Genomic DNA, 72,089 nt, shown 5'->3' on the forward strand with positions numbered 1-72,089 from the left:
CTTGCTATCCCTCTATAATAGCTTGTGTGATGTTTAGTTAAATAACTCTAGGCGCCTATGCCTTGCATGATCTTAGGTTGCCTTGAATGCCATTATGTGATGCATCTCATATTACCATTATTTATATTCATGCACTTGTATCTCATCTAGATACACTAGATGAACCACGTGAAGGTCGGGATGTTGGAGCTGAACCTGAAGATGGTGTATGGTGGACCTATCTTAAAGATGGAAGGACCCTTGGAGTACATACCTGAACAGAAGATGCTCACCAAGCAAGTGTCGTCTAACAAGCACTAACCTAGTGTTGGATCCCAAGCAAGCTCCAAAGTATTCTGAGCCTCCTATGTTTTTACAAATATCACTTGAGTCCTTTATGTTTGATGCATTAGGTTATATGAGTTGATTGGAACCACTTGATGCATATAATTTTCTTGTCCAGAAATATACCTTTAACCCTGTGTAGGTCCAGGATCGAATATATGCTTAGTCATGCTTAGACCGGTAGAAGTCAAGTGATTTCCTGTCACCTGCGAGATATAGGTGGATATCGAAGCACGGTTGGTTATATTTGCTATCGTGGAAATAATCATGTGTTAATAATGAATAGAGACTGGGCGGGATATCGATAGAGAAGCAACAAGACATGGAGGTCTTGGGTGTAGATCTATCCCTGTCTATGTCGATTAAGGACCATACCGTTGTTGATACTTCTGACAAGATTGAACGCATACCTATCACTTAGCTGGCTGGATAACTCATTCCAACCGTGAAGCCGAGTAGCTCAACTTAGGGCGGGCCCCACTCTATCAAAGTGTGCACTCTAAATGGTAGTAAGGATGTGCGGGGAGCGGATCAATAGACCGTGGGCAAGCATGACCTGAACGACCTAGTCCGGGATTGTGGGCTGGCATGGCTTGAGCGACCTAGCTATCGTTAGTCCTTGATTGTGCGGCGCTGGGTGAACCCACAAAATGTGGACCTGAGTTGTACCAAAGGTGACCTAAGACTACCTTGGCGCAGGTATATCTAGGTTTGTATTAGGAATAAATTCCCAACTAGATGAAATCGATTCGAATAGTCATCTCTTTCGGACAGTGAGAAACTTAGCTAGCCCCAACATCGTAGTAATTGTATTATGGAATGTGATGGTTCAGATAAACACGGAGTTACTACACCGGCTATGGTTACTATTGTATGCTATCAAATGGTATACCATATATTTGGCACAGGTTAGTTGCTAATCTAGAGATGAATAGTTATAAGTAACTTGATGACCAAAGTATAATTGTACAACTGAATTAGTCACTTTTTTATGCAAAATGTGGTCAAGCTACCTCCACTTATAAAGCCTTGCATAATCCTTGGTGTCACTTTATTTTTGGTTTATGATGGGTAAGTCTAGCTAAGTACATTCGAGTACTCAGGGTTTATCCCACCATGTTGCAGGTGAAGTTCTCGGCCTACTAAAGATGGTGGCTAACCACTGGTGGGCTCGGTGACTCTATATTTATTTCTCATCTATATGCTTTTATCAGAGGATGTCACTTATGCTAGCAATGTATTTGGAACTTATATTAATGTAATCATTTGAAAGCTATGTTGTTTTCACTAATCAGTTTTGAAACCCAAACTTGTACTATTAATTATGAACCCATTTGTAATATTATTTTCGCTGTAACTCTGTGTATGTGATGTGTATTTGCTTAATCATACGATCTTGGTTGTGATGTTGATTTACCGAGGTCCTTCGTGACACTCGGTGGACTACCGGGTTTATATAAGTGAAAGTATGCATGTGTCAACGTGTTAGCAGGAACAACTGTACTTGATCTTCTATAAATTGGGTGGTTCCGTCACACTAGAAATGCCTTATTCACTTCCTTTTCAAGCACCTTTGCGAATGAGGCTACTTCCAATTGATATTTGGGCCTTCTCCATGCCACCTAGTGCTAAGTTTGACAAGTGTGCACCCTACCTAAATCATTAGACTCACCTAGGCTAAGCTACTAGTTTATACCCCCATTTATAGTACTATCAAAGGAAAAACAAAGTCTTAAACCAATCTAAGAGTGCGTTTGATAGGGATCCAGATTCTTGTAGAAACGTTTTGGATCCAGAGTCTCAAGAAATGTTTTACATGACAAATCAGAATCACTTTATGAAACTGTTTGGCTAGTAGATCGAATTCTGATTCATACGAATATATTTTTTCAAAAAAAATTGTAGGAATAAAAATATGCTTCAAAAAATTCTACTTTTTTGTGCACAAAGAACAACTTAAATACATCCCATTTTAATTTATTGCATTAGAAAAGAATTAACTAAAAATATCAAATAGAAGTAGGAAGCATCGAGAGGGGAATCTATGCGAAACCAACCTCTTGCCGTTTTGCGTATACGTGTAAAAGTGTTGGAATGTTTCTATTTCAAATCACCAGCTGGAAGTATCGTTTGGTGCCGATCTTGTGATTCGCATTAGAAACATAAATGTTTCTCCTATCCAAAGGGGGCCTAAGAGGCCGTTTGGTTGGCAGCCACCATTCGCCATGCCTAAAGTGAGGCTCGCCATGGTTGCTTAGGCGCCTGTTTGGCTAACGATCGAAGCAAGGCTCGCTACACTCTAGAGAAGTTCTCGCCACAGTTTTCTACATCAAATATGTGGTGTGTTTTCCTCTACCTCCGCCATAACTCTGCTGCCATGGTGCCACCCCTCCTGCTGCTATGCGGTCACCCTGCCATCCCCGCCTACCCCTTCAGGCCTTCACCATGAGCTCGCCCTCGGTGGCCATTGGCTGCACGGGTCCTAGCACACCACAACAGCACCGCACTCAATGGATCAGAGTCGAGGACGATGGCAGGGCAAGGGTGCACGACTGTTGCCTTGTCCTAGTGCGGCCGCTGTGCGTTCGTGTCCCCTTCAGCACTCGCCACATCACGAGTTGTGGGTTTTAACTGGACTCCTATCTAAGCTTTGAGCTCTACTAGTGGCCGACCATGGCGGATGGAAGGCTATGGCTCAAAGCCGCATCGACTACCTAATATAATGGGGAGGGTAATGGATAAGATCGTCTAACAATGGGCTGCTGGCCCACATGTAAGTGGCTTCCTTCGTGAAGAATCCAATAGCTTCTAGTACTGATCTATCTGTTTATTCTATGGACTATATGATTTTGTTGATGATTATTTACCACGTTTACTGATGATAAAAATATACACTACCTAATCGAAGAGAACACCAAAAATTTATTGATGATTATTTACCCTATTTACTGATGATAAAAATCTATTTTTGTTTATTTTATGGGATGATTTGTTTTCTATAATTTCTTGAGAGCTAAGCACATGCTTAATGCTATGATTAATTACCTACATCGTTGTTTGCTATACTTAACAAAATCATATAGTTTTTTTGGACAAAGGTGCACATATGAAGTTTGATTTATCACATGTCAAATATTTGTGGCAATCTCCTAATGAATAGAATTGTGGCATTTTAACCAACATGTGGCCACAATCCAAACGACTACCATAACTTTTTGCTTAAAATTTGTAGTAATAAACCAAACAATAGCCACATTATTTTTGCCACATCTTAGTTGTCACCCAAGTAGTCTTAATTTATCATATAATGTGGCTAGCCACAAGTGTGGCCTGTACCTAACCTTAGGTGTGGCAAACTGTGGCTGGCAACCAATCGGGCCATAAGTGTCTCCTAACTCCAAATGATATTTAGAACTAGTCCATCCTTAATCTTGTGGGCCATCCTTTAAAAACTGAAATAAATTCCATCAATAGGGTATGAAAATCATTGATTTCCGAAACAATCATTATAGTGACCTAACTCATAATGCCTCTCCAAAACATACGTTAGTCATAATAATTTATGTAATCATTAATCACTGAAACCAAAGTATGGGCCTAGATGTTTTCACATGTTTCAGCATGGATTCTATCCAACATGGGGTTAAAAATTGAAGATTATGTCCATGACTACTACTTAGTGGATAGGTTCAAGGCAACCTATGAAGATAGAATTGAACCTATCCATGGGGGTGTTTGGCTGCATGCAGCTAAATTTTAGCTGCTATCACATCAGATGCTTGATACCAATTAGGAGGATTAAACACAAGTTAATTATAAAAACTAATTACATAAGCCCAAACTAATTCGCAAGATGAATTTTTAAGCCTAATTAATCCATGATTAGCCCATGTGATGCTGCAGTAACATGTGATAATCATATATTGATTAGTCTCAAAAAATTCGTCTCATGAATTAGTCCGGGCTTATGCAATTAGTTTTATAATTAGCTTATGTTTAGTCCTCCTAATTGGTATCAAACATCCGATGTGACGGCAGCTAAAATTTAGTTGAGGCATCCAAACAATAGTCTAGATAGGAAATGATAGCCTGCTGTGGACTTCAAAGTCTACCAACCTTTGCTAGGCAGAGGAGCTAGAAAGTCCAAAGGTTCAAAGGACAAGAGGGTGCATGGAGAAAAGGGCCACAAAAAAGAAGGTCAAATGTAAGAGATGTGGAGATTTTGGCCACTTTGCAAAAACTTGCAAACCGGCAAAGATTGGAGAAGATGGTGAGAGAGCTCCACCTAGGAACAAGGCTAACAAAAGGTATACTTCATGTACAACAATTACTGAACAATACCCTAAACTAATGTGGCCTTGACAATGTAGGAAAGAAGCTCCAACAGAAGAAGCTAGTCCTTCGCAAGCGAAGAAAAATAAAGTGTAGAAGAAAAAGGAAGACACCCAAAGAAGAAGAAGGCACCCATCAAGAAGAAGCAAAAGAAGGCTACAACCAACCCACCAGCTGCTATTGTTAGTAGCACAAGAAAGCTAGTGTTTGAAGACTTGAGCTCGTGAGATGGTTATCTGATTGGCACTATGATATGCTTTTGTAATAATTTAAGAACTTGTACCATATGCTAGATTCATTTGGAACTTTGTAGTTTGTATGCTAGAGTGTCATGGTTGAACCAGTGAAGTATGGCAACCTTATTGTCGTTTTATTTTTAACCTATGTGAACATAGAAACTTCATTGCACTATCATGTTCAGTGAAGTGTGGCAACCTGAGAACTCCTTTCTTAGTGCAAAATATGTGTACCTTATGTAATGTTGATGCTATAGCCATGGATCATTTTGTGTTGAACCAGTGAAATATGTGCAAAATTTATGTTCCTTTTATACCTCGGAATTTATAGTTGCCATCAATATGCGCCTGTGATACTATCATGTTCAATGAAGTGTGGCAACTTGAGAACTCCTTTCTTAGTGCAAAATATGTGTAACTTGTGTAATGTTGATGCTGGCCATGGATCATTTTGTGTTGAACTAATGAAATATGTGCAAATTTTATGTTCCTTGTGTACCTCCGAATTTATAGTTGCCATCAATATGCACCTATGATTGAAATGGACATGTACATAAGGTTCTCTTTGGTTCTATTTCATTGCTCTATGCACAAATCATTAAGAACTCATGTTATGTTTAGTATGGCAACCTAAGAGCTCATGTATGTGAATGTTTCCTATGATTTACATGACAAATCATGATAAATATGCTTATAAAAAGGGACAATTAGATTTCACATTGACTTCAAATAACATTACATCGTAGCATCAAGGGCAAAAGGTGATATGATTCCAACATTACATGACAACATCACTTCCACATTTTGCATAGAACCACACCCATGACTACGCCTACACAACTGCTAATACAACATACTCCATCTTCTTCTACACTTGCACATGCAAGTTTCAAAGATTGTCCACAACACTGTCTGGCTTTTCCTTCACTTCATCCAGTTCTTCCTTCAGGTCATGATCCACGACCAACATCAACTTTAGTCAAATGGCTACTCTTCATTACACGTAGTTGGCGATCCTCTAATCCTTGTGCCAATTTATGATACTATTTCTCATACACTATGAAGCCACAAGTTGTTGAACCGTCCTGTAAGGAATGAAACCATAGCCGCGTCAGTGCCATCACAAATCAAAATTTAATTTGAAGAAAAAAGTACACACCTTGATGTTCTCCGAGCACTTGATGAAGAAGTTGCGATAACTGTCCAATTGCTTGTTCCGAATCCTTATGAAAGGAGCACCGCATCTGGGGCACTCTACGAGGTCTGGCTAGACCAATTCATGGAGGTCGACCCCGTCATCACTGCTCCCCTCAATGGGCTGCCCCTCATCATCCGAAATCTGGCAAGCGGCGACGACAATGGCTTTACGGCTCTGGTGCCTAGGGTTTGGGTTCCACCGCCGTTCGGGAGGAAGAGGGATAGAGCGAGCGAGAGGATGAAGAAAGTGTGAGCGGGTCCACATTGGTCTAGGGCCATATGCTCCTGACAATGGGATGGGGGGCAACAACATCCAAAATATGTATGGCCTGCATACACGTGTAGGTGGGCCTAGGTACCAGAGAAACGTAAAACATGACATTAATAAAGAGAATTATAATGATAACTTTTAAAATAGGTGAGATATCGAAACTTTGAAAATTGTAATAGGTACGGATCCGAATAACCGGCGATTCTCGATATTAAATATCCAAATTTCTGTGAATATAGTCCCTCCGAAGTCCGAACCCCCAAAATCGAAAGAAAAACCTCCTCGGCCGGGTGGACCTTAACCATCTCAGGCGAAATGGCGGCCTCCGGTGAGGTCGCGTCGCTGCCGTCTCCGGCGGGCGGGGAGGATGCGCACCGCCGCCGCGTGAGCTATTTCTACGAGCCGTCGATCGGCGACTACTACTACGGGCAAGGTCACCCGATGAAGCCCCACCGCATCCGCATGGCGCACTCGCTGGTGGTCCACTACGGCCTCCACCGCCTCCTCGAGCTCTCTCGCCCCTACCCGGCCTCTGAGGCCGACATCCGTCGCTTCCACTCCGACGACTACATCGCCTTCCTCGCGTCCGCCACCGGAAACCCGGGTGTCCTCGACCCGCGCGCCGTTAAGCGCTTCAACGTCGGTGAGGACTGCCCCGTTTTCGACGGTCTCTTCCCCTTCTGCCAGGCCTCCGCGGGGGGAAGCATCGGCGCCGCCGTCAAGCTCAACCGCGGGGATGCCGACATCACCGTCAACTGGGCTGGCGGCCTCCACCACGCCAAGAAGAGCGAGGCCTCCGGTTTCTGCTACGTCAACGACATCGTCCTTGCCATCCTCGAGCTCCTCAAGTTCCACAGGGTTCGTGTGCTGATTTAACTTTTACTACTTTATTACATTTATTTAAATGTTTGGATACTTGGCTTTGTTTTCGGAGGGGAGAGTTCATTAGATTGATTGCTGGACTTAGATGTGAATTTTTAGTGATTTTTTGATCGGTTCATGTGATTGTTGGGCATTTGTGATTCTTGTGAGTGCATGAGTAGGGCACTGATCTGGAGATTGCTTTGAGTTTCACAGGGGTAACAGATTTTGCATTCCCAATTCAGTAACCACTTAGGTTATAGGGGTGCTAATCTAAACTCTTGGCTCTGGTTGTTCAACTTCCATCATTGGAGGGGAGGGCTTATTAGGTTCATTACTAGATTTGGATATTGAATTTAATGGTTTCTAATGGCGTTGTTGTTAGGGTTTGGCGATTTGTGGGTAGTAGGGCGCCTTCGAGTTTTGCAGGGGCAAAATTTTGTTTGTCATGATGCCCAATTCAGAGACCCATGTGATTAATTTGTATACTATTTGTTTGCTGCCAGTGAAGCTAGGAATTTTAAGGAACTGTTGTAATGCATTTCAGGAAGTTTGGTTGTCCTATGTGTAGATGTTTATTGCTTTATGCTATTGGAGCCTGGTATGTTTATGAAACTGCACATATTTAACTTTGACTGCCTTCTTTTTGTAATTTTAGATTGTCTGTGAGAATATACTGGTGATAATCATCATTTTTTTTATTTATAAACATCTTAAAAGGGAAATGACAAGTGGAAGTTGCTGTCATTACTCTATTCTAAACAGCACTGCCTTGTTGCTAGTACAAACGCTTTCTTGCAGCTTTTGCTGCTGCCTCCTAAAGGTTGTTTTAGTTTTTTTTCCACCATGGACCAACCGGCACCTGAAAACATATTTAACTACTACCAACACTGCTACGCTTATTACACCAGAGTTGTTTTAGTTGTTCTGGTTGGTGTTTTTTTGAGTTTCAGTCGCGTGTGTTCCTTGAACAAGTAAGGGTGTGGTATGAATTTGTCTCTTGTAAATATTTTCTCTACTTCTTCAAGCAATGATACGAAGTACTCCTGCGTATTCGAGAAAAAAACACTGCCCTGTTGCCAAAGAAAGTCTTTTCTACTTCTTTTGTTGAAACCATGTCTACTTTCACATGCATAGTTATTCTGTACCTAATGTGAACTAATGTCAGGTCTTATAGTTACTCAGTGCATGCTTACTTGTGTTTTGCCGATGGCTTCTCCTTGAGATGGCAATTTTTTTTATCGGATTTGATGCTTTGGAACTTGGAAACACCATTTTTGGTAAAGGGATGTGTATTTCAGATGCAATGTTTTTTTAGGCGCTAGGCGGTTTCTAGGCGGTGACCCATCGCCTAGCACCTAGGCGCACCTAGGCAGGCCTAGGCGTTTTCTAGGCGTTTTGACATTTTTTGTATCTCAGCATATATAGCTAAATAAATTATATAAATATAGTAGCCGAGTGAATTTTATAAAAAGAGAGAAGGTCCAATAGACATACCTTAGTTGATAGAAAAGCGATGTTCATGCTTAGTTCATAGTTGATACTGAGAAATGGTATATCATGCTGCATTGAAATTGCTTGAATGGTCAGCACGGGAGAATATACTTATATACATAGACTAAAAATGGGGAAAAGATAAATACAGATAATTTTTATGTGAAACAATTCAGTTAGATTTCAGACTTCGAAGTGCTTACTGTTATTTCACCACGCGCCCAGTAGTAAGAAGCAACTGATCCCGCAACCACAGTTGAAGAGCATGCGAGAATGAATTGAGTCGCCCAGTAGCAGCCAAATAAGTGGAATAGAATGGCAATGCTGATATGAGGGGTGTAATGGATGTTGTACCCACAACAGTTGTCACAATTTACTTTGCCCAGCTTCAGATCATACGAACAACAATCAGTATTGCAATCGTTTCGGACAACTTGATCAGAGCTGAAGAGATGGAGTGTAGCAGAAAACCAGAACATATAAAAGTTGAAGCAATAGCTCAGCTCAGTTGGTAGAGCCTTGAGCGGACGCCCAACAGGGCTGCAACCCTAGTTAACTAACTACGAGCACAGCACAGCCGAGCAGAGGAGAGAGGAGCAGGGGGCGGGCGGACCTCACGTCCTCACCTTACCTTGGGGTTCCCGAGCGGCGGGACCAGGGGTAGCGAGAAGGTCACCACCGGTGGCGGCCCGGCGAGGAGGGGTCGCACGGGAGCTCCAGGGGCGGCGGCGGGCCTGCGGACGGGGCGCACGGGTCGGATCCGGCGGACGGGGCGGACGGGGCGGATCCGGCGGACGGCGAGGAGGGGCCGCACGGGAGCTCCAGGGGCGGCGGCGAGCTCGGGTCTTTGACTCTCTCACTCTGTGTCTCTCTCTCTCTAATCCTCTCTACCACCCGCGCTCTTTTCTTCCCGCGCGGGCGCTTCCTTTCCCGCGCACCCGGCTTCTCGCACGCGCGCTCCCGCCTGCTCCTGCCCGCCAAAACGCGCTCGCGCTCCCGCCGCCTAGGCGCCGCCTCCTCCTGCCTACTCGCCGCCGAGGCGCCGCGGAGGCGCCGCGGAACTCCAGCGGAGGCGCGCCTAGCGCCTAGAGGTGCACCTCACCCCCTAGGCCCCGCGGGAAGGCTCCGCCTTGCGCCTGGGCGCGCCTAGGCGAGCGCGGAACCTCGCCTTGTTTTTCATTGTTCAGATGAGTACATGGTGAATGTGGTCCCCCCAGGATCTAATTCTAACAATAGAAAGATGTGTTTGGTGATATTTAACAACATGGATATCATTACTGTTTCTTGGATTAATGGAGTTGATTTTTGTCAGTGGATATGCATGGAATGTTTTTTTTTTCAAAACATGCTATTGCTCGTGAGATGGACGTCAATTCATGTTATTGTTTCAAGCATTGATGTTTTTTTGTCAGTGGAGTAGGGTGTTGATCTGGAGATTACTTTGTAGTTCACAGGGTTAACAGAATTTTGCTTGTCTTCATGCCCAATCCAGCGAATGTTTCCACTATTGGGGCTAATCTGGACTCTTTGCTTGGGTTGTTGTAGTGTTATATCACTTGAGGAAAGAGTTTATTTTGTTGCTTGCTAGTTTTAGATGCAAATGTTCAATTGTTTTTGATAGATGGATGTAACTGTTTGTAGCATCGATGTTGGGGTTTGTTTTTTGATGAGTGATCCCCAAGAATTGGAATTGGCTTTGATTTTCACAGGGGCAATAGAATGTTGTTTGTCGTGATGCCCAATTTGGTGACCACTGCCATTATAGGCGCTGTTGTGTGCATGGGATAATTTTTGTTTGAGTTGTTTGTTTCCACTGAAGCTAGGAGTTCCAAGGAACTGTGCAATGGTATGTTTCTGCCATTTTGAATTGTCATATGTGGATATGTTTATTTTATGCTATTAGTGAGGGCCTGGCCCAGTATGTGTGTAAAACCTTGCGTGTTTAACTTGACCACATTCTGTGTGGTCTTAGACTGCCTCTGGTCATCACAACTTTATTTGGATTTGTTGCCATCTTAAAAGGTAAACGACAAGTTGAAGTTTCTTTGGTTACTCTGCTATTGTATTCAAAACTGTCCTTTGGCCAGAGCGCCAAAGAGAGCAGTTTGTACTTCTTTTTTTGAAAGTTGAAACTATTATTTTGTGCCTAATTTGAACAAACTCAGGTCTTATATTTACTCATTGCATGCTCTGTTCTGTCTGCTGATGGCTTATCCTTGAGATGGCAGAAGATATATTCAAATTTTATGCTTTGTAACTTGGAAGCGCCAATTTTGGTATGGGGGTGTATATTACAGATTTAATAAACGGTGAATGTGGTCCCCCAGGGAATCTAATTCTAATAATAGAAATATATGTTTGCTGATACTAAATGACTTGGATATCATTCACATTTCTTGGATGTAGTTTTACTTTTACCAGTCTATATGCATGAAATGTTTTTTGGGACATGCTTATTGCTGGTCAGGGTGGATATTTTGACCATTTTAAGTGTGAGATAGATGCCTCTCATATTGTGGTTTTTGCTTTTAAACTGCAAACACTATGCTGGTGACTGGTTTATGATTCTAATCCATCATTTCAGTCTGTTTCTTGTAAATACATATTTCATCCAGTTTTCTGCCACTTGAGTGCTGTAAGACGATTCTGTTCTGTTTAGGTATATGTTTCCTGATGAAATATCCTCACTCATTTATGCATAATCTGTAAGCATTTTTAGATAAATACTACTAATATAATTGAAGGGATTGTCGACAAATATGATAGTTAAGAAACAATCAGGTTTCCTTCGTATATGCTTCTTGTCAACCTTTTCTTCAGTCTATAAAATATTTTAGCATTCATACACACTATACCACATATGTACTTTGATTATATAATTCTGATAGCTATGATGTTTCTTTGTTCCAGCGTGTGCTATATGTAGACATTGATGTCCACCATGGAGATGGCGTGGAGGAGGCCTTCTTCACTACAAACCGAGTCATGACGGTTTCCTTTCACAAGTATGGGGATTTTTTCCCTGGTACTGGACATATAACTGATGTTGGGGCGGCCGAAGGGAAGCATTATGCGCTGAATGTTCCCCTGAGTGATGGTATCAATGATGCCACCTTTCGTGATCTGTTCCAATGCATCATTAAGAAAGTTATGGAGGTTTATCAGCCAGACGTGGTTGTCCTCCAATGCGGAGCTGACTCTTTGGCTGGAGACAGGTTAGGTTGCTTCAACCTGTCTGTGAAGGGTCATGCTGACTGCCTCCGTTTTCTTAGGTCGTACAATGTTCCTATGATGGTTTTAGGTGGTGGAGGTTACACCATCAGAAACGTTGCACGCTGCTGGTGCTACGAGGTATTGTTTTTCTCTCTAATTCCAAATTCAGCTGAATGTGGTTGGTGTGTTCGAATTTATCATTTGCCAGTGCTGATAGAATTGGGTTGTAACACAGACCGCAGTTGCTGTTGGAGTTGAACCTGATAACAAGCTGCCTTACAATGATTACTATGAATACTTCGGCCCTGATTATACTCTTCATATCCAACCAAAAAGTGTTGAAAACCATAATACTACAAAGGACTTGGAGAACATAAAGTAAGTGTACTGTTTGCTGTCAGTATGACATTCATTTGTTGTAACTTGTTCGAGATACTTCGTTGTTGAGCACTTGGAATGTAATGTTTTGTCATGTGGGGCAAGACATTCACCCACCGAGCAAAGATGGCAAGCGCAGCGAATCAGGAAAGTGGCTAGATTGGCGCCAAATTGAGGGCAATCCTGGGCGGCATCATTAGCTGGTGTTAATTTAGAAGCTTAGCAAGAGTGATTGGGACATAATTAAGGGGTGATTGGGCTGCCTAATGGCTATGTATTCCGTGAGCTACCCTGAGAATAATCAAGCAAAGCAACTGAATTGTTGCTGGGCTTCTCCCTGCGTCTGTCTCACTCACGCTTCCTTACGCATGCCCTCACGGCGCCCACTCGCCGCCAGGGGTTCAAGCCCCGGCCACCGGTCTCATACCCCTATGCCCTCCGTAGTCGCCGTAGGATCTTCGATCCAATAAATCTGTTATTGCCATGCTCCGATGGTGGACACAAGCAGCCGAAGGGCCTTCCTGTGCCGCTGCCCGACGCCACGGCGAAGGCCCTGGCGGACCTAGCGAAGCAGATGGTCGCCAGTGGCTATGGGACGACGGTCTTCTTCGTCCCACATCTACCTTCACCACCCCAGGTGCCTCTGCTTTTGGGCAGGGTGCGATGTTTCCATCCGAGGCGGGCGCGATGTTTCTGTCTGGGGGGCTGTCCGCATCGGCTGGCTGAACTGGCTCGGTTACCGTTCCTCTCGACGGCCCAGGAGTATACCGAGCAGTTCAATGCACTGCTCTACTATACTTCGAACTTGGCGCCTGCCCAGAAGGCCGAGTTATTCATGTTGGCCCACGATCTCCCTGCACAGGTGAGCAGCAAGCTCACCTACACTCACACAAACTCACACAGCTGTAGGATGAAGAAAGGGTGAGCACAGAACACACACACAAGGAAAGTGCTGCTGCACTTTCCTGAATGCTGCTGCAGCTGCACACTGGTGCTGCTGCTGTGTTCTTGAGAACAGAATACTCACTCACAGGATACTCTGCAGGTGTAGCAAACTGAACTGAATATTACATTACCATGGCTGCAATTATATACACAGAGGTAGCTAGTGGAGGTTGACTGCCGTAGCAGTCAAGTCTAGTCTACAGTCCTACCTGGCTGCTAGGAACTTGCTAGGAAGTTGCTCTGCAGTTGCAAGGAAGTTGCACTGCAGTAGCAAGGAAATTACGCTGCCTGTGCTTGCAGCCAGCAGTGGACAGCAAGATATTGACCTATTGTCAACCTTCTGTCCAGCAAAATAATCAAGGGCAGCAGCAGACTATCTTAACAATCTTCCCCTAATCCGGCTGCTAACCCAAAGCCTTGATCTCACCCATGCCAATCTTCTTCTTCAGCTTCGAGTGCCGAAGTCGCCCGAGTGACTTGGTGAGGATGTCAGCAAGCTGTCAGGCCGGTCTCGACGAACTTGATGACAATCTGTCCTCCATCGACGCAATCCCGAAGGAAATGATACTTCACGTCGATGTGCTTGCTCCTGTCGTGGAGGACAGGGTTCTTGGCGAGGGTGATGGCGGGCTGATTGTCGACCATCAGGGCTGGCGGATGAGCTTCCGCGCCAATCAGCTCGCCCAGCAGCCGGCGCAGCCAGACCGCCTGGCACGCAGCTGTGTCCGCTGCCACGTACTCTGCCTCGCACGTAGACAGCGCCACCAACTTCTGCTTCAATGATTGCCATGAAATCGGGGCTGATCCAAGGAAGACGAGCACGCCGGAGGTGCTCGGTCGCCCATCAATGTCGCCCGCCATGTCTGCATCGCTGAAAACTGTGAGCTGCGGCCCACCTTCGTCGTCGGTCCTGGGGAGTGCTTCGCTGAAGACTGAGAGCAGCAGCCCACCTCCACTGCCGGTCTCGGGGAAGACGATCCCCTGTGCTGCTGCAGCTGCACGCTGGTGCTGCTGCTGTGCTCTTGAGAACAGAATACTCACTAACAGGACACTTTGCAGGTGTAGCAAACTGAACTGAATGTTACATTACCATGGCTGCAATTATATACACAGAGGTAGCTAGTGGAGGTTGACTGCTGTAGCAGTCAAGTCTAGTCTAGTCTACAGTCCTACCTGGCTGCTAGGAACTTTCTAGGAAGTTGCTCTGCAGTTGCAAGGAAGTTGCACTGCAGTAGCAAGGAAATTACGCTGCCTGTGCTTGCAGCAAGCAGTGGACAGCAAGATATTGACCTATTGTCAACCTTCTGTCCAGCAAAACAATCAAGGGCAGCAGCAGATTATCTTAACAGTTCATGGGCGGTCATGCGGAGCACATCCGGATCAATGTTGAACTCTGGGAGCCAAGGGACCTTTAATCGGCAATGCACCTCGCCCGAGCGTATGAGTGCCGAGCCGAGGCCATGACACCGGCGCCAGCCCAGCGCGCCATGCACCTTCCGCAGCGCCTGTTTCCAGCCCTCCCCGCCCTGCCGTGCCCCGCTGCAGGTGCCTCGGCTGCCCCAGCCGCAGGCGCCTCGGCTGCCCCAGCCGCAGGCGCCCAGGCAACACCAACCACCGTGCCGGCGCGCCTAGGCCTTCCGCCGCCTCTCCCTGGCTGAGATGGCCAAGCGTCACCGCCAAGGGCTTTGTTACAACTGTGATGAGCCGTATGTGCGTGGCCACAGGTGCTAGCGCCTGTTCTTCCTGGAGGCCTTAGCCTACATCGACGACGACGCTGTTGAGAATGTGGCTGCTGTGCTGGCAGCCGAGGACGTCGCCAACCAGCCCGTAATGTCCCTCCCTCCACGCGATCGCCGGCATCTGCACGGAGGACACCATGCATCTCTATGTCCATGTCCATAGTCACCACCTCCTTGCTCCGCTTGACTCCGACTCCACGCACAACTTCATCAACGCCAGGGTCATGCGCCGCCTCCAACTTCGTCGACCCCCAACATGGGGGCAACCGTGGCCAACAGTGACCGCGTCGCTCACAACGTCGCCATGAGCATCGACCACGAGGACTTCTCCTTCAGCTGCTACATCATCGATTTGGGTGGCTTCGACTTCGACCATGTCCTCGGCGTCGACTTCCTGCGGACTCTGGGCCCCATTCTGTGGGACTGAGGACCAAGGCTGGGCATTCTGGTGAAACAACCGCCGCATCTTCTGGAAGGGGGTGGGCTCCCACATGAGGACGTCCAGCAGCTGGCTGTCCGCACCATCGTCCGGGCACCACAACCACCACTACTGGACCGCCTCCTACAACAGTACAGTGCAGTCTTCGCGGAGCCCCGCGGCCTTCCACCGGCGCGCCCCTACGACCGCCGCCGCATCCACAGTGCTGGTGGCCGTTCACCCCTACTGCTACCCCCAGCCGCAGAAGGACGAGCTGGAGCGCTAGTGCGCCACAATGCTGGAGCGCATCGGGCAGGTGGCCTATCGTCTTCAACTGCTGGAGGGTGCCAAGCTCCACGACGTCTTCCACGTCGTGCCTCTCAAGCCTTACCGTGGCAACCCTCTGTCCACACCACAGCCGGTGCTGCCCACTCACGACGGCCGTCTGCAACCCGCCTCGGAGTGCGTCCTGAGTGCCAACTTCGCCTGGGTGTCTGTCATGTTTTGGTGCAGTGGCGTGGCATGGCCCTCGACGACGCTACTTGGGAACAGCTGCCGAACTTCAAGGAGGTCTACCCCGACGTCCAGCTCGAGGATGAGCTGTTTGCAGAGGTGGGGAGAGAGGTCATGTGGGGCAAGACATTCAGCCGCAGAGCAAAGATGGCAAGCACAGCAAATGAGGAAAGTGGCTAGATTGGCGCCAAATTGAGGGCAATCCTGGGCGCATCATTAGCTGGTGCTAATTTAGAAGCTTAGCAAGAGCGATTGGGAGATAATTAAGGGGTGATTGGGCTGCCTAATGGCTATGTATTCCGTGAGCTACCCTGAGAATAATCAAGAAAAGCAACAGAATTGTTGCTGGGCTTCTCCCTGCATCTCTCTCTTGCTCTCGCTCCCTCACAGCGCCCACCCCCTGTTGGGGGTTCAAGCCCCGGCCACCGGTCTCATACCCTACGCCGTCCACAGTCGCCGTAGGATCCTCGATCCTATCATGTTTATATATGTTTTTTTTTCTTATATGCATTTCATTGAGAATTCAGAGTTTCTATATTCTGCATGTAATTGCTTCATCATTACCATGAATGGTAGAATTTCCCTGTGATCTACACCTCCTGAGAAATTCTCTCTTCTGTTGTATGGATTGATATTACTTCAGTTCATTTACATGTTCTTACAATTCCATTTCTCAATGGTGCATCATCTGGACACCTATATTTGACACTGCATGTTTTCCTGCCTGTGTACATTCCCTAACTGCAGGTTAACCTTTCTATTCAAATCTGCAGGAACATGATATTGGAGAACCTGTCAAAGATAGAACATGTTCCCAGCACTCAATTCCATGACAGGCCGTCAGACCCTGAAGCTCCAGAGGAGGTTTCTCTCGTGCCATTGTCAATTCCTTGTTTATGCTCCCTTTGCATTTTTCTTGTTTGCCCATTTGAGTATTTTGCATTGTAGAAAGAGGAGGACATGGACAAGAGGCCACCTCAGCGCAGCAGATTATGGAGCGGAGGAGCTTATGACTCTGATACAGAGGATCCTGACAACCTGAAAAGTGAGAGTAAAGACGTAACTGCCAACTTGCAGATGAAGGTTGGCCCTTCTACCACTGCACAACATATATTTCTTGGCTCATAAAATTGTTACTGTTAGTGGATACTGTCACTAGCCATGCCCATTCCTTGTTGATGCTGTGGAAGTCTCAGTTTGTTTGTAAACAGTAATTTTAGGGTTTTCTTGAAACAGTATTAGCTAATGTCAAGAACATAGAATGAACCAAAGACGAGTGTTTCTGAGCATGTTATGGCCAAATCTTATTTGTAATCAACACTTTGTCCAGAAAATACTGTCGTCTAAACCCAAAAGCTCAATTTTGTTGCAGGATGAACCAAAAAATGATCTGTAGAAGTTTCGGAAGTGCCCATGTTACTGAGTTGGCAATGGGATCGTCAACATGCATGCTGAAGAGCGGGGACGCATCTGAACCTTTCTGTGCTGATATCGGCCCCTGTGCAAATGTAACACACTGAATGTTTTCCCTGCGTGTTGGTAACTAGACTAGATCTGGCCATCTGGAGTGTCCCAAACTATTGAGCTGGAGAAGCGAACTGACTATCCCCGCATGAGTTACTGTAGCATGCCTGTAATCATTAGTCCATTAAACTCTTAAAGTTTTGTTGTCTGTGATGGTTCAGAGCTGTATTGCTCTTTCTTTGATGGATTGATACATGCCGTATTTGGTCATGTAATTGACCTGCAGCTGCAGGAATGGTTACTGTTGGAGAGGATTGGGATTGGGGCGTGCCTGCAGGACGTTGATCCAACTTCTGCCCGAACAAAGAGAGGCCCATAACTTCTGCCCGAACAAAGGGAGGCCCTCATCTTTTAATTTGGCCATCCTCGCCGTCAGTCTCCCGGCCGTGGAGATGTACATGGACAGTGACACTGGCATACTGAATTACAGTACGTCGAGCCCGGCCTGATTTTTTCTATATTTTCAAATCTATTTTTTTGGTAAAAGTGTGTCGAAATCTAATATTGCAAAACAATACTATTGTTGTCGATTGAAGCGACGGGAACTATATACGGCTGGTTGAACTGGTGGAATATTAGTTACCGCCATTTCAATTGACAAAATTTATTTTAATTTTTTTTTTTGTAAAAATATTTGTCTAAATCTAAAGATTGCAAAACTATACTACTGTTGTCGATCGAAGCGACTGAAAGTAATCGGTGGAATACTAGTTACTGCCGTTTCAATTTTTTTCTATCAGCTCATCTTAAGAAAAAATCATAATTTTTATATATGAATTCGGAAGACGATAAAGTTTATATGAGAGTTATTATAGAAAAAAAAGATCTACAACTTTTTATAGATCTGAACATTGGATCAGTTATTTATGTATCAAGGTAGTTTTATACGAAAATATCGTAAACTACAAAATTATAGATCTCTTAGGTATCTATGATATATGAATAAATGTTGTGTCATATGAAGAAGTTCTGAGTTTTCTAAAATATGTTGCACTAGCTAGTGGATAAATCGAGGCAATTGTTCACACCCTTACATAGAACATCTTCAAAGTTTTATAATTTTTTTAACAGTCATATATGAAGATAAAATATATATATATAAGAATTGTATTTAATGGGATTCCAAAAAAAAGAATTGTATTTAATGGTGAAATATGTAACCTTTTATCCACAACATTTTCTTTTGAAGCCATCTTAGTACCAAAATAATCAATATAACGTTTAAATCTATAAGAGTTAAATGTCCACGAACTTTGAAAGTGGAGCTCGAGTCCTATTCCTAGAAAATTTTAAGTGGTTCACTGTAGATCCATATCCCTTTATTTGGCATTTAGATCTGACGTGACGTGTACACTCAGTAGCCAACGCTGCGTGTAAATTGTAATTAGCCCGTCTCTGTCTTTCTTCTCTCCTGTTCAGCCCACCGCATGGCACACACGAAAAAGTTATAATTGGCTGCTGAGTGTACTTGCCAAACGAAGGGTTATGGACCTCCAATGAATCACTTAAAAAGTTTATGGACTCGAGACTCCACTTTCAAAGTTTATGGACCTAGTTGATACACATGCAATAGTTGATGGACATATGGTGCATTTAACTCAATCTACAAATACAGATATGGACATTATATCAATTATTTGGTATCATAAAGATCTCAAATAAAAAAGTCATAAACTATAAAATTTTAGATTCTTTTTCCTACTAATTTGATATAAAAATTTTGAACAACCGACTTCACATATAAAGTTATGATTTTTTAAGACTAGCTGGCATGAAAAAAATCCGCCAAATGATATATGGCGGTAACAATATACTGCTTCAGTTGGCAACAGTAGCATAGTTTTTGCAATTTTTATTTAGATTTTTCTTTTTGCAAAACACAAATTTTAAAATATAAGAATAAAAAGCTCCCCCACGTGCTACGGCTGTACTTCATGTCGGGGTCGGGGCCCAAAGGCCCGAAGCTCACCTGCGAGTAGGGAATGTGCCCAGCTGGGGCGGTGGTCTGATGCTGGTCAAGGAGGCAGGACGACGGTGACGGATAGTGCAGGCCCGTGTGCAAGAATAAACAAGGAGATGGCCCATCCACCAATACTTTGCCAAGTGTGTCTGGGCTCTCGAGAATGAGAGCATTCTTGAGTAACTGAGCCAGCATCAGTATACGGACGCCTGTGCTTGGTTAGCAGACATCAGCTCACTTAGGCTCCGTTTGGCAGGGCTTCTCCACCGGCTTCAGGAGCCGTTTTCTACCAAATGGGTAAAGTAAAATAGCTTCACTTGTGAAGCCCCTAAAAATATGCTCTCACAGTGATTTGGGGTGGGATGAAGCAAAAAAAAAGTGGCTTCTCCCGGCTCCTCCTCCAGGCCCCTAAAAACATGCTCTCACAGGGAAGCCATTTTGTCAAACGGTTTACCAAAACTGCTTCAGCTCCACCGGTGGAACTGTTCGTGGAGTTGAAGCCAAAAAAAAATGGCTTCGCTAGTGAAGTGAAGCTCTACCAAACGGGGCCTTAAACATATAGAGATATACACGGGTGGTTGTTCGCCTATGGGCGATAGGGTATGCGCGACGTCTGGCGATCCATGAGAACCAGTTCCAGAGCCCGTTCTGGAGGCATGACTAGCGGCGGTACAGGTTCCGCGCTGGGTCAGACCTATAAGAGGTTTGGCAAAAATCAATGTTGATGCGGCGTTGTCCAAAAATTCAGGCCAGGCGGTGGCGGTAGTAGTGGCCCGTGATGAAGACGACAATTACTTGGGGGTGTATGTCCTGATGAAGGAAGGCCAATCGGGCACGGAGGCGATGGAGGTAGTTGCTTGCCGCGAAGGTCTTGCGCTAGCCAGTGATCTTGGCTTGCACTCATTCAGGGTAGCGAGCGACTGTGCCAATGCGGTGAGGAGTTTACTGAGCGAGGGGTTCAGCAGGTATAGACCCCTTGTCCGAGAGATTAATGCTAGGAGTTTCAGTAGAGCGGATTTCATCTTCGAAGGACGGAAGTCAAATGTTGATGCTTGCTTTTTAGGTAGAAGCTCTGTAAATTTATCGATAGGTAGACATGTTTAGTTTTTGGAGCCTCCGGACAGAGTTTGTAACTCTTATCCAACTGAATAAATAAAGTCAGAGCCCCTTAAAAACCAATACTACAGTAACATCAAGAGCCAGCTCTTGGATGACCGCTATTAATGATCACCAATGATCACTTAGGGCTGAGGGCACTCCTAATGCAGAAACCATCAGTAGTTTCTATATTCTTGGACATCATACCCAGAAAACTATCCTTTAGATTGCAATGTTTCATTGTGGGTTTGAACTAATTATTCATCTTATGCTTCTTTGGATCCTCCGTGTTGATGTTTGCTGTCACAGAACCGACCAATTTATAAGAGCACAAGTACAAAAACAATCGCCGAAACGATCAAATTCTCGCACTTGAGCCCATATAAACCCGGTAGTCAACTGAAACCACGAAGGATTTCAAACCAACTTGCATACAACCAAGATCACAGTAATTCAACATAACATATCATACGTTACAACATTTCACAGACGGTTTGCAATTAGATTACAACACCTCAGAGTCATCGTTATTACAAAACAAGTCTTGTAAAGTATGCGGAAGCAAATAGTTTAACTTACACACCCGTGTTCAAATACAAATACCGGTTTGCTGATCACAACCCGCAAAAGCATTCGGATAAGTGAAACAGAGATCATGCCCGTGATCTAATATTCATCACCCACCGGGTGGAGACAATACTTACAGAAGCCCTGATATAGAAGGTCATCTGCAACAAGATGGAATAAACCCTGAGTACGAGAATGTACTTAGCTAGACTTTACCCGTCGGAAACCAAAACAAAAGACACCAAGGATCATGCATAGCTTAATTTTGTGGATCTGGCTGACACTTTCTTTTTGCGGAAAAGCATAAGTAATAATGAGCAACTCTTAACCTGAGCTAGCAGTGACTTTTAGCCATTAACCTGTCATCTATATTAGCACCTGTACTAAGCAATCATTTGATTAAGATGCAAACATTAATAACCATAGCAGGTATAAATCGTGGCAGCCTTATCATCATCATCGATTTAACCATATTGTTAAATTAAATGAATCTACGTTGCCGCTGCTCAGTCAAGTTCTCACTATCCGGGAGAGACAGTGATTCAAATTGATTCCTATCCAGCTGGAGGGGTATTCCTAAACACAAACCTTGCTTCCCCCGTCAGGGTCGCAATTAAGTCACCTTTGGCACAATTTAGGAGTCGTGAGTCTGAATAGATCGGCATTCTCAGAGAACCACTCTGTCAAGGTTGCTCGGGACTCTAACCCGCCTTGTACTTATGCCAATGGCTCTCTACACATCCTTACTACCTCCAGAATGCACGCCACTGCTCGCGTTCCCAGCCTGAGTGGAGCTACTAGGCTTCGCGGTCGGAACAAGTTATCCGGGCAGCTAAGTGTTAGGCTACGTTCAACAAGACATGAGGACGTACAACGTATCGGTCCTTAAACGACACAGACAGAGTCACTATGTCCAAACCTACACAAGACTCCGCCCGGTCTTAATTCATTATTAACATGGTTCTTTTCCACGATAGCAAATATAGCCAACCGTGATCCACCTCATCCTAAAGCTTGCAGGTGATAGGAAATCACCTGACTTCTACCGCACTAAGCATGGCTAACCATTTAACCCGTTCCTGAACTTAAATAGGATTCAAGTGCGATACCTAGACAAGGATAGATATATAATGCAACAATTGGTTCCAACCAATTCCTATACTTAATGCATCATCAACAATAAGAGATACTCAAGATATTTGTAAAAACATGGGAGACTTAGAATGCTCCGGGGCTTGCCTTTCAGGAAAGAGGAAGGACGGTGATCAGGGCACTTGGGCAATTCCTCCTCGGCGGCTGCTTCGTCGATTGCCTGCACCTTGGGCTCCTCCTCCTGGCTCGCTCCCTCAAACTCTAGAAGCGTCACTCCCTCCGGCACACCTATTGCATGTATGTGCAAGATAAATATCATGGATGCACATGAACGAAGTTAGAAATGCTCGGGGAATGCACATGCTTACTACAGTTCACATTTTTGGACTTAAGCTCTATTCAAATCACTTTAACTTACCAAGTTTATACAACCTAATGTACAATTGCTCATCTTCAGTTAAGGACCTAGCACATGCACCTAAGCATGTTCTCAAGTTAGGCTAGCACCTAAATAATCAACAAGAACATCACGACTGAGCACACACACAATCATTCGAAATTCAGCAAAACAAGAACTTATATAGCGGTATAGTAAACTGATCATAACCAGAGATCTACAAATTGAAATGATAGGAAACAAGACAATTTAGAAAGCTTATGAAATTTCCTACAATTCATTTTCAAACCTCAAGGCATGATTCCAACCTTTATTGGGTCGAATTTATAGAACTACATAATCAGGTCCAAACAAGACAGAGAGCAAGCAAAACTGTGATCTAACTTTGAATGACTGTAGCTCCTAAACTACTAGGCCAAATGCCACCAAATTTTGACAGGAGCTTTATACATAATGTATCTACAACTTTTGTATTCACCACTTTCCCAGCAAACCAAAATATCATGGGGAACTTTGTAAAGTCCCGAGAACTGTCCAGAAAGACATAATGCAAGGAAATATTTATTAACTTATGTGGCAAACAAATAATTGGACAAAACCAACTTTACTCACTTATCACACATATCACAAGAACACCAGAAAGTAAAGTGTTCGCCACCAATTCATTTCTTTTAATGCCTTTCTTAATTTATTTAATTAATTAAGAGAAATGATAAACATATATGAAAACTACACCATTTAATCTACAAAAATTATAGTAGGTACTACATGATCCAAGTAGACTACTATAAAAATTTCACATCATTTGAGCAAGTATAACATCCTACACAAAAATGACAAGACATAAAGGCTTAAAATGACATAATTAGGAAACCCTAGTGAAAAGTGTCAAGCAACAGATTTTATATTTTTCCTAACATCCTCAAGGTACTAGGACATCCCCCACAAAATTTCATGGTCATTGGATTCATAGATAAATTACACAAATTCACACAAGGATCATTCAATGATAAAAGGAAAATCTATAACTCAAAAAACATACAAGCAATGACTCTCAAATTTTTACCAGAGCTTCTACTAAGCAAGAAGAGCTCACCAACAAAATTTCATAATTTTTGGAGCACAGGAACTCAAGATATAATTTAAACAAGTTTACATGTATTTAAAAACATATTTCAAGTTTCTATTTAATTCATCCAAAAATTCCACTAGAAGTGTTCATGTTATATTTTTCCTAAATACTACACTTCACTATGATCCTAACAAAATTGGAACCATCCAATTTGGATTTATAAAACAGGAGCTACAATTTTTACAAAACAGCATCAAAACTAGAAATAATTGAACTGGCTTTCTATTCATAGTGACTGACAGGCGGGACCCAATGGTCAGCTGGGCCCGCATGACAGTGAGACGAAAGTAGAGGAGGCGGCTTAGGACGGCGCGGAACTGGCGGAGCTCGCCGACAGCGATGTCTTCGGCGACGAGGATGGCATCAGCGTGACCACCTTGACCTCCCGCGTCGATTGACCTACACAACCTAAGCCCTATCGGCCTCTAGGTACGTCGGCCACGGCGCACGGCGGCTCGGCCATGGCGCACGGCAGCACTCGGCCGTGTCTCGGCGTGGCTGGACCAGCATTAGCGGTAGCACCATCACCTGAGCATCTACGTGTGATGTAGAAGACTAGGCGAGGCCTAGGGAAGGAGGAGAAAGGCAGTGCTGTGCTGGCCACGGTGAGCTCCAACTCCGGTGAGGTAACGGTCATGGTGACGGCGTCGGAAATGGCCAAAGGCCCTCACCTATGGCTTGTTGGGCTCAACGAGAAGGTCGACGAGGTTCGTGGGGGTGCTAGTAGAGCTTTGGGGGGAATCTTGCTGGCTGTGGTGCCACGGCGAGCCTACGCAAGCTCGGTGGAGCAAGGGCGACGGCGGTGGTCCGCTGCAGCTGCGGCGGGAGAGCGAAGGAGAACGGGAAAATGAAATGTGAGCGCAGTAGAGTCACAGGCGCATGCTAGGGCTTTGTTTGGTGTGTAGCATCCCGACGTGGCCTGCGCGGTTAGGGCACCAGCGACGCGCGCGCGGGTGAAGCTCTACTATCGGTCGGACCACTGTAGCATCCATTCAGTTAAGCCATCGACGCCTGACAACGATACTTGATGACCTTCAAACTCCTAATCGGTGGCGAGTTAGCAAAATCTCCTTGAAGCAAAAATGTAGAGCTATGATAGGGCTACAACATTGCTTTAGAAAGTATCAGATAATTCTCAAAGAATCATGAGTTACATCAAGCCAAAGTCAGCCACAACAAACGGTGAATGCAGTTAATACTTAGAAATTTTTTAGAGTCTCCAAATAAACCTCAAAACTGACTTGTGGGCCTTATTTGAGCATGTTCTGCACATTTTCATGACTTGGCTCCTAAACAAAGTTTGTTCCTTATAAAATTTTCTATAACTTTGCTTTAGGTTGCTCAGACATGCAAATAGTCTAAGCTATACTTTTTAAACAGTCAAACCAAGGAGCTCTAGGGGTCCACAATAGTCAAACCATGACTTGGAAACTTAATTAGGCAAATTGATCAACATGAACATTGTTCCTAATGACATTCTAAGTATAACTATGTTGCTTAAGAGGATAATTAGCCACACCACACATTGGTCACACCAAAATCAAGCATCACATGTATTGAAATAAGGAAAAACAAGTGACTTTGTTACTTCTATTTCAAAACCATGTTTCATGTGTTTCATGAGTTTGTGGCATTGTACTAGCTAACCATGTTTCACTAGAGTGTGTTGCACATGTTGCACTTGAGTGTTACACACTATGCATTTCCTAAAACAATCACACATAGACTATAACAATATGTTGCAATGTTTCAAAAGCAAGTTTCATACAATTCTAACTCATGAATGGATGAATGATGCTCATGTTTATGAAATGCAAGTACAAATGTGGAAGCCAAACACCTGACGTATTACAGCCTTCCCCCCTCATAAAAATCTCGTCCCGAGATTTGACAAGCGTACCATTGTTGATAGAATTCCTTATAACTGTCCCTCAAATAATCTTCTCTTTCCCACGTTGCATCGCGTTCACTACCCTGATTACTCCACATGACCTTGTAAAACCTAACCACCCGACTCCGAGTCACTCGCTCCTAAGTGTCAATTACTCGGACCGGCTTTTCTTCAAAGGTCAAATCAGATTTTAACTCGATATCCCCTAGTGGAACTCTCTCTTTAGGGACGCAAAGACATTTCTTCAACTGGGATACATGAAAGACGTTGAAGATGACACTCATCTCAGGAGGTAATTGGATCTTCTATGCTACCTTACCACTTTGTCTAATAATTTGAAACGGACCAACATATCTCGGCGCAAGCTTTCGCTTCACACCAAAGCGTTGGACACTCTTCATGGGTGAGACTTTCAGATAAACGAAGTCTCCAACTCCAAACTCGATAGGTTTCCTATGGTGATCAGCATAACTTTTCTACCTAGCTTGAGCTACGGCCATATGGGTTTGGATAGTACAGACTTGTTCTTCAGCTTCTTGAACAAAATCAACTCCATAATATCTCCTTTCACCGGCTTCAACCCAATTCATCGGGATTTTACACTTCTAGCCGTACAAAGCTTCAAACGGTGCCATCTTGATACTCTCTTGATAACTATTATTATAAGAGAATTCAGCTAGGGGCAACCACTTTTCCCATGAACCCTTAGCCAAGATGACACACGCTCTCAACATATCTTCTAAGATTTGATTCACTCGCTTAGTTTGCCCATTGGTTTGCGGATGATAGGCAGAGCTTCTTACTAACTTAGTTCCCAATAATCCATATAAGTGCTCCCAAAAGCGAGCAGTGAACTATGGTCCTCTATCAGAGACAATAGTGCGAGGTATCCCATGAAGTCGGACTATCTGATTGAAGTACAACTCCGCATAGTCAGTTGGATGGAAATCTATGTAGACAGGAATAAAGTGTGCAGAATTGGTCAGACGGTCTACAATCACCCAAATGGAGTTAAAATTCCTCTGAGTAGTAGGGAGTCCAATAATAAAATCTATACTTATCTCCTCCCATTTTCAACCTAGAACAGAGAGTGGCTGAAGCAATCCAACTTTCATGTGCACCGCTTTGACTCGACAACAAGTGTCACACCTAGCCACATAAGCGGCTATCTCTTTCTTCATTTTGGTCCTCCAAAAGCGAGGCTTCAAATCATGATACATTTTGCTACTACTAGGATGAATAGACAATTTTGAGGAATGTGCTTCAGATAGGATTTGATTTCTAAGCTCTCTATCTTTCAGAACCACTAACCTATCCTTATACCATAACACGTCATTCTCATCTACCTAAAAATGCTTGGTTTCTTACTCTTTCATCTTGCGCTTGATGTGGAACACACCTAAATCTATCTTCTTTAGCTCGATAATTCGACTTTGTAGAGTACAACTGACAGTGATGTTGTGAAGGACTGTATGATGTAGGAGTTTTGACAAATGGAAGTCACTTTCAATCAAAGAGTGGCAATGAGATTTCCTGCTTAAGGCATCTGCAACGACGTTTGCCTTGCCATGGTGATAGTGCACTTGGAGGTTATAATCCTTGATCAACTCGAGCCATCTTCTCTAATGCATATTCAACTCAGGTTGAGTGAAGATGTACTTAAGACTTTTATGATCAGTGTAGATATTGCACACATTGCCGAGCAAATAATGTCTCTAGGCCTTCAAAGCATGAACAACTGCAGCGAGTTCTAAGTCATGCGTCGGATAGTTCACCTCGTGCTTCCGAAGTTGATGAGAGGTATAAGCAATGACTCTACCCTCCTGCATAAGAACACCTGCTAAACCTGTACCTAATGCATCGCAAAACATATAAAAATGTTTCTCGATATCCGGTTGTGCCAAAACCGGAGCCGAAGTTAGAAGGGTTCGTAGGGTGTGAAAAGCCGCATCACACTCAAAAGTCCAGACAAACCTCATGTCTTTTTGTAGCAACCAAGTCATAGGCTTGGCTATTTTAGAGAAATCAGGGATGAAGCGACGATAATAGCCAGCCAACCCCAGAAAACTCCAAACCTCATGCACCGAGATTGGAGCCTTCCAGTCCAACACTTCTTGCACCTTGGTGGGATCCACCATAATTCCACCATCAGACAACATGTGTCCGAGAAAAGGCACCTCACGAAGCCAGAATTCACACTTGCTAAACTTTGCATAAACCTTGTGTTCACGCAATCTAGTGAGAACCACTCGTAAATGTTCAACATGCTCTTCTTCATTCTCAGAATAGACCAAGATATCATCTATAAATACCACCACAAATTTGTCCAACTCGGACATAACCACTGAATTCATCAAATACATGAAGTGTGCGGGGGCATTGGTCAATCCAAAAGACATAACAAGATACTCATACAGACCGTATCTTGTAGAGAATGCAGTTTTTGGAACATCCTCAGGCCAAATTTTGATTTGATGATAACCAGATCTCAAATCAATCTTGGAAAAGACTTTTGGTTTAGACAACTGATCAAATAAGATATCTATGCATGGCAAAGGGTACTTATTCTTGATTGTGACTGCATTCAAAGGCCTATAATCTACACACATGCATAGGGATTGATCCTTCTTCTTCACAAAGATAGCTGGGCACCCCCATGGAGATGAGCTAGGACGGACAAGGCCTTTCTTTAGAAGTTCATTCAACTGGGTCTTAAGTTCGGCTAGTTCGTTGGGAGGCATTCTATAAGGCCTTCTAGAGATGGGCGCTGTACTAGGTAGCAACTCTATCTTGAACTCCACGTCCTGATCCGGGGGCAATCCGGGCAAATCATCAGGAAAAACATCCGGAAAATCACACACGACAGGGATGTCTGCCATAACCTTTGCTTGCACCGCATTAGCCGCACAAGAAAGATTGATGTCCCTAGGTAGCTGTACTAGAAAACCTTCCTAATTACAAGGTCTCTGAGCATGACTACTCTAGTCGATGTATCAATAAGCACTCCATGACTGCTCATCTAGTTCATTCCCAATATCACGTCGATACCCAGCCCCGGTAAAACTACCAGATCAACTTGATAACTTCGCCCCTCTATCTCAAGTTGCACATCCCCAACTACAAGCTTGGTTGGGATAGTACCACTGATAGCCCTAATACAATAACCCTCACCCTCAACAGTGTATGTTTTCTGCATAAACTTGGATGCAAATGCGGGACTAATAAAAGAATGCGAAGCACCTGAATCAAATAGTACAACTGCGGGGTGTTGATCCACTAGAAACTTACCAGCTGTTACTACCTCTCCTGATGGAATATCAGTAATATTAGTGTGGTTCACCTGCCCCTGACGACCACCTTGGTAGTTCTTCTTAGGGTAAGGGCACTCCCTTGCCTAGTGACCTATGTTGTTGCAGTTCCAGCATGACATGTTGCTTGGAGGAGCCTTGGAACTGCCTTGACTGGTAGTGCCCTTGGGAAGAGCAACTGTAAAAGCCTTGCAAAATTCAGTCCTGCCTAGATTCTTCTTCTGCGGTGGGTGGAACTTAGCAGCTGATGTTGGAGGATGGAATGGAGCCTTATGTGTGACTAGAGCCTTGGATTGTGAGGCACCTGCCTCATAGGCCCTCTTGCGATTCTTTGAAGCAGCATATACAGTATTGTTGTTCTATTGAGATAAAGCATCACTCACAAACTCATTAAAATGAGCACACTTGCAATTTCCCATGGTCTTCATCAATTTGGGGAAAGTCCCCGCTTGAAACTAGCGATCTCCTTGGCATCAGTGTCAACAAACTCAGTAGCATACCTTGCAAGGTTATTGAAAGCCTGCAAGTATTCATTCAAGCTCTTGTTCCCCTGGGTCAGCTTCATGAACTCTGTATGCTTGAATGCCATGAGACCAGGAGGAATATAATTTCCCCTAAAAGCAGACTTGAACTGATCCCAAGTGATTTGGGCATTAGCGGGCATAGTGGACCGATGATGACTCCACCAAATACCAGCTGGCCCATGCAGTTGGTGAGATGCATGCTCAGTCTTCAGCACCTCAGTCAAGCGAAGCAGATGGAATTTCTGCTCGAGAGTGTTCAACCACTCATCAGCTTGGAGGGTCTCTTTAGCCTCCTTGAAGATCAATGGTTTAGTGTCAAGGAAATCTTTGAAGTCGCTATACTGATTTGGTTATGGTCCTTGGCGTGCACCACGACCATCATGATTTGCAATCGTGCGGAGAGCCTCAGCCATAGTGTGCTGTCCTTCCACGAGAATTGCCATCAATTCTGTTGGTGTGGGTGGTGGTGGCGGTGGAAGATCATCATCATCACCAGCCGCACTAGTGGAACGAGTGCGAGGCATCTGCAACAATACGCAACCAGCAATTATTGGTGATGTTAGCACATTGGAGAGGAACAATGTAATTACGCCAAACTGAATTTACTGGAGAGAATGTAAAATTCATATAATAAATAGAGGCAATAATTCATTCTCCAATCACCACATCATCAATTAGAATACTAGCGCCATACGTAGTGTATTCCAACATGACAAGTTTTAAACTTAACCAACAAGATAAGCATCCCGAAGGGAGCGGATTAAAGTACATTACATACCAAGTTCGAATTAAAAGGTACATCCCACATCAGTCACAGTACTAAGTCTATTACACCAATGACTGCAAAAGCTTAAACTAGTGAGACTTGCTAACTAACTACTCATCGAAGTGATCGCTGTCCACATCGAAGATGCCCTGGACTTCTTCAGGATCTTCCTCTTCTTCTTTATTTGCAGGTTCAGCTGAATTGACATCCATCTACACATCCTCTTCTTCTTCATTGGCCTCAATCACTTGAGGTCCACCCACATTAGGATACCTTGGTATGAGATGAGGAATAGGAAACAGACAGTTGTTCAATTGATGGTGCTCAACCTGAAGCTCTTCAAGCTGCTCTTGGAGCTCCCTTTGAAAATCATTGTGGTTAGCCATGATCTAGCCCTGATGTCTTTCTTCTACCAACTCTAAGGCTGCATCTCTATGACAGGTCACACGATCCAACTCCTGTGCTGCCTCATCTCTCTCTATGGTGAGGTTCCTAAGCTGGTTATGAAGCTCATCTCTCTCGCGTGCTGTTTGCCCCCACTGCTGTAGGCGATAATTTGCAATACCCCGAATCTCCTCTACTTCTAGCTGAGCTCGCCCACATGCATCTGCCCTACGGCGATACTTGCGGGCACGCAACCTGAACTTGTGCTAGGCTATCATTGCCTTGCCAACTTCTTCTAACACACTAGAAAGGGTGTCCTGCCTAACTCGACAAAGCTTCAAGATGGCCATCATAGCACTCATTCCTACATTGTCACTCTGAACACGTTCACCACGGCCTCGAACCAAGGCCTAGCCAACTTCTTGAGTCCACTCAGCCTCAGTAGGAGCCACTTGGGGAATGGATGAAGCTGGTCCACTCACTAACTCATCCTCAAAGTTCTATGCTATGTCCATAAGCACATCAAGGGCAGCAACTTGAGCGGCTTCCCATGGGCTTTGCCCATCAGTCTCAATGCTCTACCCATGCCACAATGGTCTCGTGGGGTTCTGCAGCACTATCAAGGTCACAATGTACCATGGTACATCTCCCAATAGCACTGCCTACCTCTATGTGTAGCAGGGTGCCTCCGGGTACCCAACTGAGCTTAGCACCCTCTAGAGCAAGGTGGGCATACCGAACTGGTCCAAAAAGGTGCTGCTTCCAGGAGGAAGCACGGGCGTGGCCATCTGTATCAAAAAGGGATGCAACTCTCATGAGAGGATTACTTTGTTGAGAGATGAAACTTAATAATTGGAATAACCAATTATAAGGGAGGGAGTAATGCAATATGAATGACATGAGTGAATATGATGCATGCTCGTTCTGTACGTCCTCACAAACCTAAGAAAAGTTAAGTTTTAGCGGAATATACGATGGCATACATACGTTCTCTCAATGAGCGGTAACTAGTCGATCTACATGTTGTGTTGTTAGCGTACCTGTAGAAAATTTCATTGCAGACCAACCCAACAAGATATAATGTTGACAATGAAAGTAGTAAACTAAGGTACTCTCTGTATATTCATCCCTAGATATATATACTTTGGTATCCAAACTACCCGACAGATGTACCCACAATTAAGTACCTTCATATATACATGTATGCAACATGTAAATATTCCAGTAACCACAACTAACTCTCCCCTAGACCGACAGTTGGACGGTCATGCTCTCACAACTCACACTTACCTTAGCGTAGAGGCAATTGATCCATACATTACCATTCAAGCAAATAGCACCCATGCAATAGCACGCTGCATGGACGACGAAATAGAAACAATCAATTTCCCCCAAAGTTAGTAATTATATAAGCCACCTAGAAGTCCTTAAGTGGGCTACAAGGGATGTGATCACCAGCACACTATAAAATTTTTGATTTTTGAACACTTATATATAACTATAAGTTGGAAAACCATTTTCACAACAAAAGCTTTTGTTTTAAAAACCCGTATGACATGTTTAGTGTTGAATCTAGCTCTGATGCCAGCTATCACAGAACCGACCAATTTATCAGAGCACAAGTACAAAAACAATCGCCGAAATGATCAAATTCTCACACTTGAGCCCATATAAACCCAGTAGTCAACTGAAACCATGAAGGATTTCAAACCAACTTACATACAACCAAGATCATAGTAATTCAACATAACATATCATACGTTACAACATTTCACAGATGGTTTGCAATTAGATTACAACACCTCAGAGTCATCGTTATTACAAAACAAGTCTTGTAAAGTATGTGGAAGCAAATAGTTTAACTTACACACTCGAGTTCAAATACAAATACCGGTTTGCGGATCACAACCCGCAAAAGCATTCGGATAAGAGAAACAGAGATCATGTCTGTGATCTAGTCTTCGTCACCCGTAGGGTGGAGACAATACTTACATAAGCCCTGATATAGAAAGTCATCTGCAACAAGAGGGAATAAACCCTAAGTACGAGAATGTACTCAGCTAGACTTACCCATCGGAAACCAAAACAAAAGACACCAAGGATCATGGATAGCTTAATTTAGTGGATCTGGCTGACACTTTCTTTTTGTGGAAAAGCATAAGTAATAATGAGCAACTCTTAATCTGAGCTAGCAGTGACTTTTAGCCATTAACTAGTCATCTATATTAGCACCTATACTAAGCAATCATTTGATTAAGATGCAAACATTAATAACCATAGTAGGTATAAATCGTGGCAACCTTATCATCATCATCCATTTAACCATATCGTTAAATTAATTGAATCTACGTTGCCGCTGCTCAGTCAAGTTCTCACTATCCGGGAGAGACGGTGATTCGAATTGATTCCTATCCAGCTGGAGGGGTATTCCTAAACACAAACCCTGCTTCCCCTATCAGGGTCGCAATCAAGTCACCTTTGGCACAATTCAGGAGTTGCGAGTCTGAATAGATCGGCATTCTTAGAGAACCACTCTGCCAAGGTTGCTCGGGACTCTAACCCACCTTGGAATTATGCCAATGGCTCTCCGCACATCCTTACTACCTCCAGAATGCGTGCCACTGCTCGTGTTCCTCGCCTGAGTCGAGCTACTAGGCTTCACAGTTGGAACGAGTTATCCGGGCAGCTAAGTGTTAGGCTACGTTCAACATGACATAAAGACGTACAACATATCGGTCCTTAAACGACATAGATGGAGTCACTATGTCCAAACCTACACAAGACTCCGCCCGGTCTTAATTCAATATTAACATGGTTCTTTTCCACGATAGCAAATATAGCCAACTGTGATCCACCTCATCCTAAACCTCATAGGTGATAGGAAATCACCTGACTTCTACCGCACTAAGCATGGCTAAGCATTTAACCCATTCCTAAACTTAAATAGGATTCAAGTGCGATACCTGGACAAGGATAGATATATAATGCAACAATTGGTTCCAACCAATTCCTGTACTTAATGCATCATCAATGTAACAGAACCGACCAATTTATAAGAGCACAAGTACGAAAGCAATCACCAGAGTGCTCAAACCGTCATACTTGAACCCATATAAACCCGGTAGTCAACTGAAACCACGAAGGATTTCAAACCAACTTGCATACAACCAAGATCACAGTAATTCAACATAACAAGCCACATGTTACATCCATTTCACAAGTAGTTCACTAAGTACCTCATACATCAGAGTACACATAGTTATTACAAAACGAGTTCACAAATAGCGGAAGCAAAGTAGTTTAACACCATCACACACACTTAGTTCAAATACAAGCCAGTTCCATAGTCATATCCAGCAAAAGCAGTAAGATAAGATAACATAGATGATCATGCCCATGATCTAGTCTTCATCCCCCGCTAGGGTGGAGACAATACTTGCAGTAGCCGTTATAGAGCACGTCATCTGCAACAAGGGGGAATAAACCCTGAGTACGAGAAGGTACTCAGCTAGACTTACCCATCGTAAACCTAGAAATAAATGACACCAAGGAGTATGCAAGGCTTTATCGGTGGATCTTGCTTGACAACCATTTTGCATAAAAGCTTTAGTGATAAGAGAGCATAATTTGATTTATGAGTAAGCAGCAAGTTAACAATATTAACCTATCAACTAGATTAGCACCTGTACTAGAGCAAGCAATTGATTAACTCCAAACATTAGTAACCATATCCGGTATAATGTTGTATCATCATCATCATCGATTTAACCATCAAGTTCAATTAAGTGCATCTACGTTGCCGCTGCTCAGTCAAGTTCTCACTATTCAGGAGAGACGGCGATTCGAATCGATTCCTATCCAGCTGGAGGGGTATTCCTAACACAAACCCAGGCATACCGCGTGAAGGCAGCCTTAGGTCACCTTTGGTACATCTCAGGAATCGCGGCTCCGAGCAGCGCCGCACCCTCAGGGAGTCCACTCTGCCAGGTGGTCAATCTCACCTCGGACTTACGCCAATAGCTCCCCGCACATCCTTACTACCGCCAGGGTGCGCACTTTCACTTCTCGGTCTTCTGGCCTGAGTTGAGCTACTCGGCTTCGCGGTCGGAACGAGTTATCCGGCCAACTAAGTGATAGGCATGCGTTCAACATGACATGAGGACGTACAGCGAATCGGTCCTTAACCGACACTAGACGGGGATAGATCCACACCCAAGACCTCCTTGCCTTGTTGCTTTCTCTATCGACATCCCGCCCGGTCACAAATCATTATTAACACATGGTTATTCTCCACGATAGCAGAATATAGCCAACCGTGACCAGACATTCTCCTAACATGCAGGTGACAGGAAATCACCTGACTCTTACCGGTCTAAGCATGGCTAAGCTTTGATTCGCTCCTGGACCTAAATAGGATTCAGGGTACAGTATACTGGCCAAGGAATAGATATATATGCAACAAGTGTTCGCATCCAATTCCTATCACTTAATGCATCAATAAATAAAGATACTCAAAGTAACCATTTTCAAAACATAGGAGACTTAGAATGCTCCGGGGCTTGCCTTTCAGAAAAGATGAAGGTTGGTGATCGGGGCACTCAAGAACTTCTTCGTTGACTCCTTCGGGGGCCTGCACCTCCTGCTCCTGAGCTTGCTGCGGCTCCTCCGGAAGTACTGGCTCGAATTCCAGAAGCGTAACTCCCTCCAGAACACCTATTGCATGCATATGCATAGTATAAGAATCATGCATGCACAAGAGATGGAAGATGATGATGAAATGTATAGCCATGTATGAATGGACGCATGAAAGACATAATGATGCAAGATTAACATCGATTTTTACCGAGTAGGTGCATATCTCTTTTAGAAAACAAGAACGGCACACTCACCAAGTTCTAATAACCTAAGATAAAGTTGTTCATCTTCAGTAAGAGGTCTAGCACCTGCAACTAACAATTTATCTTAATTAGCCTAGCATCTAAATCATCACATCAACTCATATAAAGCAAACAAGTCAGTCACTGCACTCAACAGTTTTCAGGCTGCAAACAGCAGCTACAAGTTTGATCCATAACTGGAGTTCTACAGATCCAAATACCATGATTTAAGACTTTCTGGAAAGCTTATAAAATTGTCTACAACTTTGTTATTGACCACTTTCCCAGCAAACCAATTTATCATGGCGAACTTTATAAAGTTCCCAGAATTGTCCAGAAAGACACAACGCAAGAAATAATTATTAACTTACGTTGTAAACATACCAACGGACAAGACCAACTTTACTAACTCATCACACATGTTGAAAGAACACCAGAAAACATAGTGTCCATTCCTAAATAAATTATTCTCATGCCTTTAATAATTTATTTAGAGACTTAGGTTAAATAATAAACACATATCCAAAGTGTACATAAAATTCCACAAAAATTACAGTAGCTTATACATGTCTTCAATAGGATACTACATAAATTTCACATCAATTGAACAAGTATCTCATCCTACACAAAAATGACAAGGCATAAAGGCTTAAAATGGCATAAATAGGAAACCTTAGTGAAAAGTGTCAAGCAATAGATTTCATATTTTTCCTAGCATACTTAAGGTACTAGGATGCTACCCACCAAATTTCAGGGTCATAGGATTCCTAGATAATTTACAAAAATTCACACAAGTATCAACCAATGATAAAAGAAAAATCTATAACTCAAAAACCATACATGCAATGACTCTCAAATTTTTACCAGAGCTTCTACTAAGCAAGAATAGCTTACCCACAAAATTTCATAATTTTTGGAGTCAAAGAAACTCAAGATATAATTTAAACAAGTTTGCATGCATTTAAAAACACATTTCAAGTTCCTATTTAATTCATCCAAAATTTCTACATCATGTGCTCATGTCCTATTTTTCTTAAATACTACACTTCACTGTGATTCTACCAAAATTTGCCTCACTCCATTTGGACCTACCACATTGGAGATGCAAAATTCACAAAATAGCATAAAAAATCTGCATTTAAAATCAAGTCTAAAACTCTATGAGCCATTGACAGGCGGGGCCCGCGGGGTCAATGGACCCACCGGCCAGTCGCAGACGAAGCAGGGGAGGTCATTGACCGGCCACCGCTCGACGACGGTGAGGAGTCCGGCGAAGGGGGTGGCACCAACGTGCTCAGCACATTGTCCCGCACCGATGGGAGTAGAAAACGGACCCCCTAGCTACAGAGGAGGAGGTCGCCGGCGGCAATGGCGGTTGCTGGCGGCGCTGCGCTGAGGTACGCCGGCCAACTCAGGCCATGGTGGTCCTGACCTAAGCTTGGCGTGAGCATCTAGGGTTCGCAGGGAAACTAAGGGAAGGGAGAGAAAGGAGTGAGAGAGCTCCGGTGGTGGTTGGCCACGACGGGCTCAGCTCTGACTCTAGCGGCAATGGCGCTCGCTGCGGAGAAGAAGAAAAACGGCATCTACCTTGACTCTCCAGCTCAGTGGCGAGGTGGACGAGCTCTAGAGGATGACAATGGAGTCGTGGGCTAGCTAGAAGCAGCGTTTTCACAGCGGCGAAGGAGCTAGGCGACGGCGCGGCTTGGCGGCAATGGCGAAGCGGCTGCTGCTTTCGGCTCTGCGTGAACTGACTGAGGCAAGACGCGCACGGCAAAGCAAATAGGCGAGCTGATGGGCGCGTGGCATCCTCGTGGCAGCGACGGCCTGACCTGTGGGGGCAGCGCCAGGCGTACGGCTTCCACTTGGCGCGCTCGGCCAGACGGCGGTCGGCCACGACGGCCTGAACCCGAAACACTGTAGTCGCGATTCAGTCGAGTCCTCAATGCCTGACAGCGCTACTTAACGACCATCAAACTCCTAAACCGTTGGTTAATAGTGAAAACAGTCAAGATACAAGTTGTAGCCCTAAGTACCATCTACAATTCATGTTAAAGGACCAAGACCTAATTCTCAAAGGATCACGAGTTACATCAAGCCAAAGTCGGCTCCATCAAACTGGAAATGCATTAAACACTTAGAAAAATTCTTAAGTGTAGAATCAGCCCTGGTTTCTGGCTTGTGGGCCCAAATTGAACATGTTGTGCACATTTACATGACTTGGCTTCTAAACAAAGTTTGTTCCTTATAAAATTTGCTACAACTTTGCTTTAGGTTGCTCAGACATGCAAACACTCTAAGTTGTACTTTTTAAACAGTCAAAGATAAGAGCTCTAGGGTCAACACAAGTCAAGATATTACTTGGAAGTGTAATTTAGGCAATATGGTCAACATGAACATTGTTGCTAATGACATTCTAAGTGTAGCTAAGTTGTTTAAGAGGACATTTGACACACATTTGCATAGACCACACATGAGCACACACAATTGCTAGCATAAACCAAGCAGTTCAAATAGAAACACACATGAAATGATAACATTCATAATGATATGATGCTTATGAATGAGATGATGATGCTCATGCTCATGTGATGCAAGTGTTTTAGTGCAACCATAACACTGGGGTGTTACAGCCCTCCCCCCTTATAAAAATCTCGCCCCGAGATTTGAAAAGCATACCATTTTGAATAAAAGGTAGGGTATACATCCTTCAAATAATCTTCCCGTTCCCATGTTGCATCGCTCTCACTACCCTGGTTACTCCACATAACCTTGTAGAACTTAACCACATGGTTCCGGGTTACTCTTTCTCTCGTGTCGATAACCCGCACTGGTCTTTCTTCATAGGATAGATCTGATTTCAACTTGACATCTCTAAGTGAAACTCTTTCTTCGGGAACACGGAGACATTTCTTCAATTGAGATACATGAAAAACATTGAAGATAGCTCTCATCTCGTAAGGTAACTCTATCTTGTAAGCTACATTCCCACTCTTCTCTATGATCGGATATGGACCTACATACCTAGGTGCAAGCTTTCTCTTTACTCTGAATCGCTGCACACCTTTCATCGGTGATACCTTCAGATAAACGTGATCACCCACTTCAAACTCAATGGGCTTCCTTCTTTTATCCGCATAGCTTTTCTGCCTAGCTTGAGCGGCTTTCATATGTTTTTGGATAGTATGGACTTGTTGTTCAGCCTCTTCGACAAAATCAATGCCGTAGTATCTCCTTTCTCCAGATTCAACCCAGTTCAAAGGAGTTCTACACTTGCGACCATACAACGCTTCGAACGGGGCCATCTTGATACTTTCTTGATAACTATTATTATAGGAAAATTCAGCCAAGGGTAACCACTTATCCCATGAACCTTTGGATGATATGACGCAAGCTCTTAACATGTCTTCCAATATTTGATTCACCCGCTCCGTCTGTCCGGAGGTTTGTGGATGATAAGCAGAACTTCTAACTAAGTTGGTCCCTATCATCTTATGCAATTGTTCCCAAAAACTGAGCAGTGAACTGAGGTCCTCTGTCGGATACAATGGTTCTAGGAACACCATGGAGACGTACTATCTGGTTAAAATATAGCTCAGCATAGTCACTTGGTCGATAGTCAACTCTAACTGGTATGAAATGAGCAGACTTTGTTAAACGATCCACTATTACCCATATGGAATTAAAATTCTTTTGGGTAGGGGGAAGTCCAACAATGAAATCCATACTAATCTCTTCCCACTTCCATCCTGGTATAGACAATGGTTGGAGAAGTCCAGCAGGCTTCATGTGAATTGCTTTGACTCTACAACAATTGTCGCACCTTGCAACATAAGCTGCGATTTCTTTCTTCATCTTGGTCCACCAAAAGCGAGATTTCAAATCTTGATACATTTTGCTACTTCCCGGGTGGATAGATAACTTGGATGAGTGAGCTTCTTCTAAGATTTGGTTTCTAAGCTCTTTGTCCTTCGGTACTACCAGTCTATCCTTAAACCATAGAACACCCTTCTCATCAATGCGAAAGTGTTTTGTCTCTTGTTCCTTCATCTTTCTTTTGATGTGGAACACACCCACATCGGTTTTCTGAAGCTCGATGATTTTACTTTCTAGAGAGCAACTAAGGGTAATACTAGTGCAACACAGCAGGATGTAACAGATGCGCCAAATGATAATCTGCTTCCAAGAGAGAATTACAGTGAGATTTCCTACTCAAAGCATCAGCAACAACATTTGCTTTACCCAGATGATAATGAACTTCTAAGTTATAATCTTTAATCAACTCTAGCCATCTTCTCTGTCTCATGTTCAATTCTGGTTGAGTGAAGATATACTATGAGACTTTTATGATCGGTATAAATATGGCACACGTTACCGAGCAGGTAATGCCTCCAAATCTTCAAAGCATGAACAACCACAGCTAACTCAAGATCATGAGTTGGATAATTAGCTTCGTGCTTCCTTAGCTAACATGAGGCATAGGCGATAACTCGGCCTTCCTGCATAAGGACACATCCTAAACCGGTACCTGATGCATCACAAAACACATCAAAAGGTTTCTCGATATCAGGTTGTGCCAACACAGGAGCTGATGTCAACAAGGTCCTCAAAGTGCAAAAAGCAGTCTCACACTCTAGAGTCCAAACAAACTTTACATCTTTTTGAAGTAACCTGGTCATGGGCTTGGCTACCTTAGAGAAATCTGGGATGAATCGACTGATAATATCCAGCCAAACCAAGGAAACTTCTGACCTCATGCACTGAAGTTGGTGCCTTCCAATCCATAACTTCTTGCACCTTAGACGGATCAACCGAAATCCCTTCATCGGACAACACATGACCCAAGAAAGGTACTTTCTTAAGCCAAAACTCACATTTACTGAACTTGGCATAAAGCTTATGCTCTCGTAGCCTGGATAAAACAACTCTCAGATGCTCGGCATGTTCTTCAGCATTTATAGAAAAGATCAAGATGTCATCAATGAAGACAACTACAAATTTGTCCAGTTCTTCCATGAACACAGAATTCATCAGATATACGAAGTATGCAGGAGCATTGGTCAGGCCGAAAGACATAACCAGATACTCATACAACCCGTATCTGGTGGAGAAAGCGGTCTTAGGCACATCCTCTGGTCTAATCTTTATCTGATGATAACCAGATCTCAAATCAATTTTAGAGAATACCTTTGCCTTAGACAACTGATCAAACAAAATATCAATGCGGGGCAATGGGTACTTGTTCTTGATTGTCACCGCATTGAGTGGACGATAATCCACACACATGCGCAATGACTTGTCCTTCTTCTTCACAAATATAGCAGGACAACTCCAGGGAGAGGCACTAGGTCGGATAAGGCCTTTCTCTAACAGATCTTGTAACTGAACTTTAAGCTCTGCTAACTCATTGGGCTGGCATCCTATAAGGCCTTCTAGAAATAGGTGCAGTGCCCGGCACTAACTTGATCTTGAATTCTATATCTCGATCCGGCGGTAAACCAGGTAGATCATCAGGAAATACATCTAGAAATTCACACACTACTGGGACGTCCTCAATTCTCGGGGTCTGGATAGCATTAGCAGTGTTGTGGAGTTCTAGCTCTCTGGGAAGTGGCACAAGGAAGGCTTCCTTGCTGATAGGATCCCTCAACATAATGACCCTAGTGGAAGTATCAATGAGCACTCCATGACCGCTCATCCACTTCATTCCCAAGATTACATCTATCCCTAATCCCGGTAGAACTACCACATCGGCCATAAACACTCATCCCTCTATTTCGATACTCACCCCCAGCACTATTTGATTGGTCAAAATATTACTTCCTAGCTGCACTAATGCAATAACTACCCATGGATACTGTAATTACCTTCTGATTGTATTTTGATGCAAAAGCTAGGACTCATAAATGAATGCGAAGCACCAGAATCAAATAGTACAACTGCCGGATGGTGATTCACAAGAAACTTACCCGCGGTGACCACCTCTCCTGAGGGTATCTCGGTCACAGTTGGTGTAGTTAACATGTCCTTGACGAGCACCAGAATTCCCTTGCTTCTGATTGTTCTTCTGAGGATACGGACAATTCTTGGACCAATGACCTGTCCTGCCATAATTCCAGCAGGGCCTATTAGCTAGCGGAACAAAAGAATTTCCTAGGTCCTGTGGTGCCCTTTAGAAGAGGTACAGTAAATGCCTTCTTGAAACCAGTCTTTGCCTGATTCTTCTTTTGTGGTAGCCGGTACCTAACGGCTGTAGTCGGTGGGTGAAACTGAGTCTTCGCTACTGGAGCTTTAGCCTGAAGAGACACCTGCCTCAAAGGCCCTCTTGCGATTTTTGGAAGCAGCATAGACATTATCGTTATTCTCTTGAGTAAGAGCATCGCTTACGAACTCATTGAAAGTGACACTCTTGTTGTTCCCCATGGACTTCATCAGTTTGGGACTACGCCCTCTCTTAAAGCTGGCGATTTTCTTTGCTTCTGAATCAATGAATTCTGGAGCATACCTTGCTAGATGATTGAAGGCATGAAGATATTCAGTGAGTGTCTTGGTGCCCTGCACTAACTTCATAAACTCATTGTGCTTTATGGCCATCAACCCGGGAGGAATATAATGACTCTTGAAAGCCTCCTGGAATCGATTCCAAGTGATATGGGCATTTTCTAGTAGGGTGGACCGATAATGTCGCCACCATATACCTGCTGGTCCTTGTAGCTGATGCGAAGCATACTCCACCTTCATCTACTCTGTCACCCTGAGCAAACGAAACTTGTGCTCAAGCATGTTTAGCCACTCTTCTGCTTGGAGCGGCTCTTCAGCTTCCTTGAAGACGGGCGGCTTGGTATCTTGGAATTCCTTGAAATCACTAAACTGGTTGGGCTCTGGTCCCTGTCGTTGATGGCGGCCCTGTGCTTGATGCTGGGCCAGGGTACGCATAGCATCGCCCAACGCACGCTGACCTTCCACGAGCATGGCCAACAGATTAGACGGTGTGGGCGATGGTGGCAGGTGGAAGATCATCATCACCACTACCCCCTAGCATGGCCTGAACATAGATTGCGCGACATCTGCAGAAGCGCATTTGTGAGTAATGAGGGACGATGTCAGATACATTGCAGATGAATTGTAGAATTATGCCAAACTGAACTTATTGGAGAGATTAATTTCATACAATAAATAGAGGCACAATAATTCATCCTCATAACATCGCCATAACTTTACTCCGCACATTCATGCGATGCATACGCTCACATGCCAAATTTTTGGTCAACTTCAAAGCTGGACTTCTGATTTAAAGCTCACATCCAAATGGAGCCAACATGCAAGTTTCAGAGATTACATCTAAGTATAACGAGGCGGCTCCGTGTATCCTACTGAATGTAGGACCCTCCACAATAGGGTTGGGGTGCCAAACACATGAAGGAATGTGCTGCTCTAGGGCGGTAGTGCTAGTGTGGCCATCCGTAGTAGCATTGTAACTTGGGTGTGAGAGGATTACCTTACAGGATGAGAAATCTATAACGGAATAATTAAAGATAAGGGAGGGAGTGATGCAAAAATGTAATGGCATGAGTAAACATGATGTATGCATGTTCCGTACGTCCTCACGAATCTTAAGAAAAATTTAACATTCTAGCGACATAGACGGTGGCATACATACGTTCTCTCATATACGTATCTAGTCGAGCTACACGTTGTGTTGTTAGTGTACCTGCAGAAAATTTCATTATAGCCCATCCCAACAAAAGAAATAAGTACGCAATGAAAGCAGTAAACTAAGATACTCTCCATATATACATCCCCGGATATATATACTTCGGTATCCAAAGCTACCCGATTGATACACCCACAATTAAGTACCTTCATATATACATGTGTGCAACATGTAAACATTCCGGTAACCATAACTAACTCTCCCCTAGACCGACAGTTGGACGGTCATGCTCTCACAACTCACTTTACCTAGGCGTAGAGGCAATTGATCCATACATTACCACCCAAGCGGATGGCATCCATACAATAGCACGCCGTATGGACGACGAAATAAAATACAAGCAATTTCCCCCTAAAAGTCATTACTTAAATAAGCCACCTGAAAGTCCTTATTTGGGCATAGAGGATATGACCACTGGCATACTTAGATAAAATTTCAGATTTGACACCTATATATAGGTAGCTATAAGATGTCAAAACTGATTTTTGCAAACAAAAGCTTTTGTTTTAAATACACATATGACATGTTTAATGTTGAATCTAGCTCTGATACCAGCTGTAACAGAACCGACCAATTTATAAGAGCACAAGTACGAAAGCAATCACCGGAGTGCTCAAACCGTCATACTTGAACCCATATAAACCCGGTAGTCAACTGAAACCACGAAGGATTTCAAACCAACTTGCATACAACCCAGATCACAGTAATTCAACATAACAAGCCACATGTTACATCCATTTCCCAAGTAGTTCACAAGTACCGCATACATCAGAGTACACATAGTTATTACAAAACGAGTTCAGCAAATAGCAGAAGCAAAGTAGTTTAACACCATCACACACACTTAGTTCAAATACAAGCCAGTTCCATAGTCATGTCCAGCAAAAGCAGTAAGATAAGATAACATAGATGATCATGCCCATGATCTAGTCTTCATCCCCCGCAGGGTGGAGACAATACTTGCAATAGCCGTTATAGAGCACGTCATCTGCAACAAGGGGGAATAAACCCTGAGTACGAGAAGGTAGTCAGCTAGACTTACCCGTCGTAAACTAGAAATAAATGACACCAAGGAGTATGCATGGCTTTATCGGTGGATCATGCTTGACAACCATTTTGCATAAAAGCTTTAGTGATAAGAGAGCATAATTTGATTTATGAGTAAGCAGTAAGTTAACAATATTAACCTGTCAACTAGATTAGCACCTGTACTAGAGCAAGCAATTGATTAACTCCAAACATTAGTAACCATATCCGGTATAATGTTGTATCATCATCATCGATTTAACCATCAAGTTCAATTAAGTGCATCTACGTTGCCGCTGCTTAGTCAAGTTCTCACTTTCCGGGAGAGACGGCGATTCGAATCGATTCCTATCCAGCTGGAGGGGTATTCCTAACACAAACCCAGGCATACCGCGCGAAGGAAGCCTTAGGTCACCTTTGGTACATCTCAGGAATCGCGGCTCCGAGCAGCGCCGCACCCTAGGGAGTCCACTCTGCCAGGTGGTCAATCTCACCTCGGACTTACGCCAATAGCTCCCCGCACATCCTTACTACCGCTAGGGTGCGCACTTTCACTTCTTGGTCTTCCGGCCTGAGTTGAGCTACTCGGCTTCACGGTCGGAACGAGTTATCCGGCCAACTAAGTGATAGGCATGCGTTCAACATGACATGAGGACGTACAGCGAAATCGGTCCTTAACCGACACAGACGGGGATAGATCCACACCCAAGACCTCCTTGCCTTGTTGCTTTCCTATCGACATCCCGCCCGGTCACAAATCATTATTAACACATGGTTATTCTCGACGATAGCGAATATAGCCAACCGTGACCAGACATTCTCCTAACATGTAGGTGACAGGAAATCACCTGACTCTTACCGGTCTAAGCATGGCTAAGCTTTGATTCGCTCTTGGACCTAAATAGGATTCAGGGTACATATACTAGCCAAGGAATAGATATATATGCAACAAGTGTTCGCATCCAATTCCTATCACTTAATGCATCAATAATAAAGATACTCAAAGTAACCATTTTCAAAACATAGGAGACTTAGAATGCTCCGGGGCTTGCCTTTCAGAAAAGATGAAGGTTGGTGATTGGGGCACTCAAGAACTTCTTCGTTGACTCCTTCGAGGGCCTGCACCTCCTGCTCCTGAGCTTGCTGCGGCTCCTCCGGAAGTACTGGCTTGAATTCCAGAAGCGTAACTCCCTCCGGAACACCTATTGCATGCATATGCATAGTATAAGAATCATGCATGCACAAGAGATGGAAGATGATGATGAAATGTATAGCCATGTATGAATGGACGCATGAAAGACATAATGATGCAAGATTAACATCGATTTTTACCGAGTAGGTGCATATCTCTTTTAGAAAACAAGAACGGCACACTCACCAAGTTCTAATAACCTAAGATAAAGTTGTTCATCTTCAGTAAGAGGTCTAGCACCTGCAACTAACAATTTATCTTAATTAGCCTAGCATCTAAATCATCACATCAACTCATATAAAGCAAACAAGTCAGTCACTGCACTCAACAGTTTTCAGGCTGCAAACAGCAGCTACAAGTTTGATCCATAACTGGAGTTCTACAGATCCAAATACCATGATTTAAGACTTTCTGGAAAGCTTATAAAATTGTCTACAACTTTGTTATTGACCACTTTCCCAGCAAACTAATTTATCATGGCAAACTTTATAAAGTTCCCAGAATTATCCAGAAAGACACAACGCAAGAAATAATTATTAACTTACGTTGTAAACATACCAACGGACAAGACCAACTTTACTAACTCATCACACATGTTGAAAGAACACCAGAAAACATAGTGTCCATTCCTAAATAAATTATTCTCATGCCTTTAATAATTTGTGTAGAGACTTAGGTTAAATAATAAACACATATCCAATGTGTACATAAAATTCCACAAAAATTACAGTAGCTTATACATGTCTTCAATAGGATACTACATAAATTTCACATCAATTGAACAAGTATCTCATCCTACACAAAAATGACAAGGCATAAAGGCTTAAAATGGCATAAATAGGAAACCTTAGTGAAAAGTGTCAAGCAACAGATTTCATATTTTTCCTAGCATACTTAAGGTACTAGGATGCTACCCACCAAATTTCAGGGTCATAGGATTCCTAGATAATTTACAAAAATTCACACAATTACCAACCAATGATAAAAGAAAAATCTATAACTCAAAAACCATACATGCAATGACTCTCAAATTTTTACTAGAGCTTATACTAAGCAAGAATAGATTACCCACAAAATTTCATAATTTTTGGATCAAAGAAACTCAAGATATAATTTAAACAAGTTTGCATGCATTTAAAAACACATTTCAAGTTCCTATTTAATTCATCCAAAATTTCTACATCATGTGCTCATGTCCTATTTTTCTTAAATACTACACTTCACTGTGATTCTACCAAAATTTGCCTCACTCCATTTGGATCTACCACATTGGAGATGCAAAATTCACAAAATAGCATAAAAAATCTGCATTTAAAATCAAGTCTAAAACTCTATGAGCCATTGACAGGCGGGGCCTGCGGGGTCAATGGACCCACCGGCCAGTCACAGACGAAGCAGGGGAGGTCATTGACCGGCCACAGCTCGACGACGGTGAGGAGTCCGGCGAAGGGGGTGGCACCAACGTGCTCAGCACGTTGTCCCACACCTGATGGGAGTAGAAAACGGACCCCCTAGCTACAGAGGAGGAGGTCGCCGGCGGCAATGGCAGTTGTGGCGGCGCTACGCGAGGTACGCTGGCCAACTCAGGCCATGGCGGTCCGACCTAAGCTTGGCAGTGAGCATCTAGGGTTCGTAGGGAAACTGAGGGAAGGGAGAGAAAGGAGTGAGAGAGCTCCGGTGGTGGTTGGCCACGGCGGGCTTAGCTCCGACTCCGGCGGCAATGGCTGCTCCGCTGTGGAGAAGAAGAAAAACGACAGTCTACCTTGACTCTCTGGCTCAGTGGTGCAAGGTGGACGAGCTCTAGAGGATGACAATGGAGTCGTGGGCTAGTTGGAAGCAGCGTTTTCACAGCGGCGAAGGAGCTAGGCGATGGCACGGCTTGGCAGGCAATGGCGAAGCGACGCTGCTTTTGGCTCTGCGTGAACTGACGAGGCAAGATGTGCACAGCGAAGCAAATAGGCGAGCTGATGGGTGCATGGCATCCTCATGGTAGCGATGACCTGATCTATGGGGGCAGCACCGGCGTACGACTTCCACTTGGTGCGCTTGGCCTAGACGGCGGTCGGCCACAATGGCCTGAACCTAAAACACTAGTAGTCACAATTCAGTCGAGTCCTCAACGCCTGACAGCGCTACTTAATGACCATCAAACTCCTAAACCGTTGGTTAACTAGTGAAAACAGTCAAGATACAAGTTGTAGCCCTAAGTACCATCTACAATTCATGTTAAAGGACCAAGACCTAATTCTCAAAGGATCACGAGTTACATCAAGCCAAAGTCAGCTCCATCAAACTAGAAATGCATTAAACTCTTAGAAAAATTCTTAAGTGTAGAATCAACCCTAGGTTTCTGGCTTGTGGGCCCAAATTGAACATGTTGTGCACATTTACATGACTTGGCTTCTAAACAAAGTTTGTTCCTTATAAAATTTGCTACAACTTTGCTTTAGGTTGCTCAGACATGTAAACACATCTAAGTTGTACTTTTTAAATAGTCAAAGATAAGAGCTCTAGGGTCAACACAAGTCAAGATATTACTTGGAAGTGTAATTTAGGCAATATGGTCAACATGAACATTGTTGCTAATGACATTCTAAGTGTAGCTAAGTTGTTTAAGAGGACAATTGACACACATTTGCATAGACCACACATGAGCACACACAATTGCTAGCATAAACCAAGCAGTTCAAATAGAAACACACATGAAATGATAACATTCATAATGATATGCTGCTTATGAATGAGATGATGATGCTCATGCTCATATGATGCAATGTGTTTTAGTGCAACCATAACACTAGGGGTGTTACAATCAACAATAAGAGATACTCAAGATATTTGTAAAAACATGGGAGACTTAGAATGCTCCAGGGCTTGCCTTTCAGGAAAGAGGAAGGACGGTGGTCAGGGCACTCGGGCAATTCCTCCTCGGCTGGCTGCTTCATCGATTGCCTGCACCTCGAGCTCCTCCTCCTGGCTCGCTCCCTCGAACTCCTAGAAGCGTCACTCCCTCTGGCAGCACCTATTGCTAGTTAAGGACCTAGCACCTGCACCTAAGCATGTTCTCAAGTTAGGCTAGCACCTAAACAATCAACAAGAACATCGCAACTGAGCACACACACAATCATTCGAAATTCAGCGAAACAAGAAATTATTTTCAAACCTCAAGGCATGATTCCAACCTTTATCGGGTCGAATTTATAGAACTACATAATCAGGTCCAAACAAGACAGAGAGCAAGCAAAACTGTGATCTAACTTTGAATGACTGTAGCTCCTAAACTACTAGGCCAAATGCCACCAAATTTCGGATAGGAGCTTTATACATAATTTATCTACAACTTTTGTATTCACCACTTTCCCAGCAAACCAAAATATCATGGGGAACTTTGTAAAGTCTCAAGAACTGTCCAGAAAGACATAATGCAAGGAAATATTTATTAACTTATGTGGCAAACAAATAATTGGACAAAACCAACTTTACTCACTTATCACACTATCAGAAGAACACCAGAAAGTAAAGTGTTCACCACCAATTAATTTCTTTTAATGCCTTTCTTAATTTATTTAATTAAGTAAGAGAAATGATAAACATATATGAAATCTACACCATTTAATCTACAAAAATTATAGTGGGTACTGCATACTCCAAGTAGACTACTATAAAAATTTCACATCATTTGAGCAAGTATAACATCCTACAAAAAAATGACAAGACATAAAGGCTTAAAATGACATAATTAGGAAACCCTAGTGAAAAGTGTCAAGCAACAGATTTTATATTTTTCCTAGCATCCTTAGGTACTAGGACATCCCCCACAAAATTTCATGCTCATTGGATTCATAGATAAATTACAAAAATTCACACAAGGATCATTCAATGATAAAAGGAAAATCTATAACTCAAAAACCATACATGCAATGACTTTCAAATTTGTACCAAAGCTTCTACTAACCAAGAAGAGCTCAGCCAACAAAATTTCATAATTTTTGGAGCACAGAAACTCAAGATATAATTTAAACAAGTTTGCATTCATTTAAAAACACATTTCAAGTTTCTATTTAATTCATCCAAAAATTCCACTACAAGTGTTCATGTTATATTTTTCCTAAATACTACACTTCACTATGATCCTAACAAAATTGGAACCACCCAATTTGGATTTATAAAACTAGAGCTACAATTTTTACAAAACTAGCATCAAAACTGGAAATAATTGAACTGGCTTTCTATTCATAGTGACTGACAGGCGGGACCAATGGTCAGCCAGGCCTGCATGACAGTGAGACGAAAGTAGAGGAGGCGGCTCGGGACGGCGCAGGAACCAGCGGAGCTTATCGATGGCGGCAGTCTCCGGCGACGAGGATGGCATCAGCGTGACCACCTCGACCTCCCGCGTCGATTGACCTACACAACCTAAGCCCTATCGACCTCTAGGTACGTCGGCCACGGCGCACGGTGGCTCAGCCATGGCGCACGGTGGCGCTCGATCAGTGTCCTGGCGTGGTGGGATCAGTCATTGGTGGTAGCACCATCACCTGAGCATCTATGTGTGATGTAGAAGACTAGGCGAGGGCTAGGGAAGGAGGAGAAAGGCAGTGCTATGTTGGCCACGGTGAGCTCCAACTCCAGCGAGGTAACAGTCATGGCGACGACGTCAGAAATGGCCAAAGGCCCTCACCTATGGCTTGTCGGGCTCAGCGAGAAGGTCGATGTGGTTCGTGGGGTGCTAGCGGAGCTTTGGGCTGAAATCTTGCTAGCTGTGGTGCCACGGTGGAGCCTGCGCGAGCTCGGCGGAGCAAGGGCGACGGCGGTGGTCCTGCTGTGGCTGCGGCGGGAGAGCGAAGGAGAACGGGAAAATGAAATGTGAGCAGCGGTGGAGTCACAGGCGCATGCTGGGGCTTTGTTTGGTGCAGCCGTAGCCCGACATGGCCTGCGCAGTCAGGGCACTAAAGATGCGTAGCGCCACGTGGCGGTGAAGCTCTACTGCCGGTCAGACCACTATAGCATCCATTCAGTTAAGCCATCGACGCCTGACAGCGATACTTGATGACCTTCAAACTCCTAATCGGTGGCGAGTTAGCAAAATCTCCTTGAAGCAAAAATGTAGAGCTATGATAGGGCTACAACATTGCTTTAGAAAGTATCAGCTAATTCTCAAAGAATCACAAGTTACATCAAGCCAAAGTCAGTCACAACAAACGGTGAATGCAGTTAATACTTAGAAATTTTTAGAGTCTCCAAATAAACCTCAATACTGACATATGGGCCTTAGTTGAGCATGTTCTGCACATTTTCATGACTTAGATCCTAAACAAAGTTTGTTCCTTATAAAATTTGCTACACCTTTGCTTTAGGTTGCTCAGACATGCAAACACTCTAAGCTATACTTTTTAAATAGTCAAACCATGGAGCTCTAGGGGTCCACAATAGTCAAACCATGACTTGGAAACTTAATTAGGCAAATTGATCAACATGAACATTGTTCCTAATGACATTCTAAGTATAACTAAATTGCTTAAGAGGATAATTAGCCACACCACACATTGGTCACACCAAAATCAAGCATCACATGTATTGAAATAAGGAAAAACAAGTGACTTTGTTACTTCTGTTTTAAAACCATGTTTCATGTGTTTCATGAGTTTGTGGCATTCTACTAGCTAACCATGTTTAACTATAGTGTGTTGCACATGTTGCACTTGAGTGTTACACACTATGCATTTCCTAAAACAATCACACATAGACTGTAACAATATGTTGCAATGTTTCAAAAGCATGTTTCATACAATTCTAACTCATGAATGGATGAATGATGCTCATGTTTATAAAATGCAAGTGCAAATGTGGAAGCCAAACACCTGAGGTGTTACATTTGCGTTCTCTGCCTCGGCCACAATCTTACCCATGACAGCTTTGTCATTGCCTACATCTAGTAAGTAGGGGTTGTGGAACGCCACAACCACCAGCAACGACACCGGGTCGAGACATTGTGTGTTCCTTGCTTATATATGCTACAGAATATACATATAAAGTTTATAGAAAGAAGGGGCAAGTGATGATGTTGATAGTAGGCTAGTAGTAGAGTTTCTAGCATGGTTTAAGTCTTAGGCCCTGTTTGCTTCTCTTATAATCCGTCTTTTTAGCTTGTTTTTTCAGCCAGAACAATATTTTTCTCTCACAACAAATCGGCCGGAACAGTGTTTCATCTTGTTTTTTAGCGAAGCAAATGGGGCCTTAGTACGTGGTTAGCATATTTTAGTTCTATTAGGCCAATCATTGGTAGAATTATATGGCAACTTAGCGATGACGGTGGTTTCATGTTTGTGTGCTGATCGAGGAGCTACGTAGAGAGAAACCGACAAAGGTCAGTGAAGGTTTTTATGCACTGTCATATGGTCCTGATACCCTAGTCAGGGTCTATGTAGCTTGCAGTATTAATTGAGTCAGGTATAGCATGTTGACTGGGAGAAATCCCTGCGTACACATAATAGTGGTGTCATGACCGCTGGCACGCATGAAGGCAAATCAGTGGAATTTATGGTGTCCTTAGAGATGTTATTTAGTTGATGTATAACTCTATGTACAAAGCCATAGGATGGTGGTTCTTCTGCGCTATGACTAGCACAATCTTGCTGGCAATACGAAGTCTGCAAGCATTAACAATGACGGACATTTCAAATCCATCAACATTATATCATTCAGGTACAAGGATGACCCTTTCATTCTCATGACACAGGCAAGGAAGATTTTTTATTTGCAAGACACCTCCTTGGGCAAAGATTGGTGGGTCATGTAGAAGTTCAAACATAGGGATATGTATGACATGAATAAAATAGAGCATCAAGTGCACCATGATGATCACTGTTCTGACAATGAGCATAAAGTGCTGGAGGGTGATGGTGATCAGGTTATGCACGAAGCTAGTCATGATGGAGAAGCCACTATCATTGAAGCCAATTTAGAAGACCTTCTAAGAGATAAGATGGAAGCAATTGGCATACTTGAAGGCAGTGAGGATGAAGATTAGGTTGAAGATGATACTAGAATCCAATATTGCAGTGACGACAGTAACTGTGGTGGCAGAGATCACATGTCTGGAAATGGTGATGACTTGTTGGAGATTTCATTTATAATCTTTAGGAAAACATGTATTCTAAAACTGTACTTTGCTTCTGATTTCTGGCATTGTATTCTGAACATGTTCAGTATGCTCAGTTATTATAAACTTGTGCTTGAGCGGACACATAGGCTTTGTCCGTCGAGGTTAGTAGTGCACTATGCGGACTGTCTGTTGTGTACATGACTATTCCATTCAACTACAACTAGTACTTGTTATAGGTTCATATACACTACATAAGCCATTGACATAAAGCATTCCTTTCACACAGCATGCTTTAACCACTATGGCAAGATCATTAATCAGTTCTACCAACATGCAAAGTATGTAAACTTATACGTGTTTGGTTTACCAAACTGAGACACAAAGCAACACTTGCGTGGTTGCCAATAGTGAATTAAATGCAGGAGGAAAGCCCTTGCAGTTATTTCACTCCAAAAATATAGTCACAACAGCCGAGGGGCAGACTAAAGAGTGAAGAGTAGTTTCTTTCGTAAGCAATTTCTCTTGGTTGGTTTTGCAGAGGCATTCAACAGGTAGCTAGAGATGGCTACAATTTTTGTTATCCGATAAGAGGTCAAATGGACAGCGGCGGACTTTCTAGCGTGTGCAGTAAAAATGCAACATCTATGCTTCCTCCGTTGTGCATTAGATTGAGGCGACACTTGTTCAGATGAACTCCTCGCTACATGGTTGTTGCAAGTTCAACAAATTTTACCAGAGACATACAAATAAGTTGAGTTGGGTTCACCACAAATCAAAGCCACAAAGAGTGTGGATGAAGATAATGGTAAACGTTACTTTGTGAACCAAAATGTTTCCACAAATGCGCACATTACATGCATAATAAGAGGATACTGGTACTACTAGATAGAAAGATAACATAACGGCAAACCAGACTTCATATATATGTGGAGTGAAGCTACGATCTATCATCTACCATAAGAGGAGAGCAGTGCCATCCCACTACTCAAAGGCATACAACTATTACCTAGAATACTAGTTCTAACTACAGATGATTAACATGACTTCATACTAATTCTAATGGCATGAGGCAGCATATGATCCCTTCAGTCCATCCAGTGCTAGTTCCTCGTCAGGGCATAATGGCAGGCAATGTTCTTGTCCTTGGTGTAGTAGCTATCTCAGAGGCCGCGTGCCTTTGCTAGGACATGCAACCTGGCGTCGACCTTGTTCCAACCACAGGGCATACGATTGGGGCAGACGGGGCACACCAGGCTACCAAACGGGCTGGCATGGATGAACAGATTTGCACTCGTGGGGACAGGTGTTGGGTAGACATCTAGATGATCATCGTCGGAGTCCATCATGATGTAGCCCAGAGAGCCGTTGGACTTGGCCTCAGCCTTGGCGGACGATGAGGGGGACTATGATGGTGGAGTAGACCCGCTCCTGCTAGGAGTAGATACGGCAGCGATGAGCGGACCTAGCGGTGGCGAGCGGACTCATCAACATCGAGCAGGACCACACCGGGGCCGCCGGTGGCGAGCAAACCATCGGTGTTGATGGCATCAGCGTCATTGTCAAGGGTGATGGGGAGAGGATGTTGACACCAAATTTTGGCCAATGTACATGGGAACCCTAGATTCCAAAATTCATTAGAAGAAGCCAAGATATTTGCAAAAATTGGATAAGTAGATTGCCATTGGAGTCAACTAAATGAGGTGACATCCTCATTTCAAGGGTGAGCCTTGTCGGCGAAGGATGTCAATGACCTAAAGCAAAAACACATGGTGGACTTCATAGAAGGGAAAGTTTGGAGTCCATGCTATCTTAATTTAGGATATTTTGTTTTCTTTTCCAAGTTTTGTAACCGGTCCTGTTCGACCAGGACTTGTAGTCAAGCCTTGGGTATAAATATTGAACCCAAGCTATTATAATAGACATATCTCATCGATCAATCAAACAAGTATCTTAACTTTTCGGCCTATGCCATCCCTTAGGATTAGGAGTAGAGTAGATTTTGGCAAGTTCTTTGGGCAAGCAGGGCTGCATCGGTTAGGTCCAACCTCCGGTTTGTTCATGAGTATCCAGTCATGACTTATACTTTGTTTATAAGGCTGCATCGGTTAGGTCTGACCTCTCGCAAGCTTTGTATAAGTTAGTTATCATCAGTAACTGTGAGGTTGTGTTAGTCTGGCTCGATCTCTTACAATTCCTGATGCATGTTACCCTTTGATTCTTATTAAAATTTGTAAGGTTGCATTGGTCCTGGCTCGATCTCGTACCAATTTTGATACGAATTAGTTATCGGTTAAATCGATTAAGATTGGTAGGGTTTCCTTGCTATTTTTAATAGATTTGCTAGTTATCAATCTTGTTATAATTAGTACTCTTACTATTTGTAACAACATCAACCCTCGCCCAATTAAGATTGAAATGAATCAGCTTTATATCTCTTTAAACTATCGTCTTGTCGCTTTATCCTATTTAGATCTTACTTCGACGATGGTTTTGGCTAGATTGGTCATTTTGTCTCAATCTTGATCGAAGATAGCATGTGGTCAAGGCATGTTTGATCCTAAGTAAGCTTGTTAATTGATGAAATCTAGTCTAGAACTACTATTATGGCTGCCATCGATCCGGTCGACCCCCACTATTAGCACTATAGATAGGAAACTTGCTTATGGTCGAGCATAGTCTCTGACTGCATGCTATGTTTGCATCGGCTATTTAGCCGATCACCCACTGCTTTCATGATCATAACATGCTTTTCATGATTCTGTTAAGTGTGAATAGATTTGTATTCTTTGAAGGCTTAATCTGTTATCTTTATTATGGCTACCATCGATCCGGTCGAACCCCACTATTAGAGATAATAGGTTAGATCTTATAGGTTTATGGATCTGTCCATGTTAATGGTTGAGTGTTTGCATGTTATTGCTCCCACTAGAATTGGCTATTTTAGCTGATAGCCCGTTTATTGAGAATATACTGGCTATTCATGTGTTTGTATTTGTTCTTATCTTGGTTAAAAGCTAGTATGTTTCTTAGTTAATATAGAGGCTTTCATGTTTACTTATCACATCTTTTTCATGCTCTCAGTGATCATCATTTGCTAAGATCTGTACATTTAAATATTTGATGCTTGCTGATATGCTTATTTTATTCACCTTGCATCATGAACATGCTGGATATCGACTCTTTAGTCGATAGCCTTATCTCATTGGCTACTTAGCCACCCATTTAGAACTATCTGGGACAATACCGACATGTTCCACTTTAAATTACCGATCAATCTTTCCTCCTTGTCAATTATAGGGTCAAATTGACTGGCACGCCCTAGGTCACTGACCATTCGGTTCGGTGTTTCCCTAAGCCCAGGAGAGCTTAGGATTTTCTCCACGTGGTTTCTCCTGGCTTGTAGTGTGTTTCCTGGCAGCGAGTTAGTCACCACTTTTTGCCATCAACACACTCTTTGGCACGCCTAGTGGGACCACAATCGTCAACATGGATGATGACGCCATCCTTAAGGTTAACTTTGATGAGCTGTCAGGAAGATCAGAGAATGCTCATCGACAAGACAACGGAGGAGTTCTGAGAGAAGTGTTTGCTGTCTTATAATAAGACACATGATTTAGTCATGCAGAAGATTCCATTTCTAAGAGTTCTCCTGCATGGATAGTAGCGATCCAAATGATGAAGCTGGAGCCAAAATTGCTGCTTATATGGTTCACAAGACTATTCATGAAGCTTTTACAAATCACAATCATGTATAGGCTAATTCAATTGGAAATGTTATGAAGGAAGTTTTCTTTGCAGCGCTAGTTGATCAGGTTTGACCATCATATTTCAATGGCTATATCCCTTCAGCTGTCAAAAGCAGTGTGCCTAGTTCTAGTGAGCAGTCGAATGGTGGGTAGAATCAGCAGCCACCAGCATAGCTGCTTCCAGGAGGACAAGCTCAAGATTCTCAAGCCCTATCAACAGCAAGGGGCAAGGTCAAGCCCTACAAATAGTAGGGTAGCAAGGACAAATGGTAGGGGGGCAACTACCACCACAGTAGTCACCCAATGCCCCTATCACACTGATGACTCAGCCCCCTACTAGACAAAACTAAGCATACTCAGTCCAAGCAACCAACCTCACCAGCTACTCAACAGGTTGTGCAACGGCTAGCTCAGGGGAGATTCAGTACTTCCTATTAGACTCCTTAGTCGGCCCATAAAGTTGCTCCATCAATGTAGAGGATCTTCAAGAATGTTGATCCAAGTTGTTACAATAGTCAATTGCAGGGGTATGCAACTCATAATGTTCAAATTGACTACCCAGAGGGATACCATCTGGTTTTTGATGCTAGCACATATGAGCTTTTGCCACATCCTGGGTACCAAAATCCTTATAATTATAATGCACAACAACTTCAATAGCTTCAGGCTCAGGGACAACAATCTTAGGTTCAAGTGCAACAACCTTAGGCTCAGGATCAATAGCTACAAGTACAAGACTCTTAGGCTCAGGTTCAAGGATAGCCAAGGCAACAAATTGCTAGCATGAATGCTGATTAATTGGTCAATAGGATAACAACCATGATGTAAAGCTAGTTTGGTTTGAAGCCTAAGAATCAGGTTGGCTCTTACCATCGCCCATACCTAGCTTGGTATGATATTGTGCAGCTCACTTCATGCTATAGAGTCCCTTATTTTTCCAAGTTCACTAGGATAGATGAGGTGTCAACCATGGAGCATATCAGCCGCTATCTCGTTCAGCTTGGGGATTGCGGTAGAACCTCCTAAATTATAGGACCCACATACACTTGTCACTATCTAATGACCATTGACAACTATGCATATGTTCTTGGTAACTTAAGTAGTCTATTGGGTGTCCTCAGGGGAACCCTGAATCATCAACGATTTCCGAGCAGGATCACATTACAGAGTCATTGTAGTATTACAACATTTATTCAAATATATACATCAGAGTAAAATAGCGGAAGTCTTACGATAACATAGTTTACAAACTAGTTGTTTCAAACCTTACAAACTAAGTTCGATAATTATTACAAACCATAGTAGTAGTGGAATGGCATAATTAACATAAACATAACACACAAAATAAGCATCCTGCCCAAGGATCACACATTCACTTATCGTCATCAACCTAAATAATAGTCATGCAGCAAGGTCCAAAACTAGACCTACTCATGAGGCTCACCTACAACAAGGGTCAACAAACCCTGAGTACAAAAGTACTCAACAAGATTTAACCGAAATAAAAATTGAGAAGACTCAGGAATGCAGGCTCAGGAATTCAAGGTATGGCTTTAGCAATACTCAAAGTTCTTTTGCGTAAAAGCTCTTTAACAAAATTCTTTACTTTAACATGTAAAACTTTATAAGTACCACATATGAATCTGCCATGATCTGTAATGAGATCATGAACTTCATATCAATCTCTTTCGCAAACCTTTCTCAAGTTTCAGTTATTAACTACGATGATGAATAGAGAGTTGAGTCTCCATAACCGAGGAGCAACGACAATTCGAACCGATTAAACCTAGCTAGGGGATTCTAGACCACACGACATATGTAGGTCCCCGACTTACATATATCAACCTACTCTCGGATCTTCTAAAACAAGAATGGGTCCGCGCCACCCGAGAATACAGTACTCCACCAATCCGGCCTATTGCCACGTGGGTACATGCTATTCCCGCCATCCCTCCACTCCTAGTGCGCGAGTAGCCATTCTCATAATAGGATCAGCCAAGTTAAGGCTTACCAGAGTATGTGGTTAGTACTACAAAGTCTCATCTCACACAGTTCAACAACGGACGGACCTTAATCGACACAGGCGGAAAGAAGCCGCTCACAAGACCTCCATGTCTTGTGGCTCTCACACACCGAGTCTGCCCGGTCTAGATTTATTACTTCCATACTCATATTTCATGATAACATAAGTAACCAAAGATCCATTTAAAATTCTCAGGTGATAGGTAATCACCCGACTAAGCATGACTAAGCATATCTAGACATTTACGAATAAAATAGGTAATCAAGGTAGATATGGAAAAACAAGGTTGGTAATGCACCAATTAGGTTTCCACTTGACTCCTAATCACTTAATGCAGTATAGAAAAGCAAAAGCGATAAAATTTGTAAAACACAAGGTATGGTTAAATGCATCCGGGGCTTGCCTTCATTGATAATCTCGGGTTCTGGATCAGTACCACAAATATCGAATCCCGAGACAACCAGGGATTCTTCCACAACTTGTTCGACTAGAATTGGTTCACTTCTCAGATTCTACACAAAATAATAACATATGCTTCAACATGATGATAATGTAAACATGATGCTTTCATGGTGTATGAAAAGTAATAACACCTTGAGTACAACTTTCCTTCACTGGTATAGTTGCAAGCCAACAAAACCAACTGACACTAACATCTAGGGTTTTCGACAAGTTAACTTATTAATGACCTAGGGCTTATGACATAGGTGACTTGATCAAACTGATCTTGAAACCCTACTGGTCACAAAACATGACCAAAACAAGATCAAACCCTAACCTAACACTTAGGGTTTGCTTTTATTCAATTTTGAATTAATTTGGAAAATAAGCTCAAAATGAACTTGTTCCAAATGACCTCAAAATTTTATTCAAGCTTCCTCATGACAAATTAGTGTATCAAAATAAATTTCATAATTTTTGGAGTTATACAGTGCTCTACAAAAATTATGGAAATTACATTTATCAATTAATTGACTGAATTTTTGAACATTAAAAATTTATTCAAATTTCAAGTTTCATATTTTTAAACCATAATAGAACATGTACAGAAGCTACACACAAATTTTCAGAATTTTTGGAGCTATAATTATTTTCCTATGAATTTCTAAAGTTGCTGCACTATTCAAAATCTAGAAAATAAGAAATCGCGCCGGCGGTGAGGCTTCGGCGAGGCAGATGGTACCTGCACGACCAACACCACCCCGTGAATCTACCCTGACCCCTAGAACAGCAACAGGCACACCTGGAGGAAGCTCCATGCCGGCCATGGCGGCCACGGTGGCGTGGACACGGCGGCACACGACACAACTCCAGCTACGACGCGGTAGAGGTTAAAGCGGAGCGAGCATCATGCTCAGGAACTCACCATGAACACTGATGGTATGCTCGGTGTAGGTGGAGACGGATTGGAGTGGCCTGACCATGGTGAGGGTGGCGGTGGCGGTGCTACGATCGGCTTCGAAGAAGAAAACATCGTGCGGTGGCGCTAGACCGCAAGAGGCGAGGCGAGCAGGCCTGGAAGGAGCGAGAGGGCGAGGCGGAGATGTTGGCAAACACATTGGCATGAGGTGCTATGGTGAGGATGAATTTCACGAGCACGGCAAGGGCACCGGTGGTGAGCAGTCGAAAGGAAAAGAAGAACGACGATGGCGAGTGCTTCTCTTTATAGCAAGGAAGGATGCGTCCAGCTTCGCCAGCTCCCGACGAGGTCACCACGGAGATGGCAATGTGTCACCATGCGAGGAAGCGGTGAAGACGGTCGGTGGCAAGCAGCTCAGGTGGCGAGCAGGAGGTGGCGCCCTGCTTCAAACTGATTTTTGAAATATTTATAGAATTGCCACTAAGTTCATTTTACAAATTACTCCCAAATTTTCTAAAGAAGTTGAAAATCTCCAAAAATAAAAGTTGCTCAACATTTCAAGTTCTACAACTTTGCTTAAATGAACATTTTCAAATTCTGCCTCCATTTTGAAATTTGAATTTGGGGTTCATTTGAGCATTTGAATCATTTCAAAATTACTCCAAATTTTATATGTAAACTTTAAAAACTTTGAATACCAAAGTTGATCCGTATAAAATTAGCTTCAACTTTGCTTTTTGTCACACCCCCAAATTCCAAATGGATTTTGAAATAGACAGAATGGGCAAAAAGGGACTTTTATAATTTGAATTTGAATTCAAATTTAATTTGTTTACCTTTTTACTTAACTATGATTTTTGACCATTTACATGGCCCATTAGGGTTATTTGAGTCAATTGACACATGGTCTCACATGATCACATGAAATTTGACCCTTGTGGTCATGACCTTTATTTAGAGTTTTGGATCACATTACATCACATAAAATAACAACTTATGAAATAAAGCTTATTTAGTGAATGCATTCAAAATTTTCTACTTTATGAATGCTTTGCAATGCATATGATGACATGTCAAGTTTTAGTTCTAGGTCAAAACACCAGAGGTGTTATAGGGATGCATCTATTGAGGAGGCACATAAAGTTTGAATGTTCCCCTTGTACTTATCTGGACCGGCCTTTAGTTGGTTTTCATCACTTGAACCAAACTCAATCACTAGATGGGCCAATCTAGAGAACAAGTTCCATGCATACTTCTATAGTGGGATAGGAGAGAAGAAGATTATAGATGTGACAAGCATGAGGCAGAGTAATAATGAGTCGAGTTCTGAGTTCATTCAAAGATTCAAAGAAGTAAGGAGTCATTGCTACTCATTAAATTTGTTTGATGACCAATTGGCTAAATTGACCCTTGAAGGGATGTCCCCAATGCTCAAGAGAGAAATTCGATGGCTAAGAGTTTGAGAGTTTGGCCCACCTAATTTAGAGAGTGCCTGCTTTTGAGAGCAAGCATCGAACCATGCACAAAGAGAAGTATTTGAAGGGTACTGCTGCTATGTTTGATCCATATGATGCACACTCTGATGGACATGATCTAGAAGTTGCAATCAGCCGAGTGGACATGGGGCAAGGCTCCCGTATGTAGTCCTTGGGTGAAGGAAATGGAAAGCGCCTATGATTTTGACATTAAGAAGGCTAATAAGATCTTTGATTTGCTACTGGTGAAGAAGCAGTTAATGTTACTTGCAAATCATGTGATCCCTTTGGCTAGAGAACTTAAAGGGAAGAAATACTACAAGTTCCACTTACATATTTAGAAGGCCATTGAGCAAGGGAAGATTAGGTTTGAGCCAGCAAAGAAACCAACAATGGACATAGATAAGCATCCTTCCCTAGAGGTGCATATGGTATAGTTCTAGTTGGCCAAAGGAAATACAAAGGTCTTGACATCAACTAAGGATAGAGAAGATGGGTCAGTCGACTCGAAGGTCCAGATATCAGCTAATGCATACAAGAAGGCTAAACATCAACATGATCAACAAAAGGGTTGATATGAACAAGATGAGACCTCCAAAGCTGGTGCTATGCATCCTTGGGTGACTTCCAAGATCTTGTTGAACAAGTGGCAATGCTAGAAGGAGAAGGACTACCAGCGCCGGCTTGAGGAAGAAGAGTATGGATGCCGGTGTGAAGAAGAAAGGTATGAAAGAGAGCAAGCTGAGTTACATTAGAACTGCCCTTTCTTTAGGCACTGTTGGAATGAAGGTTTGAAATTGCCTACGAGACGTAACTACCTTGAGTGCAGTAATCAGTATTCAGAGTTTAGGTAATCTCAAGCCAATCGCCGGTCTATCCATGAGCATTTAAGTTATCAATCTAACGACATGGATCGTCATGTAAAAAATGAAGGAGTTCACAATCAGCTAGGCAAGCGTGGATATGATCAGAACTTGGCCTGATCATGATGGAGGAAAAGAGTATGTTTGGCAAGAGGGCCAATGGTGTATAGGAGGTTTGACAAGGAGTCAGAAAAGAAGAGTTCAATGCTTAAGGAATAGAGAATTAGACACTCAGAAATCTGGCAGACCTTAGGCATGGCGCGTCAAACAAACAGCCGATAAGGTTAAGCCATCAGCTAATATTGATATGGTTTTTATGCTACCCATAGAGTTTAGAGCCCCTTCCAAATATAATGAAGAAGGGTATGATGAAGAAGAATTGGGAGAAATAGTGGCTTAGCTAACCCTCTAGTCCCAACAAGCTATATTTGATAAGCCATCTCAGCATCGATACTTAAAGGTTTTATACATGAAAGGATTTGTCGATGGGAAGCCGATGACTAAGATGTTAGTCGATGGAGGTGCCACTATAAATTTAATGCCTTATACTACATTCTGCAAGCTTGGAAAAGGTCCTAAAGATTTGCTTGAAATGGACATGATACTGAAGGACTTTGGTGATAATGCATCTAAGAGTCGGGGGGCAGGTAGCGTCGAATTAATGATTGGGAGCAAGACTCTACCTACTACTTTCTTTGTCATCGATGACAAAGGGATGTATAGTCTGCTCCTTGGTCATGACTGGATCCACTCTAATTGCTGCATCCCCTCAACAATGCACCAATGCCTTATCTAGTGGCAAGGGGATAACATTGAGGTGGTTTAAGTAGACATATCTATAAGCGTGGCAACAATTGATCCAGCTTACTGGGAGTTTGAGGATTGTGAATGCTTCTCTAGTATAGTTTGGGAAGGAGGCATTATCAAGATCAACGATGGACGTCAACAGTCGATCTAGGTAATCAGCTCTAAAAGTTTATTTTAATGAGTTCTCTAGTTGATCATTATGGAACGGCTAGGCATTGCTTTTATAAATTGGTTCATGGGAACATAGCAATTCTTGTGTCATCGGCTACGTTTTTAGAACTATTTTTTGGGAAGATTGTCCTAGCATTTGAATGTATCATCATCGGATTTGATAGCTAGTACTAGCATAGTATCACCTTTAGAACAAAAAAATGACAATCCTAATTTGGCCTAAAAGGGCAGAAGCCTAGTGCAGGCATGCATCGCCTATAGGGCAAAAATAAGAAGAAAGATACAAGTCGTGTGGGATTGATTCGGAAGAGCAGTTAGTAGCATTACAAGAGCAGTCTCGAGGAGGCATTCACACAGAATCAATTGAAGATAAACACGGACACAAAGGAGCCAAGTAAATTTTATTCATAACCCTAGTTACAAACTAAGGGCCGAAGAAGACGTTCACAACTCCTTTCGGTCTAGGGTTATGTTCACCACTGCTTTGGTGGCTCCCTCAAAATCCTCCACCAGGTCTTAGTAGTAGTCGAGAGCCTCGCCAGTGCGGGAGCCCAGGCTATAGCAGGTGGAGGTCATGGATCGAGCGTACTTGGGCCATGGCCAGGGAAACGATGGCTCCATTTTGGATGCCGTGGAGGGCCACCTCCTTGGCGTGCACTGAGAACATCCTAAAGGCAGTCCACCAAGGTGTTGCCGTGGGCATTTAGGGCACTAATGGTGTCATTTGCCGCCAACTAGAGGTCCTCTAGTTGTGCCGTCAGGGCTAAAAAGAAGAAGACATGAAGGCCATTGAGATATTAGCAGAGCGAAATCATCAAAAGACTAAGTTTCTTGAAGAATCTTACCGGCCACCCTATCGTCTGACTCCACTAGTTGTGCATGGACTACATTAGCCTCCCCCTTCGCAGTGGCAAGAGCAGCTTGGGAGGTGTTCAGAGCAAACTCAAGATGGCCACTCTCCTAAGTGGCCTCAAAGTAGCGATCGATCGCCGTGTTCCATTCATGGCCATAACGTCGAGCGTCATCGCCGTTGTAGGAATCAGTAGAATTGGAGGAGGAGCCTGCTTGCTCTGCTGAGTGGGCATCATGAGCGGCGCTAGGATGATCTCCACTAGAAAAGATGAAAAGATCAACAAAATAAGACAAGAGATCAAAGGTCAGATTTGATTCTTCCTTACCCTTGGAACCTAAGGCGCCGGTATGGGGGAAGGTTATCCTCAGGGGGACCATCAGCATGGCACTTGCCATGGTCCATTGCTCTATGAAAGGTGGCTTTGGTCTAAGAGAAAGAGAAAGGGGATTTATGCAAGAGTGATGGCCGAAGCATATGTGATTTCTTAGCTAGGCCTTAGGATCTTTATTTATAATAGTGAAGAGGAACTCTGGCAGATTTCTTGAGCAATGTGGAAGTAAATTCAATTAATGGAAGGTGAAAGGACATTCCAGGGATCGAGGAAGCCACTGTGTTTGTACTATTATTTATGAACCCATTTGTAATATTATTTCTGCTGCAACTCTATGTATGTGATGTGTATTTACTTAATCATGCGATCTTGGTTATGATTTTGATTTACCGAGGTCCTTCAGTGACACTCGGCGGACTACTAGGTTTATATAAGTGAAAGTATGCATGTGTCTAATGTGTTAAATGGGAACAACCGTACTTGATCTTATATGAATTGGGCCGTTCTATCACACATATGGCTAGTCCCTAGAAGATACCTCGGTTCCTCTTGACGATAAGGCATGTGGAACCTATTTTCCAATTTCTCCTTCGATGAGTGGCAGGGGGTTAGCCTAGAATGAAGATGGTTAGTCAAATGCAGAATGGTCAGCAGGGAGTAGCATTGGGATTCACTCCAGCAATAATATCAGCCAGGATCGACAATGGATGTCCATGGGCTGTTTCTTCGATAGTAGCCAATGACATACCAACACCTATTGCTCCTAAGGCCTAGGCTAGCAAATTTACCATAGGAGATATGCAACGGTCCTCGACTTCAGAAGGCCCAGAGTCAACAAACATGGACAAGGCAATTTTTGGGGTATGTGATAAAGTCATCTGGGTAGTTGACGGTGAAGACTTTCATGCTTCCTTGTGTGGAGTGGTCTTTAGGTGGCTTGGCTTTGGAGGCCTTTCGCTTTGAAGGTTCCTATAGATGGTAGGTGCTACTAGAGTCCTCTTCACGGCCATCAGTTAAAGGAGCTTACTTCCTATTCTTGGTCTTGGGCACCAGACAAAGTATTTGATTGATGATTGGAAGTTTGCCTGCCTCGGCATCAAATGGAAAATTTGGATTCAGTGTCAAGCAATGAAAAATGACTAACCAATAAAACAAGGTGGGGACAGAAGTAGAAATGGTGGAACGAAAAGAGACGAGGGCAATTTGGAAGTTTATGACAACTTTTGGTCTGAACAAAGAAATCAGAATGAATGATTGGAAGTGTAGCATGTACAATGGTCATAAGAGATAATTTTGGAAAAAATTATTTTATTCCAAAATTGGGGCTTGTGTTTGTTGGCATTTCTTAGCATCATTCTTTACTAAGTTGTCATCCCTAGCAATAATGCTAGAAATGCATTGTTGGTTATTATTAAGAACACTTGTAAATTTATATATTTATACTAAGTAGTCCGCAAGTGCACATATAATATACCATTGTAGCATTTCACCTGGGAGTATACCTGGTATCATATTTATATTTTTCCACAGGGAGGAGCAATGGGGTGGCTAGAGGCTTGTTGATAGTCACTAACTCCTATTTGGACCATCAACATTCCACCCAAAAGCATGATAAAGTGAGGTAAAACATCATCACATGTGTTGAATTTTATTTATAGTTCACCTAGTTCCACTTATACTTGTAGAATTATTTGTATGCAGGAATTATAGCAAAATTTGTGCAAAATGGTGAAGGAAATGGACAAAGGAGGCAAGTGGACATGGCACGGGGCCTCAAGCCCACTTGGCCACACCGGCCAGCCCCACAAGGGCACCGCTCGGTGTCCACACCTGCCCCTGCCATGTCACTGATCTGTGGGAGAGGTCCTCCAAGGCTTCTCCACCACTGATCTCAAGTCGGTTCATCATTAAAGGCTCGAATGAAGCATCACACAGATTGCTGACGTGTCATGGCAATACAACCAACATGGCAAACATCTACAACTATTCAAACTAACTCATGACATGTGGGCCAAGCTTCTAGAAGAAGGGGGAGGCCCCACCTATCATTGGAAGGCCAATCGACCCCACTTGGCATCACCTGGTGCCTCTCTCTCTCTCCACCGCCATTTGTAGGCCTCTATGCAAAGAAGCACATGCTCAAATGCTCCCTACCATTGATTATATGATGGCTTGATCCAATGGAGGAGGATGGAGAGCACATGGCTCGATGACATGGTGATGGAGTAGCCCCTACTCCACCTTAGGCTATAAATAGGACCCTCACCCCTCACTTGTAACATAGACCTTCACTCATAGGAGATGTAGCTCTCTCCACTCTCTCAAGATGTAGCTCTTCTAGTAGTAGCTAGTCTTGGTGGGAGCTCTAGAGCAGTCTTCAGGAGTCTGGTATAGCTTTGTCTTTCTTATGTATGTACTTTATTTATTAAGTATGTTACATTCTATGCATGTATTATTTCAAGTCTTTTACTTTATGTATTAGTCTTGTGTTCTTGTTATATTCTAGTTATGCTTATAATTGCTATGATAAGTGGGCTCTCAGTAGCATGGGTTGTTCATCAATAGTTGATGCTTTAGTCTTAATGTGAGGCTAGGGTAGTATCAAATAGTGTAAGTGTGGTGCTTATACTATCGGGTACCTTGCAACATGGCTAGGTCTCTGGATAGATTGGGGTAGGTGGTAGGTGGTGACAGCCCTATCCATCCTATGTATTACCCCATGATAGATCTAGTTGTTAAATCATAGGACAGAGGTGCTTTGTGCCCAATCAAGCCTCTAGGTGAGTTTGGGGTAGGTACATCTGAATTGTTATTGCATCCTACCATGCATTATCTTGGTTTATCTGTATAGCCACAGTCACTAGCTACAACAGTGCTTGATTAGAAGTAACTTAGGATTCTTGTGTTCTTTGTTTGTCATCCTCATATTTAGTTATGTGTCCAATTTACCTTTCCATGATTGGATCCTTGTGTTACCCCACTTTATTGTATATCACTTACCCCCACTTTAGTCTAGTCGGTATACTAGTTAGTAGATACATGATGGTTAACTATCACTATCTTTAACCCTGGCTTCCCTCTAGTAAAATATAAATAATGATACCCTGAAATACCCCTGAGTGAAATTCTACAATGAAATATTTTGTGCGCTTCCTAGAATTATCTACTTGAGCATAAGAAATATCAATAGGCATTTTTGGCAGCCATTGCCATGGAATACAAAACCTGGTAGCTGATGCTAAGAAATGTCAATAGAGGCATTAACAAATATGTATACTGATGATAAGATCATTAACTCTCATGCTTTAACAGGGGTAAGCCAAATGATAAATAAATGATAAATGTAAAGCATTGATAATATTCTAGAGATAGAAATAGATGCTCATAAATGTAGTATGGCTAGGTAGGAGATTAATTAAGAGAAAAGATTCCTATATCATTTCTTATTTACTAAGTCTTTTGTACAATCTAGTATATATACCTTCATCTATAGTATAACTAACTTTGTATCTATGCATAAGGAACATTACTAAGGAAGATTAAGAATAGAGCTTATCCCCCTTCGCAACTAGGTTCTACTTGTTCTACAAACGGGGAGTGGACTACAAAGGACTCAACAAGAATGTCACACTTGTGATCTACCACATGGCCTAGAGTGTAGAGTGCATCCACAGGTAAACAATATTACCACTTATCTCACTCGAGTATTGAGCTAAGCGCTTTGCGAACATATGCACAAATTCATCATCAATCATGACTATATCAAGTATATTACCAAAACAAACTAGGAACATAATAAATAGAAACATAATATTGAAGTAGCACAAAGTCAAAATATAGAGGGATACAATTGCTTTACTAGCCTCCAGACGATGAATCCAGAATCCTGAGCAAAAACCCAACTCTAATTAATTCTTGCTATCTAGCCTATACTAGAACTTGAAGAATTAGAGCCCTATTCTCTTCTCTTTGGAAACCCTAATTTCTGATCTGATCTTGGCTTATGATTGAATGTCTTAGGGAGAGGGGTCAGGGCTAGTATATATAGGCTGAAGCATCAATTCTGGACTCTTGATCAAACCAATTTGAAAGAATGGCGGAGATGCAAACCCTGAGGTGGTGGAGACCCAATGAAGGAAGATGAGGCCGACTTGTGGGCCCCCTGGGTCGATCGGCCCCACCTGTCTATCTCCTGTGGTCTTCTTCGGTGGTTCACCTCCTGGAGTCCTCTAAAACCTTTTGGAGCTATTTTTGTGGTGGATAATTGCAATTAATTCTAACGATTGGGTCCACCTTGATGGATTTCTGAATAAACCCTATTGAAAACATAGATTCACCAAAACTTGTGGAATTTGTTAGTTTAAACCCCTAAGTCTATGTTGGTGATCATTCTCATGCATTTATTCAAGTTATGTTGGTGGTTTGTGATGGATGATAATTACTGTCAACAAACTCCCCCAAGCTTAACCTTTGCTCATCCCTGAGCAATGCCGAACTTAGGAATGGACTAGGAGTTGCATCAATGTTTTCACTCCTTAAAAGTACACATGCGTTCAAACAAGAATTCTCCTTTGGATTAGAATGAACTGATCTGAATTTCAAACTTACTCATATTACCTTTAACCATGGGTCTTGTAGCCTTCACTTGGGTCTTGAGCAATTGAAAGACAGAACAATCAAGTCTAGCACTATATCACAAGTTCTTTGCTCAACCATTATTTCAGAGTTTTTGCAAGTTTTTAAAATAAAACTCTGAGATTCCATTGTATGACACTCTCAAGTCTCTCAATATATGTGGTATTTGTGGATCCTCACCAAGGCAAAGATGATGTTATGCCTTTCCTTCCCTAAACTAAGGCTTATGTAGAGGTCATAGGAGTGGAAATAGCATGAAAGTGCATACTAGCAATGCATATATTGTAAAGTTAAACCTTAGATCCAAAGAGAGTTAAGTCATACAATGAAATCAAGATGTGCATGTATGTGGAAATATGGTGGCTAACCTAATTCTACTTTGCCCCTTGAAAACATATCTCTCTTTTGAACTTGGAAATATTTGTAAGAAAACATGGGCTATCTTATTCATCCCATTTTTAGGCGGGCATCTTAGTATCCTTTATTTTCATAATTCAGACACTTGTCCATTTTTTCCAATACTTTTCTCTTTTTTATATGAATAACTATTGTATAGCCCATGCCTCTTCTTTGCAACAAAACTTTTGAGAGATAGCAACAAGAACTTGGAGTATTTTATTTAGTGCAAACCTATCAAACATATTTTTAGTCTTTACTCCTAGTGTAGGAATAAAACATTTTTGGGTGGATCTAAATAGAAGGGATGTTTTTGCACCTACCCCTAGTGTAGGAGTAGTGCATAAGTGGATAGTGTGTACAGTGGTCTTGATTTTAAGAGCATGACAAACCTCTCATAAGGATCAACAAAGCTTGACCAAACTCAATGCACAACAAGTAGCATATGTGAGTGGTAGTTTTCCTAGTCTAAAAATTAGCATATTTGGTTTTGGTAGGAATTGAAGTTTTTGTCATATAGGAACTCATCATGTTGCTTTTATATTTTTAAAAGAAATCTCTAGAACTTAGTATGACTTGGAACAAGATAAATAGTAGCTCAAACCTTCTCATATCATATCCGTCAATTACATAGACTTAGATCAAGCATATGCTACCCATGAGTTTCAAGTTTAGAGCAAATTCTTATGTCAAAACAATCATATCCAAAACTCTGGAGAATTCATTGCTGAAAATAGGTACTTGAAAGGAATTAGAACTAGAGCAACTATTCCTCATGTCCATTATGAGAGATTATCTTCAAGTTCTTTTTATTTATTCAATGAAATTAAAGCAAACTTTATACACTCTTTTTTATTTGGTTTTCATTTCTTAGATCACACCTTACTAATATATATAAGATAAATACAAATTTTTATTTTGTTTTTGGTTATGCATCTTTTTTTATAAATATAAGACAAACTCAAAAATAAAGAAAGAAAAGGAAAAATGAGATAAAATACTAGAAAAGAAAACTTACCTTAGACAATGGGGGATCCTCCTCCCCCAAGTTTGGTGTTGCTTACAGTCGATCAGAATGGTGGGTCGAAGTTGAGCTTTTGGAACAAGTAGTTCCAGTTCTCATTCTCTTGCTAGCTGGTGTTGCTAGATGTTGGTGATGCGGTCTCCCACTTTTGCTTACCACTGGGTGCTGCTGTTGAAGCATGTTTTGATTGTCTTGCTAGTGTCTCTTCAATGGTTGTTAGCCTAGGTGTCAAGGCAAGAATGCTCCATTTGCTGGTCATGGTAGCCCAAGTGTTGGTCATGATAGCCACGGGCAGAGAAGGACATATGTCCCCCCTGGTGGCCACTCGAGACTTCTTCATAGTACTATGGCTAGTAGTTGGGGAAGTTTCCTTCTTGCCTAGTGCTCACTCGGAGCCTACTGCCATGAGCCTTCAGAACAATGAGGAGAGGGTTGCTCCCAACCAGCATGTGTGGGCTGGTACATGTGGGAAGATCCCAACTGATCCTAGCCTGCATAGCTGGTGAAAGCTGGTCCCTCTTGAATGGGGTCATCGCCGCGGTACCAGGGCTATGGGTTGTGAGTCAACCTCAGTAGAAGCACTTCTATGAGGTGCTGCCTCCAAAACCTACAAATTGATGAGGAAAAAATTCACAGTGTACAAACTTGAGTTTTTGGTTAGGTAACAGAATCTCATTTGTATACCTGAGGTACATTATAACAAGTTGTCCATTTTCTTTCCTTTTCAACATGTGAGCCTTGAGAAAATATTCATAATCAATGTACTAGTGGGGAATATCCATGGGAGAAATTGAAGCATTATCTAATAAACCCATATTCTGGGCAATGCGAGTGACCAAAGAGGTACACTGAACATCACCCTTGAGCTCAAAAACTTCCTTCCATTGATTCATCATAAATTTAATAGGTGAAACTTTCCTCCTCTTCACCAAAGCATAAAGCAATTTAAGATCATCTACCCTCACGGTGCAAAAATTCAGGTCTAGGAAATAAAGAAAATCCTATCCACTTGTGCATGAACCACAATGTAGGGTGATGGATGTCATTAGTAGTGGATATTAAATGTTAGGTTTTCTAGAAATTTCTCTCTAGAATTTTGCCTTATCAAAATCTTGTAGACCAGGAGTCTATGTCCACTATGCGCTGTGCATGAAATGTTAGAAGCAAACTAAACTCCTTCTAGGGCATAGAAACTTCCTTCCCAAAAAGTCTAAATTTAACTTCAGTATCAGTGGTTTGCAAGGTGCCTAGAAATTCCACAGTTTAGAGTTTAGACCCCCTTGCTCATGATTATTCCAAACATCCTCCCATCCAACAGCTCTAAATATGAAGTTGAATTCAACATCCATACCTATGGCGCGTAGAATGGCTGCATCATAGGCAGAAGTAAGAACAAACCTTCGGATCTTCAACTGCTTGAAGGCATCTTTCTCCATCTTGTTCTAAAACTTAAGGTGCTTCTCCTCTAGGAGAACGTTCCTCTCGGATGATGGTTCAGGTGGCCCTCCGACAATGAGGGTTGGTACGTCGATCTGCATGTCATTTGCCTAGGAAGAAGAGCTTCTCATTGAACAGGACGATCCTACACGCTTGAGCTTGCTCAAAAACTTGCTCATCTTCATGCAAAAACTCAACAAACAACAAAACTCGTGGAACAGATTAGGAAATAAAATGTTAGCGGTTAGCCATCCAGAAGTTAGTCATTCGAGGGTTAGTCATTCTTGATTGCCTAATGGATAATCAAGATTTTGGTAGAACTTTCACCCTAATCTTTTTTATTTTCCCTCTTAATTATGACAGTGCTTCCACTCTTAATTCTTCTCACTCTTTCTAATTCCAACAACACTTCCACTAAGTGGATTTTTAAACTACGAACTTGGAATTCAAAATTTCGAACTTGGATGCTAGGATTATGAGTGTGTGTGAGGCC

The 72,089-nt window shown here is 42.8% G+C and overlaps 1 protein-coding gene across 1 annotated transcript; it reads left to right on the plus strand.

Moving 5' to 3' along the window:
- The first annotated feature begins 6,583 nt into the window (after window positions 1–6,583).
- LOC136477284 (histone deacetylase 6-like) lies at window positions 6,584–17,628 on the plus strand. Its single transcript, XM_066475410.1, has 6 exons — window positions 6,584–7,218; window positions 11,626–12,066; window positions 12,164–12,306; window positions 16,695–16,785; window positions 16,870–17,004; window positions 17,294–17,628. Exons 1-6 carry the CDS (start codon window positions 6,676–6,678, stop codon window positions 17,315–17,317), a joined length of 1,377 nt encoding a protein of 458 aa, XP_066331507.1. The 5' UTR covers window positions 6,584–6,675; the 3' UTR covers window positions 17,318–17,628.
- Window positions 17,629–72,089: the final 54,461 nt, after the last annotated feature.

Source organism: Miscanthus floridulus, chromosome 8, assembly GCF_019320115.1.
Source record: "Miscanthus floridulus cultivar M001 chromosome 8, ASM1932011v1, whole genome shotgun sequence".
Taxonomy (NCBI): domain Eukaryota; kingdom Viridiplantae; phylum Streptophyta; class Magnoliopsida; order Poales; family Poaceae; genus Miscanthus; species Miscanthus floridulus.

Excerpts from the sequence above, each read along its gene's own strand:
- LOC136477284 (XM_066475410.1), top strand. The coding sequence starts at position 6,676 with ATGGCGGCCTCCGGTGAGGTCGCGTCGCTGCCGTCTCCGGCGGGCGGG. Across the intron at positions 12,307-16,694 it reads AAGGACTTGGAGAACATAAA|GAACATGATATTGGAGAACC; the intron begins GTAAGTGTACTG and ends TCAAATCTGCAG. Across the intron at positions 16,786-16,869 it reads ACCCTGAAGCTCCAGAGGAG|AAAGAGGAGGACATGGACAA; the intron begins GTTTCTCTCGTG and ends TTTGCATTGTAG.